This window comes from Heteronotia binoei, chromosome 10, assembly GCF_032191835.1.
Source record: "Heteronotia binoei isolate CCM8104 ecotype False Entrance Well chromosome 10, APGP_CSIRO_Hbin_v1, whole genome shotgun sequence".
Taxonomy (NCBI): domain Eukaryota; kingdom Metazoa; phylum Chordata; class Lepidosauria; order Squamata; family Gekkonidae; genus Heteronotia; species Heteronotia binoei.
The window spans coordinates 79,722,234-79,794,322 of record NC_083232.1 but is presented as its reverse complement, the minus strand read 5'-3'; the positions used below and the strand labels follow the sequence as shown (position 1 = coordinate 79,794,322).

The 72,089-nt window shown below is 43.3% G+C and overlaps 1 protein-coding gene across 1 annotated transcript; it reads left to right on the top strand.

The window, feature by feature from the left end:
• The first annotated feature begins 22,910 nt into the window (after positions 1 to 22,910).
• Positions 22,911 to 41,941, top strand: HERPUD2 (HERPUD family member 2). The gene is made up of 8 exons (XM_060247643.1): positions 22,911 to 23,205; positions 27,293 to 27,370; positions 30,447 to 30,560; positions 32,235 to 32,389; positions 34,843 to 34,965; positions 37,643 to 37,966; positions 40,044 to 40,161; positions 41,124 to 41,941. The coding sequence occupies exons 1-8, from the start codon at positions 23,074 to 23,076 to the stop codon at positions 41,280 to 41,282; spliced, it is 1,203 nt and encodes a 400-aa protein (XP_060103626.1). The 5' UTR covers positions 22,911 to 23,073; the 3' UTR covers positions 41,283 to 41,941.
• Positions 41,942 to 72,089: the final 30,148 nt, after the last annotated feature.

The window sequence follows — 72,089 nt, the reverse complement described above, 5'->3', positions numbered from 1 at the left end:
ACTACTACACTACAGAAGCTCACTGGATGGGGAACCTTGGGCCAGTCACACCTCTCAGGAGAAAATGAAGGAAAGGAAAAGAAGGTAAACTGCTTTGGGAAGGAAGGCAGAATAAAAACAAAGTAAATGAACAATAAATAGACCCAAAGGAAGTCAATGTACCCTTGTCCACCAGTGTTCTGAGACAATTTCACATATATATTACAGTTCTGTTCAACGGGGCAGTCTTTTGTCTGCACATGGATGTTATGCATTAGAACAGGGCCCCCCAACCTTTTAGAGTAGGCTTACCAATCCCCAGTTGGGGGCGGGGATCCGCCATTTTTGAGGGCTTCTGCCTGCCGCTGGCTATCTGAATGCCTACTCAGTTCTTGCAAAGTGATATTTTGAAATCTTGGTAACCATTTTGGGAGTTGCTAAGCAGCACTAACAATATTGCCAAGCCTTCTAAGGCTTGGTTTTTGACCAAGATGGAACTCTTGGTTTCAAAGATGGGGGCTGAGGGGGTGGGGCTGGGGTAAAAGATGGAAGGGAAGATGGGATGCCAGGAAAGGGAAGTGGAAGGAGTTGAAAGGGGGAACAGAAAAGGCAGGGAGGTGGGCAGGAGATTAGAAAAGGGGGAGTGAAGGAGGAAAAGTTTAAGGCTGTGAGGGCAGATGTGGGTTGGTGCACAGAATGGAGAGAAGGAATCAGGGAAAGGAAAACTACAGAGGCTGCCAAGGGAAGGGAAAAGTGTGGGGAGGTCAAAACAGGGTGAAATGAGTTTCTGTTATGAGTCTTTGTAAATCCCAAGTCTTGTCTCATCTCTTCGCTTCTCATATATATGCAACAATTTTTAGAGGGGAAAAAAATCACTTAATGGAGGGGCTATTGGATGATTTTATAAAATGTATGTATTGATATCTAGTGACACATACCACATTTTCTCTATACTAGAATTTTTGTACTTGTTTATTTATTCTCCTGTGAGTATGGATGTTCTTAATCTCAGATTTCTGATTATATTAAGGGCATGTTTGCTTTTCTGGTGACTGGCATTTCTGATTTGTTTATTTTGCTCTTCTCCCTGTATGTGTTACACTGAACTCCTTTGTTCTCTTCCTCCTCAGCATAATGCATTTTTCATTTTCCTTCTCCAGATTCTCTCTAGCTTTGCTCAGCTGCACTGAAAATGCTGATGGGACCATTGTTTTTCTGATAAAAACCTGAGCGGGGTTCATGCAGTTTTGTGATAAAAGGAAACCTAAAGAAGCAGAAATCTAGGAGGAAAATGAACAAGGGATGTTGATAAAAGGGAATGGCAGAGAAAATGGGTCTCATCAGGAATTCACAAGAACAGCAGGGGCTCTAGAAAAAGACCTAGAAGATCCACACTCTGATTTCAAACTATTTGAAATTAGGAGACTACTGTCTACTGACATAAAAAGAACACCCTTTAGTGACTGATCTGATGACAGTCTGTCTGTCTCCTTGGAAGGCCATGCCACAACGTGGTCAGTTGAGGGCTGAGCACGGGCTTATCTCTAGCTTCTTCTAAGCCTTCAAAACAGCTAAAGATAAGCACCCTCTACATCTGCTCCTTCTGAATGAGCTTGGCAATCTGAGATAAAGGGTCTGAAAGTCACCAATGGCCCGCAGTTTGAGGGCTTTGCTGAAAATATCAGTGAGGAATACATTACGTATCCTCTAGCAACACTGTGGGTTTCGCACATTTAGCAAACTAATTGTAACCCCTTCTTTTGTTCCCTCAGAATTGTCTTTCTGGGTATGTTCCTACAAATTAATACTAGGTCTAAAATAAACCCTCCAGGTGGTGGCTGAAGATCTTCCATGATTACAAGTGATCTCCAGGAGACAGAGATCAGTTCACTTGGAGAAAATGGCTGCTTTGGAAGCTGGACGCTATGGGATTATACCCCGTTGAACTTCCTCCCTTCCCAAACCCCACCCTCCCCAGGCTCCTCCACCCCTAAAATCTCAAAGTATTTCTGGCAACACTAGTCTAAAATGAGAATTGGGGGCCAAGACATCTGGCTGGAATGAGGAGGAACACACAGGAAGTTACAGTTGTAATAGTAGGAGATCGCCAGCCACCACCTGGAGGCTGGCAATCTTTAACTGCAGGTAGGGTTGCCAGCCTCCAGGTGGGGCCTGGAGATCTCCTGCTTTTACAACTGATCTCCAGCTGGCAGAGATCGGCTCCCCTGGAGAAAATGGCTGCTTTGAAGGGTGGACTTTATGGCATTGTATCCTGTTGCGGCCCCTCCCTTCACCTAACCCTGCCCTCTCCCAGCTCCACCCCCAAAGTCTCAAAATATTTTCCAACACAGACCTCGAAACCCTAACTACAGAAGACAGGATTGGGCCTTTTGCCTGCAGGCCCTAAATTTCTCAGTCTAGGAGTTAGGGTTCCCAAGTCCCTCACAGACTCTGGCGAGGGACTTTTTTTGTGCACACGTTGCGCGTGATGACTTCACTCGGAAGTGACATCATCGCGCTGGTGATGTTGCTTGCCAGCCACTCTAGGAGTTTCCAGGAAAACAATAGAATTTCCCCAGAAATGCCTAGAGTGGCTGTTGAGCGACATTGCCAGTGCTATGACGTCACTTCCGAGTGACATCATTGTGCTGGCAACATCAGGGGAGGTTCCCTCCGCCAGCGCAATGTGGGCTGGTGGGTTGGGAATCTCCAGGGCGGGAGAACCCCTGCCTGGCCCAGGGGCTTAGCGGCCCTGCTAGGAGTGGAATGCACAAGATTATCAAACCTATTGCTATATCATTTGATAAAAGGAGGAAGCCAAAGGACATCAATTTAAGGTTAACAGGCTGGAAATGTGCCCATAGGCTTGCTGACTGTGAGTTGGGAAATCCTCCAAGATTTGGAGGGGGAGAACAGACAGGGCCGGCCCTAGGCTGTCTGGCACTCTAGGCAAAGCTAACTTCTGGCACCCCCCCCCCCCTGCACTGATAATGTCACCGAGTCACATGGGGGGCTGGTGCCCTAGGCAATTGCCTAGTATGCCTAGTGGCAGGGCCGTCCCTGAGCACAGAGAGGGCATGGTTCAGGAAGGCGAACAATCTCAGCACCACATAGTGCCATAGAGTCCATCCTCCCAAGCAGATTTTCTCCAGGGGAATTGATCTCTGTCATCTGGAGATTAGTTGTAATTCTGGGAGATTTCCAGGCCCCACCTGGAGGCTGGCAACCCTATGTGTTCGTGGTCACTAATGTGGTTCACATGGTATAAACAAAATGTCACACCCAAACGAAATGACAGGACAGAAGCCATTTGGGCTCTTATGAAATAAATGTTGGGAAGGAGGGAGAAAAATGATTATAGGCAGCCTTAATAGGGCTCCTGGGAAGGATGAGAAAGCAGAACAGGAAATGTTTATGCCGATAAAGGAAGCCTGTGAAAACAGCCAAGGCAGCGTTGGTGAGAATTCCAGTCTGCAGGCTCTGTAACAGGATGGTGATTGGGAAACATTCAAGAAGCAAACTTGGAGACTGAAACCCTTGTTACTTTCTTGGCTGCCTTATCTGAGCAAAGTTGGAGCTTTCCATGTGGAACTGAGGAGGTTCCAACTTCCCTGTAGTCTCCCTGTAGTGTCTGCAAAATAACCCAGATCTGAAATCGCCAGCATTTTTTTGACCTGCAGGGGTCACACTGCACGGCAGATCTGTTTTCTCAGCCTTTGCAGAAATAGTTGAGGCGGGAGATGGTTTGCCCTAAGAGGATGAGATGTTTCTAAACTCACTGGGTTGTTAAAAGGGTGGGGGATAAGAGGGATACATTGTGGGGCTGGAATATTTCTTTCAGCAGGAGTCAGACGATTCACAGCGGGCACGGGGAAGTTTTATTGCACAAAAGGTACAAAAACGCAAGCACATTAATTCCCCCACTTCAGCATTATGGACCATAACCGTGGGGAACCCAACTATGAGACCAAATATGTTTTGATGTATAATTGGACTATCTTGAACCAGTCTCAAGATCATACCATGGTAAAACAGGAACAATTAGGATGAGCATCCCTGTGGGCGTCAAGGTAGGTATCATCGCAGAAGAACCATTCCTTCCTGAGCGACGGAGAAGGCAGCAAGTGTTTTTTAGGATGGAGCTTGCTCTTTGAAATTTCCATGGCCCTCTTCACATGACAGATCTTTGTCACAGCGCCATCACACAATGAAGGAAAGCAGCAGGAATGAGTCTGCTGGGTCCACATTCTCCTACATGTGTTTGTCTGAACGTAGGCACAGTCTTGATGCATGTAGAAGCTTTGGTTCCAGTTTGGTGTAGTGGTTAAGTGTGCGGACTCTTATATGGGAGAACTGGGTTTGATTCCCCACTTCTCCACTTGCAGCTGCTAGAATGGCCTTGGGTCAGCCATAGCTCTGGCAGAAGTTGTCCTTGAAAGGGCAGCTGCTGTCAGAGCTCTCTCAGCCCCAACCACCTCCCAGGGTGTCTGTTGTGGGGGATGGGGAAGGTAGAGGAGATTGTAACCACTCTGAGACTCTGAGATTCAGAGTATAGGGCGGGATATAAATCCAATATTTTCTTCATCTTCTTCCATCACTGCAATCACTCCCATTTGTTCCTAATCACTAGAACACTAGATGTATCCCTACTGCAATATATCCCTACTGCAATCACTCCCATTTGTTCCTAATCACTAGTGATTATCACTAGAACAGAGCCTCTATGGGTATAGCTTGTAACCATATGCAAAGGGGTGGGGCCAACTAAGTCATGAGTGAGCAGTGGGGCTAGTGCACTCTTTGCTGCTGCTCCTCTATGCCTGTTGGTCCTCTACTTGCATAGGCTATTACATTCTTGCATTCAAAGCAATTTAAAAAGTAAATTAACTGATTAAAGCAGTAAGCCGAAGGGCATTTTCTGGGGAGTATCTGCCATTGAATAACAGCAGGCCTGAGTAGATCTACTGAGGTATGCTCCCTTAAACATAACACTGATGACAATACTACCTAGCATTTCTACTGGAGAGCCAGCTTGGTGTCGTGATTAAGACCAGCAGGCTATAATCTGGAGAACCAGGTTGGATTCCCCACTGCTCCTCCACTTGAAGCCTGCTGGGTGACCCTGGTCCAGTCACAGTTGTCTCAGAGCTGTTCCCTCAAGAGCTCTCTCAGCCCCAGCTACCTCACAAGGTGCCTGTTGTGGGGAGAGGAAGGGAAGGTGAGACTCCTTAAAGTACAGAAAAGTGGGGTATAACAACCTCTTCTTTAGAGCATTCAAAGCATTCCATGGACATTGAAGGTCTGGCATGGATTAGTGGCAGAACATTTATTTGACCTACAGAAGGTTCCAGGTTCAATCCTCAGCCTCTCCAGTTGACAAAAGTATAGCAGGTGATGTGAGAGACGGCCGTCTGAGATGTTGGAGAGCCACTGCCAGCCTGAGCAGACTATACAGACCATGATGGACAAGTGTCCTGATTTAGTATACAGCAGCTTTGCGTGTTGACAATAATTCTATAAAATAGGTCACTATTATTATCCTCGCGCAGCGGAAGGGGGTGGAGAGTGAGGCGCAGACAAGGGCTGTGTTGCCTGAGGCCCATTAGTGACTTGATGGCCAAACTACAATTTAGGCAACCAGCTCATAAATTAGGCTCTTAACCGCCCTGGAATGCCAATATAGTAAAACAACAACAATGTGTAGGCTATAAATTAGAAAGTAGACAGCTGTCTGCCATCAGGGTTCAAGTATATTTCTGTGGTGTGAAATAGCATTCCTGAAGTAACGAGCGTAAAAGATTCCATTCCCACCTGTCTGTTCAAAGCTCATCATTTTTACATGGGGCGTGACACTGGTTCTCCACAGGAACTGTCAGAGCGTTGTCGAATGAAACAGCTCACCCTTTCCTTGAAAGTGCTCTGCCTGCGGTTTCCCAGCACTGTGTCACTTGAAATGCAGGCTGACAGGAGGATGGAGTTCCCTGCTTTCCTGCCTGACCTGATATTTGGCTTCATCAGCACCAAGCGGCTCTCCCAACCTTAAAACGCTGCTCTTTGAAGACAGCCTTTTCATCTCAGCCAAGTCCCTTTGCAGAGGCTTTAGTATGACACACAGCCCAGCAGGGAGCATTTGGCCCACAAACCTTTCCACAGGTTGGCTATCTGTTTTCCTTAGGCTATGCTGTCAGTTTTTATAGGCAGCTTTCAATCATCCGAAATATCTAAACCTGTCAGACATCACTGCTGGTTTTATGCTTCGGCTATAAGTGATTTTTCTGTAGTTTTCATTGATTTTCCAAAAGCAAGATGCCTGGATTTGTGCCCAAAGAGCAGTAGAAACCTTCGCTGTCAATCACCACACAGAACTTTCTCTCCTGCTCCTTGTGCTAAGCTCATCTGATTAAACCCTGTTCCAGATACCTCTGTGGTCTGAAGTCATATTCTTCCCTGCAGCGGCAGGGTCTTTTATAAGATTATGCATGGGATGGAGAAAATAGAGAAAGAAGTACTTTTCTCCCTTTCTCACAATACAAGAACTCGTGGGCATTCGATGAAATTGCTGAGCAGTCGTGTTAAAACGGATAAAAGGAAGTACTTCTTCACCCAAAGGGTGATTAACTTGTGGAATTCACTGCCACAGGAGGTGGTGGCGGCTACAAGCATAGCCAGCTTCAAGAGGGGGTTAGATAAAAATATGGAGCAGAGGTCCAGGTCCATCAGTGGCTATTAGCCACAGTGTGTATATATATGTGTGTTTGTCTGTGTGTGTGTGTATGTGTGTGTATATATATATATATATATATATATATATATATATATATATATATATATATATATATATATATATAATTTCTTTGGCCACTGTGTGACACAGAGTGTTGGACTGGATGGGCCATTGGCCTGATCCAACATGGCTTCTCTTATGTTCTTACGTGGTGTTGGTTTATTAAAATACCCTTGCCTGAGAGTCCTGCCAGGCACATTCTGCTGAGGACTCTGGCTGAAGTGCAAGTGCTGCAAACTTCATGGGTGAACATGTTCAAATCCCTGCTCTGCCATGGAGGACTGCTGGATATCCTTGGACCAGTCACACACTCTCAACTTCACCTACCTCGCAGGTTGTGAGGTTGTTGTGAGGATAAAACAGAGGCAAGGAGAACACCGTAAGTGGTTTTGAGGGAGAGACATGAGGTATATATATGAAGTAAATAAATAAATGTCCAGCAGGCAAATATTGTTTCCAACAACTTTGGTCGCTTGTTGTGAGCTGAGCCTAGGGTCTTGCCTTGCCACCGTCTGGCAAAACAGCTTTGAAGCTCCTCAGAAACTACAGTGGAAGAGCTTAATTTATTTCTGCACAAGTCTTTGTTGTCTTTCTGTCTTTCTAGCTAAGCACAAAGAAGACTCATCTTCACCCACAGAGCTGGGAGAAGTACTATGGTCCCCTAGAGTTGCCAACCTCCAGGTAGTGGCTGGGAATCTCCTGGGATTTCAAGTGGTCTCCAGGTGACACAGATCAGTTCCCATGGAGAATGTGGCTGTTTTGGAAAGAGGACTCTATGCCACTAAGTTAAGTTGCTTACAGTGACTTGAACTTTGGAGACTTGAATTGCTTGGCGTTCATAGCCCTGTATCTGAAATTGACTGCTTGAAGCTTGAAGAAGCAATTGTGAAACAAGGCAATAATACATCCTTGTCGCAATAATCGGACTGCTGGCTGCCTTATGAATTATATTTGAATCTACTTGGATATCACTCATCATTCTTCTTCAGTGCTACATCAGAACTTTCATCAAGGAAACAGCATTGGACTGGTTTAAAAATTGGACTTATTTTCCGATGGCCACTTTGGGATGTTCTGTTCTTTAAGTAATTGAGTTGTGCCTGTTCTTTATGTTATACAGAATATACTAAGTTTTTGATAATATTGTTATTGTTTCTTTAGTGGTTGAGGCTGGTAATCATGGAAGCTTTGTGCTTTATTTTCCTGCTACCTACTACCGTGGCTCTCTTGTTGGGTTGGTTATGCAGAAGGAAGCAAGAGAGTAGGAGAAGGAAGCAAATGACATTAAAACAATTTTATTTGGTAAATTATATTTCTTGCATCATTAATAACTTCTTTTATCTATCCCATATATTACTTTTTACCCACCCCTCCCCCCGTTACTTGACCCACACCGGTGTTATTTACTTAAAGTACTAATGTTTAAAGGTACCCTTAACTAATAAAAACAAAAATTAATATTCTTCTTTTTTCTAAGACTTAATCATTATCAAAAATTGTCCAATGTCCTTTTATTTTCCACTCTTTTTCTACATATCTTCTGAACTTTTTCCACTCCATCTTAAAAACATCTAAATCATAGTCTCTTAAAATTCTTGTTAATTTGTCCATTTCACTCCATGTCATAACTTTTACAATCCAATCCCATTTCTCTGGTATTTTTTCTTGCTTCCACAACTGCGCATATAATGTCCTAGCAGCTGAAAGCAAGTACCAAATTATAGTTCTATCTTCTTTTGGAAATTTTTCCATTTGTAATCCCAACAGAAAAGTCTCTGCAACTTTCTTAAATTCATATCCCAAGATCCTATAAATTTCTTGTTGAATCATCTGCCAATACTTTTTTGCTCTTTCACAAGTCCACCACATATGGTAGAAAGAACCTTCATGTTTTTTATATTTCCAACATCTGTCTGGCATCTTATTATTCATCTTTGCCAATTTCTTAGGGTCATATACCATCTATACATCATTTTAAAACAGTTCTCTTTAATACTATGACACGTTGAAAGCTTCATAGAGTTCTTCCACAAATATTCCCAAGTTTCCGTCTGTATTTCTTTATTTACATTAATTGCCCACTTAATCATTTGAGATTTCACTACTTCATCTTCCGTAGACCATTTTAAAAGTTATTTATATAATTTTGAAATTAATTTTTCGTTGTCTCCAAGCAGAACTTTTTCCATTTCTGTTTGCTCTTTTCTTATTCCTTCAGTTTTAATATCATTCTCCACCAAGCTCTTTATTTGTTGCATTTGAAACCAATCATATTTATTATTCAGCTCTTCAACAGTTTTCAATTCTATTTTGCCACTTTGTATTTTTAATAGTTGATTATATGTAACCACTTTTCTTCACCCGTCTCAGTTGTTATTTTTATCACTTCGGCTGGCACTATCCATAACGGTTTTCTCTCATCTCCATATTTCTTATATTTCATCAATGTATTTAGCAAGCTGTTTCTTATATAATGGTGAGAGAAAAAGCCATCTATCTTTTTTTCTCCCTAATACATATAAGCGTGCCAGCCAAATTTATTTCCATGACCTTCCAACGCTAAGAGTTTTTTGTCTAACAACAGTATCCATTCTTTTATCCATACTAAGCAAACTGCTTCATGATATAATTTTAAGTCTGGTAATTGAAATCCGCCTCTCTCTTTTGCATCTGTTAAAATTTTCATTTTAATTCTTGGTTTCTTCCCCGCCCGCACAAACTTTGAAATTTTTCTTTGCCATCTATTAAATCGTTTACTGTCTTTCACAATCGGAATAGTTTGAAACAAATACATTATTCTTGGTAGAATATTCATTTTAATTGCGGCTATTCTACCCAACAGTGACAAATTAAGTTTATTCCACTTTAACATATCTTCATCCATTTTACGCCATAGCTTCTCATAATTATTTTTGAACAAATCAATATTCTTCATTGTTATCTCCACACCCAAATATTTTACCTTAGAGGTAACTTCACAGCCTGTTAGTCTCTGCAATTCTTGTTGCTTATTTATTTGCATATTTTTGCATAGAAGTTTTGATTTTTCTCTATTAATACAAAGTCCCACCAACTCCCCATATCCTTGTATTTTGGCTAACAACAAAGGTGTGACTTGTATGGGGTTTTCATTTATAAACATTATATCATCTGCAAATGCTCTGTATTTGTAAGTGAATCCTTTTACTTTTAATCCTTCTATTTCTTTATCTTCTTGAATTTGCATCAGTAATATTTCAAGAGTCATTATAAACAACAGTGGGGAAAGTGGACAACCTTGTCTTGTACCTTTACTAATTACCATGTCTTCTGTAAGATCAGCATTTATACATAGCCTTGCACGTTGTTCAGTATATATTGCTTTTATCATTATTATAAAGCTTTCTCCCAGCTCCATTTTCTCCATTACTGCAAACATAAAATCCCAATTTAAATTGTCAAATGCTTTCTCTGCGTCCGCAAAGAATAATGCTACTTCCTTTTCTGGATGTCTTTCATAATATTCTACAATATTTACAACAGTTCTGATATTGTCTCTTATTTGCCTTTTGGGAAGAAACCCTGCTTAATCTTCCTTTATAAAATTTATCAAATATTGTTTAAACAGTTCTGCCAAGATTCTTGTATATATTTTATAGTCATTATTTAATAATGAAATTGGTCTATAATTTTTTACATTCGTGACATCTCTATCTTCTTTTGGAATCAACGAAATAACAGCTTCCTTCCACATATTTGGTATTTTCCCATTTGTTCTTATCATATTCATCAATTTCTGAAGTTTTGGGATTAACTCCTCTTTGAGGGTTTTAAAAAATTTAGCTGTATATCCATCTGGCCCAGGTGCTTTCCCATTTTTCATTGCATTAATTGCTGCTTCAATTTCTATTTTTTCAATTGGATCGTTCAAAACTTTTCGCATATTTTCTGCTAAGGGTGCTATTTTTATCTTTTGTAAGTACTCATCCACCTTTTCTTTCCTTATTTTAACACCTTTAAATAACTTGGCATAATACTTAAAGAATTCTCTTTTTATTCCTTCTTGATCTACCACCTCTCTTCCATCTACCACAATTTTATTAATAATTTTACTTTCTCTCTTTTTCTTCAGTTGCCAGGCCAAATATTTTCTGGGTTTGTTTGCTCCCTTGAAAGATTCCTGCTGCAATCTTTTCAGATTCCATTCCAGTTCTTTATTTAACAAATGTCTCATTTGCGTTTGTAATATTGTAATCTCCCTTATAATTTTCTTTTTCCCTGGCCTTTTTCTCAGTTCCCCTTCTTTTTTCTTTATTTCATTTTGAATGGTCAACATCTGTTTTTTTTTTTTGCCTTCTTATCTTTGTTATTCAATGTAATCAATATTCCTCTCATTACTGCTTTATAAGCCTCCCAGACCGTCTGAAATTCTATATCCTCTTTATCGTTTATTTGGAAGAAAGCTTTAGTTTCATTTTCTAGAGATGTCACTATTTCTTCATTCTGTAATAAATCTTCATTCAATCTCCATCTTCTCGACTTCTTAGACAATTTTGTAATCCACATTATTGGGTTACGGTCAGCCCCAATTTTAGGTAAAATCTCTATTTTCTTTGTTATAAGGCCTAAGTCTTTATTGCCCCACAATATGTCAATTCTGGAAAAAGTTTTATGTCTTGCTGAAAAAAAGGTATAGTCCCGCACTTCAGGATTAAATTTCCTCCATATATCCTCCAAATTTTCTTGTTTGACCAATTCAAAGAAAGACTTTGACAATTTTCCTTCCTTATTATTTTTTTTTACCCCCAGACCTATCCAGTGTGTTCTTAATTGTTCCATTAAAGTTCCCCATTATCAAAACTTGGTCATAAGTCAGTTCATCAAATTGTTGTATAATGTCTTTTAAAAAAAACATCCTTTGCATCATTTGGTGCATACAGTCCCAATAACAACAGTTTTTTTGCATTTAATATTATTTCTACTGCTACAAATCTTCCATCTTTATCTTTAAACACTAATTTCGGCTTCAATTCTTGTTTAATATAAAAAATCACTCCCCTTTTCTTCTGTTCAGCCAATGAATAATTTTTTCCTTCAAAAGGCTTCTAAAATAATTATCAGCGATAATATCCAATAGTATTTACTTTATAATTGTCACCTCTGTCAGCTTCACCAATTTTTAATGTCCTGAACACTTTAAAAACTTTGTTTAAATTTTGACCTCCTAGCAATGGCTGCCGATGTTTTTCTATGATATTCTAGTCCTAGAGTAGGCTAGCTGCTTCAATGATTTCCCTTTTCCATCCGACACTTCCTGCTTTTCTTGCCATCAAATCCTGTTTTCACTGGTAAAAAGATCTCGCAATGTTTGACGTATTTCCTGTGTTGACTGCGAGAGCTGCAAATCTGTGACGATGCGGCTTTTTCACCAAAACTGCAAGTAGACAAAACAATAAATTCCTTTCCACTTTTTAGCACTGTCCTTTAAATTTACAAAGTTCAAATTTCGCCCCTTCTCCCCTTCTTCTTCCAAGCTTTCTGAATCTCTATTTCCCACCTTCTGATTTTATTTTGTTGAACTTCAAATAGTCCCGGAATGAAGATAGTCATCAGTACCTTTTTCTGCAGTTATCCAGATCCAACACCAGTCTTATATAGCTTTAGATGTTTCGCAGTCTCAAAGAAGGTTAGGATTCTGTCGAGCTTATGTCAAATAAATGACTCTGGAAACTTCTGCAGATGATGAATATGCAACTTGTCTCCAGAGACCCCTCAAAGGAGCCCCCCCCCGGGACTCCCTTTTAGCCAAGGTAAATCTCCTCAGAGTTTCCTGTGCATATCTTGGACTGATCTCTGGCTGAGAAAAGTAGGCAGTAGGCATTAAATTGCCCTCCACTACCCCGAACAGAAGCCCCAGCCTGCTCCCCTTCTGAGAAGCAATTCAGCTCGGCATTTTCCAACCCCGGAAGTCAAGAAGGAAGCAAATGATAATCAGTTGATAGGAGCCTGCTGGGGGCCAGATTTGGCCCCCGGGCCACATGTTTGACACCCCTTCTCTAAAGGAAGGCTGTAGATAGATCCAGACTCGACCAACCGAGAAGACCTTGCCTGCTGCCTCCCCTCTGAGAGCCTCTGCAGTGACCCTTGGAATGGAGTAACCCATAATCCCCTCTCAAGTCACCTGTCACTTCTTCTGGATATAAATCCACTATCCACATGTAAGACTCTGGTCTTCTTCAGTGACCATTCAAAGCCTGAAACTACCAGGATATATTCTTGCATAGGAATAATTGCAGCAAATGCTAGAATTGCAGAGTCATCTCATTTTTTGGTTTGTTTGCAATGTCTAGCGCATGACTAGAAGCGCCAACAATTCCAGTACTATCTTCTGATCAGGGAGTCAACCTATGTTCTGTCCAAAGACATTTTATTATTATATCATTTCCCCCCCTAAAAAAATGCAAAGGGAGACATGTCTGTGTGAATTCAACACATGAGAATGCTGCCTTCAGGGTCTGCCCTCATAATCATTTATCTACAGGCTAGACAGAGAGAGCAGGCAAAGCAATGCACATTTTTCTTTCTGGCAACCTCAACAATACGCCTCATTCCCAGTCTCCAGGGGGACCTTGTGTGGGAATGAGAGCATAATTTTGGCATCAGTGGCATGTCCCTATGTGCAATTCCTTCTTCTCCTAAGTAGTTTTTTTTTTTGTATATTGCTCAGAGAGGGGATTTTTTTGAAGTGACAGCAGATAATAACAATCATAGCAAGAATGTAACCAAAAGACTTGTGGTACCATGTAGACTATTAAATCTATTGTGCATTGATGTTCATGGACAAGAGCCCGCTTTGTCAGGTGCCTGCTAACCTTTATGGCACCCCAAAATTATTTGGTGTTTCTCAGGGCTTTTTTTGTAGTAGGAACTCCTTTGCATATCAAGCCACATACCCCTGTTGTAGCCAGTTCTCCTGGAGCTGATAGTAGACCCTGAACTAAGAGCCCTGTAAGCTCTTGGAGGATTGGCTACATCAGGGGTGTATGGCCTAATGTGCAAAGGAGTTCCTGCTATAAAAAAGCCCTGGTATTTCTGCTGCCACAAACTAACACCATAAGGGTCGGGCCACCTGGAAACAGCAGGATCTCTAGCCATCCCAAGCAGGCCTCACTTGCACTGGGCTCTCCTATCTTGCACTGGATTGCTTTTAGCTTGGGGGGATATGCTAATGAGTTATGCTAATGAGCTCTGTCACCTATTTTTCTACAAAAAAACAGATTTGATGGGGGGGGGGGAGGAAGGCATGAAGTTCCAGGGTGGCAGACAGTCTTATAAATCTTCTCTTCTCACAGCTGAAATTGTTCTGTAGAACCCTTCATTTTTTGGAGACATTCACTTCTCTAGGGAAAGAAGCACATGCAGCAGCAAGCTGTTGACATATTGATGTGTAAGGAATTCCATGCACACACTGGGGAAACAGAAGGTAGTGTAGTGTATGTGAGCTGGAACAAGGGTTGCCAGTAGGGTTGCCAAGTCCAATTCAAGAAATATCTGGGGACCTTGGGGGTGAAGCCAGGAGACTTTGGGGGTGGAGCCAGGAGACATTAGGGGTGGAGCCAAGATCAAGGCTGTGACAAGCATAATTGAACTCCAAAGGGAGTTCTGGCCATCAAATTTAAAGGGATGGCACACCTTTTTAATTCCTTCCTTCCATAGGAAATAATGGATAGGGGCACCTTCTTTTGGGGCTCATAGAATTGGATCCCCTGGTCCAATCTTTTTGAAACTTGGGAGTTATTTTGGGGAGAGGCACTAGATGCTATACGAAAAATTTGGTGCCTCTACCTCAAATAACAGCCCCCCCAGAGCCCCAGATACCCGCGGATCAATTCTCCATGATTTTCTATGGGAATAAATCTCCATAGGGAATAACAGAGTTCCCAGCAGACATTTCCCTCCCCTCCCCCCCGCTTTCTGACGACCCTGAAGTGGGGGGAGGACCTCCAAACCGGGGGATCCCCTGCCCCCACCTGGGGATTAGCAACCCTAGTTGCCAGCCTCCAGGTGGGGCCTGGAGATCTCCCGTTTTTAAAACTGATCTCCAGCTGGCAGAGATCAGCTCCCCTGGAGAAAATGGCTGCTTTGAAGGGTGGACTCTATGGTATTGTACCCTGCTGAGGCCCCACCCCTCCCCAAATCCTGCTGTCTCCCGGATCCACCCCCAACACAGACCTGGCAACCCTAACTGGAACAATAGGGGCACTTGCCTCTGAAATAATCTACACAGGGACAAAAATTAGTATGTAAAATAACACAATGCATTGACTGCTGTTAAAATAACATGAAATAAGAAAACTTTTTTGTTTATGGAAGAATTAGACATTTTTCAGGTGGTAGATGGAATACCAGATCTCAGCTTGCTGGGAGGTTTAGAGAGGGCAGCAGGCCAGGCTCGGTCACACCCTGACAGCTTCTCATTGGCTTTGTGCCTGCAGCCTAACACAATAAAGAAAAGCAAAGCTGAACCACTGAATATGGTTTGCCAGGAAGGAGAAAATCAGAAACATGCAAGTCTGGCAGGCTGCTGGGTAGCAGCAGCCAATGTTTTGGAGGGCTTTTGGGGGGGGGGGGGGTTGGATTGCATTACAGCTCCTGAGCTAATTAACTGCAGAATCCCCTGAATGGCCTACCCCAGAAACCAGAACCCGGAATTTTAGCAGCAGTGTCTTTAAACGTCAAGAGCACTAGCTGTTACGAGGAGCGGGTTATGTAGGTCTTGTTTTGGTCCCCAGCCAAAAGAAAGGCCAGATTTTTTTAGGGGGTACCTTTAAAAAGATATTGTATAGTAGAGTTCAAAAGACAGCTTGGTACTGAGATCTGCTCCCAGCCCTTTTAGAAACTGCCTCAGACCTGCCACCTGCCTGGGCTTTGCCTTTGCCCCGTCTTGGCTCCACCTCTGAGCAGAGGGCTCTGCCTCAAGATCCCAGGTCAAGCTTAGAACCAGGGCTTTTCTTGTGGGAAAAATCCAGCAGGGACTCATTTGCATATTAGGCCACACCCCTGACACCACCATTGTTTCACACAGGGTTTTTTTGCAGGAAGAGCCCAGCAGGAACTTATTTGCATATTAGGCCACACCCCCTGATACCACCATTGTTTCACACAGGGTTTTTTTTTGTAGGAAGAGCCCAGCAAAAAATCATGTGCATATTAGGCCACACCCCTGATGCAAAGCCAGCTGGAATTGTGTTCCTGTGCATTCCTGTTTTTTAAAAGCCCTTCTTAGAACTCTCGCTGTCCAAAGATAAGCCAAACCCCCACAATTGTTCGTAATTCATCCCAGATGTTACCATTCTTCCAAGAACTCAGTACTCTGTGATGCTACCTACTTTTAATTTTCTTAAATTTCTTAGATGATTTGTTAAGGCACATGCACACACACATGTGCCCTGGCCTGGACAGCTCAGGCTACCCCAGTCTCATCAGATCTCAGAAGCTAAGCAAGGTTGTTCCTGGCTAGTCTTTGGATGGGAGAACTCTAAGGAAGACCAGGGTCATGAAGTGGAGGCAAGCAGTGGCAAACCACCTCTGAACATCTCTTGCCTTGAATACCGTACAGGGTAAAGTACGTCAGCTGCCATAAGTCAGCTGTGACTTGGGCAGGGGTGGACAAACTTGCTTAATGTAAGAGCCACATAGAATAAACATCAGATGTCTGAGAGCCACAAGACATCAACGTGAGATGTTTGAGAGCCAAAAGACGGGAGGGAGGAAGGAAAACAAAGAGATTGAGGAGGGAGAGAAAGGTGGAAAGAAAGCAACTTTAACTTTAAATGCCTGGCTGGCTTGGCATGAAGAAGTGATTTAAAGAGATAAATGCCTTCTTTAAGCTTGCCAACAGGGTGGTGGCAACCTTGAGAGCCACACAATATGTGTGAAAGAGCCACATGTGGCTCCCGATCCACAGTTTGGCCACACCTGGACTTGAGCGTATTTACAACCACATGCATATATGTGGTGGTTGGTCCTGGGATAGAAAGAAGGTTTTGAATCTGGAGTCTGATTGGAGTGTATGAATGACAAGATATTACAAGCCTGGAATCCAAAGAGTAGATCAGAAATCAAAAGAGGGAGAGAGAGAGAGAGAGAGAGAGAGAGAGAGAGAGAAGGAACATTTGAGAAACATAAGGCCATGGAATATCCAATCTAGTGTGAAAATGTCTGTCTTTCCTACTTTTAAGTCCTTGCCAAATGAATGTTGTGCATGCAAATAATGCACAGGGTTACAGCAACTGTCATCGGGGAGGAATACACAGCAGAAGCAAATAAACTGCCCAAAGGAAGTCCTGCATTTCCTGCGAATATTCCCTTCAGTAAAAGAGCAGAGGGTGGGACAGGGATCAGTCTTCTGCAACTGGCAACCCTCTGGCTTGGGTGGCTACCCAGGGATGTATGTGTAAAACATTGGCTGCTATTTTTAAGTCATTGAAAATTCTTTCTTCCCCACATCCTGGAAGCTTGCAAGGGTGTTCACTCTTTCAACAAGATACAGCAATAGCGCCATCTAGAGACTCTTCGCCATGGTGCGAGCCTCCTCTTTGAATGGTTTGAGCAAATCGGCCTCTTGCTGTTTGCCTGGTTGCTCGAATATTGCTTCCCATTCACCATCAGGAAGGCATCAGTAACTAGACACACCTTGGGGGCAAGGCAGACTGGCTCATTCATTCACCAGCCCTTCATGTTTATTTAAGACTGGATGGGTCACAATGTACTTTTATTGCCTTGCCTGTTTACAGCAACCCTGTGAAACAGGTCCGGCGAGAGGAAGCGGGATGTGTCCAGTGTCATCTGGTGGGGATGTTGGCTGAGGGACTGGGGAACTGGAAATAGGGGTCCCCAGCGCTTTTTTTTACCAGGAACACACAGGAAAAGTTCCGGCTGGCTTGGTTCCAGGGGGTGTGGCCTGATATGCAAATGAGTTTCTGCTGGGCTTTTTCTACAAAAAAGCCCTGAGGGTCCCACATGCCAAGCCAGCCTTTGGCCCCCAGGTGTGCACTGACTCACTAGCTAGGGGAAGGCAATGGTTATAAATTGAGGTAAGTATATAAAGAGACGACAGTTATGAAAAGGAAACAGAGAGAACAAATTATCAAACAGAATTATCAGTTGTCTTCCATATGTTGCTTTTATAAAGAGTCAGTGTAATGCAAACATTCCTTGACGCCTCTGCTCAAACTCATGAGGGGCAACATGTACTTGGGAAATAAAGGTGTGACTCTCGGGATTTTAACAGTGGCCATGAGATAGCAATACAGGAGAGAGAGAAAGCACTCACTCTGTCCACTAATGCTCAAATGCACATATGCCCAGGGCTTTTTTTGAGCAGGAACAGTTCCAGCTGGCTTGGTGTTAGGGGGTGTGGCCTGATATGTGAAAGAGTTCCTGCTGGGCCTTTTCTACAAAAAAAAAAGCCCGGTGTGAAACAATGGTGATGTCAGGGGGTGTGGTCTAATATGCGAATGAGTTCCTGCTGGGCTTTTTCTGTGTTGACTACAACAACAACAACAAAAAGCCCAATTTCTGCTATTTTAGGAAGTATCAGAAAAATGCCTAGGACTGGACAATCCAGAGTTGTCATAATTTTGGGTTAGATCAAATCAGCTTTTCTGCAGATGAAAAGAAAGGCAAGACATGATGACAGTACTGTTTATTAATACAACCTGGAACAGTCACTTCTGAGGTTGCTATGATCACATACACAACGTGCAGACAGTTGACGCAAGATGAATCACCTTAAAAAACACCCCAGAACCCAATTCAAGTGCCCTGAGCTTTGTGTGGTGCACTACTGTCACACACTCCCCCCCCCCCCCCGCCCGGCAAGGTTTCTGACAGGGCTTTTTTTTAGCAGGAATGCACAGGAATGCAATTTTGGCTGGCTTGGTGTCAGGCGGTGGGACTTACTATGTAAATGAGTTCCTGCTGGGCCAGTTTGGTGTAGTGGTTAAGTGCATGGACTCTTATCTGGGAGAACCGGCTTTGATTCCCCACTCCTCCACTTGCAGCTGCTGGAATGGCCTTGGGTCAGCCATAGCTATTGCAGGAGTTGTCCTTGAAAGGGCAGCTCTTGTGAGAGCCCTCTCAGCCCCACCCACTTCACAGGGTGTCTGTTGTGGGGGAAGAAGATAAAGGAGATGTAAGCTCCTCTGAGTCTCTGATAATAATAATTTTATTCTTATATCCCGCCCTCCCCCGCCAAAGCGGGCTCAGAGCGGCTGTAATTCTGTAATTCTTCTGTAATCTGTAATTCTTCTTCTATAAAAAAGCCTTGTGAGAAACAATGGTGATACGAGGGGGTGTGACCTAATATGCAACCAAGTTCCGTCTGGGCTTTTTCCACAAAAAAAAAAAAATCCCTTCTTCTGAGCCTTTAGCAACCACTTGCTTCCAGGTCAGGAACAATTTCCTCTACATTCCTGCTGCTGCTCACAGCGCAGACAAGGCTGTGGCTCAGTGGTAGAGGTTTGTACAGAGAAGATGCCAGGTTCAGTCTCTGGCAGCTCGAGCTCAAAAGGATCAGAAAGATCTCAGCCTGAAGCCTTGGAAAGCTGAACTCAATAGGCCAAAAGTCTGACTCAGCATAAGGCAGCTTTGTGTGTTCACGAGCAGGCTCCGTTTAAAACTAGAGACTAGCTGGGTCCTTCTGAGGAAGCAAATCATGACGACTGTCTCGTTCAGGTCTGTTCATGCCGTTGGAAGAATCACAGAAGCCTAGAGTTGGAAGGGACCTCCAGGGTCATCTAGTCCAACCCCCTGCACAATACAGGAAACTCACAAACACCTCCCCCTAAATTCACAGGATCTTCATTGCTGTCAGATGGCCATCTAGCCTCTCTTTAAAAACCACCAAGGAAGGAGAGCCCACCACCGCCCGAGGAAGCATGTTCCACTGAGGAATCGCTCTAACGGTCAGGAAGTACTTCCTAAAGTTGAGCTGGAAACTCTTTAGATTTAATTTCATCCCATTGGTTCTGGTCCTATCTTCTGGGGTCACAGAAAACAATTCCACACCATCCTCTACATGACAGCCCTTCAAGTACTTGAAGATGGTGATCATATCACCTCTCAGCCACCTCCTCTCCAGGATAAACATGCCCAGTTCCTTCAACCTTTCTTCATAGGACTTGGTCTCCAGACCCCTCACCATCTTTGTCGCCCTCCTCTGAAGAGAGGTGGCCTTTGATTGATATCCTGCACCTCAGCAACAAATTCACTGAGAGGCCAAGACTGATAATACCTCAGATATTAGACCTCCTGCCGCCTTCCATTGCCAGTCTGGATCAGGGCCATGGTCCTGCTGTCTGCCAAACAGAAGTCCTTTTTTGAAAATTTGTACAAGGCCATTAAAATGAATGGAAGGGAGACAAAAGGTTTCTCACCTTCCCCTTATTTCACTTGACGCAGCATAATCATCAATGAAAGGAAATGTTTGGGGCTTCCAATAGTGGCTGAAAACGAAACCTTTTAAATGTACCAGTGCAGCACACTTATGCACAAAGTGTAAAAGGGAATTGCTTTATCCAGTATGATTACACCGTCTCTGATTCCCTTTGGTGTGGCTATAAAGACCAGGAGTCAGATGTAATACTCCCACAAGTATTTTTGTGCCACAGTACACATTTTGGAACAATATCTTACATGGCTAACTGCGATACAGGTTCCTTCATGCAGTGTAAACATAGTATTAAATTGGGAGCACAGAAGAAGACCTTTGTGGCCGAAACACATCTGGTCTGATTTTACTGGTTTATCGTTTCCAAACAGTGTTATGAAGAGTATTCTGCATTGTATGTATGTAATGTGTACTGCACAGCGTGTGAGTTGTATGCCTTAAAAGACTTTCATTTTTAATGAACTGTTTAAATGCACTGTAATATTAAAGATATTTAAAAAAAATCTTTTTAAAATATACACTTGTAACCTCAACCTTTTAGGTATCCAATTCCATTTGAGGGGTGGGGATGTGCACCTTTTTTGGGTGGGTATTTTTTTGTATTTTTATACTTGCATGTATTTGTGTGTATGTGTACACACCTGGAAGTCATGGCAACCTCTGATGACTGACCTCTACTTGGGGCCTGGAGGATTTTTTTGGGAGGTGGCTGAATAAAGCCTGCCTCTACCCCCCAACTGCTGGTATTCCAAGGAGGTCTCACATCCAAGTACTTGCCAGGGTCAACCCTGCTTTAGCTTCTGAGATGTGAAGAGATTGGGCTTGCCTGGGCTATCCAGGTCAAGGCTGAAGGGTTTTGGCCCTTCTTTTGTATGGTTCTAGTGGGAACCATATTCCTTCACAGGCTAGGCTTCATAGGTTCTACTGGACATATGGACATATGAAGCTGCCTTATACTGAATCAGACCTTTGGTTCATCAAAGTCAGTATTGTCTTCTCAGACTGGCAGCGGCTCTCCAGGGTCTCAAGCTGAGTTTTTTTCACACCTATTTGCCTGGACCCTTTTTTGGAGATGCCAGGGATTGAACCTGGGACCTTCTGCTTCCCAAGCAGATGCTCTACCACTGAGCCACCGTCCCTCCTACTGGAAACCATATCCTTCATATCAGCTCTAGCTTGGAAATTCCTGGATATTTGCAAGCAGTACTTGAGAGCTGTGCAGGGATGGGACACCATTCAGTCCCATCACTATCCCCCCCCCACACATTTCTTGAGGGGAATTAATCTTTGGCACCATAAGATCTGCTGAAATTCCAAGAGAACTCCAGGTCTCACCTGGGAGCCAGCACTCTACTCCATACACACATTGCAAAGTGCAACGAAGTTGAAATGCGACTGCCTTGTACAAACTTTCAAGTAAGGATTTCTGTTTGGCAGACAGGACCATGAGGTCATATAAAGATATGAAGCTGTCTTCTACTGAATCAGACCACAGTCAGCATCTTCTCAGACTGGAAACAGCTCTCTGGAGTCTCAGGCATTTCATCACATCACCTCCTGCCTGCTCCTTTCAACTGGAGATGCTCAGGACTGAACCTGGGATTTTCTGCATGCCAAGCAAATGCTCTACCACAGAGCCACAACCCACAATTATGAATGGAAGGGGGCGGGAATCCTGTGGTTTCAGTTTCTTGGAAAAGGAGTCTGTTTTCAACAGGTTATGGGTGGAGTCTTCCTTTGCAGAGAGAAGCGAAGGCTCCACATGGGAATGTGGAATACCGTTGCTTTGTTTGTGAAATTCCAAGCTGATGCATACCTTCAATGTTTAATCTTTATCATCATCATCATCATCATATTTATTGTATGCGGCCATTGGCCGTCACAATACAAGGTGAAACACAGTATCATAAAAAGTGCTCAAACCTAAAGAATGGTTGGATAAAAATACAAAACAAAACAACGGGTTAAGCAGGTTATAAGTTTAATTTTTATACTGCTCTGGACTTTTAAAAAACGTAAAACAAAAATGTGCATCTGCTCCTTCACACCTATAGACATACATTTACATAGAATTACTACAAACAGAAATGCAGCGCTGCCTGTCACTCAAATGTTTACCAGAAAGCTTCTTTAGAAAAAAAACAAAACAAACAAACAAAAAAAACCTTCAGCCCATTTTTTTTTTTGGCCAGAAAACGAACCACAGCACTTGGGAGACTGGACAAAAAAGAAAAAAAGAGAGAGAACTATCCTCTGAAAAAGCCTTAACATTTAAATAAAAACAGATTTATTGAAGGGGGAAAAAAAAAGCCCGGCCACCAGGGAGGGAGCTCTGGGCGACAACCTCGTGTTTCTGCCTCAGCGTTTCGACCAAAAGTTCTTTCCCAGAAAAAGAAGCTGCCCTCCCTCCACGCGCCCCCTCCCCCCGCTCGCCCTTCCGGGCCGCCCATCGCCGCCTCACAGCGCCCCCTGGTGCCCCGCGCTCAGAAAGAGCCGCCGCCAGCTCGGGCGGGCGGTTGGTTGCTCTTCCGGCCTCCATTTTAGACCGGCTCCGGGGCTGCGGTTTGCCGTTTGCTCCTGAGGCGGCGGCGGGGCTCCAGGGAGGCCCGGCGGGGGGGGGGGGGGCCTTGTTGCGCGGCCCTGGTGTGTGACGCTGCCGGGCCGGCCCCCTCCGTGCGCCGCTGAGGCAAGGCCCAAGCCGGAAGCCTCCGCCGCCGTCGCCGCCACAGCAGCAGCAGCAGCTCCCAGCGGACGGAGATGGGCGGCCGGGGCCTTTCCGCCCCTCGACGCCGCCGCTTGTCTCCTGCCTGCCGCTGCTGAGCCGCCGCCGCTCCTCTTAGCTCGCCCGCCACTTCTTGCCGCCCGCCCGCCCGCCCCGATGGAGCCGCCCGTCACGCTCATCATCAAGGCGCCCAACCAGAAATACACCGACCAGACCGTCAGCTGCTGCCTGGACTGGACCGTGGGCAGGCTCAAGGGCCACCTCGCCCAGGTGTACCCCAGCAAGCCGGTGAGCCCCCCGCCCATACCCCCTCCTCTCCCCGAGCTCCCTTTTCTCCCCCCCCCGCCCTGACACCCCGAAAGACAATGGGGGGAGCTTTGCCCCCGCTTGGGAGAAAGCGGCCCCTGCGAAGCAAAGCGGAAGTCCTGAAAACGACTTGAACGGGATTTATTCCAGCGTGAGCTTTCTTTTCGTGGCAAACCAGTGCCAGGGCTGGCCCTAAACTGTCTGGCGCCCTAGGCAAGGCTAACTTCTGCCCCCCCCCCCCGCACTGATAATGTCACAGAGTCAGATGTGAAGCGCCCAGTTTGGTGCCCCGAAAGGCCAGCGCCCTAGGCGATTGCTTAGTTTGCCAAGTGGCAGGGCGGGCCCTGACTAGTGCCCACTTCGTTAGATGTGCTGGAGGGTACTTCCCTAACAGACATGCTTAAAGCAACAAGCTCATATAATATTCTGTGGTGGGTGTGCACTTTGCATGTATAAGATGATGCGCAGAAATGGGTGCTGGGACAATATGTTAGCAATTCAAGTTCCCTGCTTAATTTTGTGACTGTACACTAACACAGGAACCCCTCTGGAATTTTTACCGTGGAAGTCCCCCTCCCCCCCTCCATTAAATGTCATTGGTATTCCCTTCGCATGGATTTTGATCCAGGAGCTGTTTATGCCAGGCAGTTGGCACAGGTGTAGTGGAAACGGTGCCAGTTAAAAAAGGGAAGCCCTTCTGGGCAACTTGATCTGCACTTTCCATTTGTCCTAATGCTGCAGTGTCTCAGTGGAAGATTAGGGTAGGGGACCCCAGCTGCGCCTTGTCTTAGTACAACACACAGTCCATCACTCTCTGCCCTGCGTTGCTGAAATCTCTCCAAGAAAGTAGTGAGTTTGTTTCTGAGTTTCACACTGGTCAGCTCATCCACTAGCTGTTCATTTTCTCTTGTTCTGAAATTGGTCCTGGCCGTGAGGGTGCCAATATGTCAGAGACTAGGATCTGGCTCAGCGATAGAAGCAGAAGCAGACAAGATGTGCCTTAAACACAAGATGTCCTGACATATTGTGGCATAGTGCAGCTTCTGGCTGGGAAGCATAGGCACCAGCTCTTACGTTCTGTGATGATTTTTGTTGTTGTTGAGATGGTGATTTTCTTAACTCAGCTTCATCCTTTCTTGTCCTGACATTTCTTTGGCTGTCATGTCCAGCCATTTCTCTCACCTGAAGCATGTTTCTTTGAATGTGCGACTCCAAAAGGCAGACAGTTACAGCCTCACATCTGGTTGGCACTGATAGAGGGAAATGCAACCACCTGTTCCAGTGTTAAAGTATCTTCCTTCTGGTGTTAAAGTACCTTCTGTCTCTCCCAGCCTATGAGCACCTCCCTCTTCTTGGCACATTTTGGGTATCACAATTGTCTGACTCTCTGCTTTAACATTATCTTTTTAAGAGATAACCCAGGTGAGAACTCAGCCAATTCTTGGCTTTCCACATCCTTGCCCTGGTATTAACTGAGCAAGAGTTGCCTGCTGTTCTGCTGAAACGTTTTCTATCATGTTCCTGAGCAAGTCAGTAAACCCATCCTCCTCCCCCAGTTCACAGAGCCACCTGTTTTCTCATATGTACAACAGCTGGTCATCTTTCCTAAATACATTTAAATGATGTATATACTAGCAAGCGGTTGAACTTGGTTACATTTATATCCACCCCCACCTTGACACAGCTTCACCCTCTGCTGAAAATCGTGGACATGTAGGTAAACATTGGTGAAATTAATACTCCTCCTCCACTTGCAGCTGCTGGAATGGCCTTGGGTCAGCCATCTATCTGGCAGAGCTGTTCTTGAAACGGCAGCTGCTGTGAGAGTCCTCTCAGCCCCACCCACCTCACAGGGAGTCTGTTGTGGGGGAAGATGATGCAGGAGATTGTAAGCCGCTCTGAGTCTCTGATTCAGAGAGAAGGGCGGGGTATAAATCTGCAGTTCTTCTTTTGGCTTTCATCTGGCTTCAAATTCTCCTTCCTCAGATGTGCTTTGCTTTTCAGAGAAGACCTTTATTCACGCTTGGAGCACCCTAGTGGAAGGGGTGGGGTGGGCTAGCCACAAGAGTGGTTGAAACACAAAATGGGGGTTGGGGCCAGCCCTTATTTGGGAACAGTTCTGAGGGCATAGTGCTCGAGGCACAATAGTTCAGAAGGTTAATTTTCAGAAGAGGAGCTGGTCAAATCCCATTTCTTTATTTGGGTTGTTGAATTTGTATTTATTGTCACACACAGGTTGGGTGATATGATTTTTTTTGTATTCTTATTGGAGGGTGTTTTCTTTATACTTGTTTTTCTGAACAGTGTACCTGGAAATGTAAACTGGAGGAGGGGGCTAAGAACCATGTGCCAAACAGCCTCAGTGATAAGGAATCTGTCTGCCTTGAAATAAGTTAACTGTTCCTCTCTGCTAATAAAACAATTGTGTCTATTTGACCATGATTTTTAAAAAAAAATATCCGAGTAAAAGGATTATGTTAGAAAATGAGAACAGTTAGCATTTACATGTTATACCATCTACTTTTCCCTGTTAATTTTCTCATTCTTTCCCCTTCTCTACCTTGTTTCTAGAAGTGTTATTATATAGGTTTCCAGAAGCATTACTAGTATACCTGGTGCATGCCTGTTTGGCTTTTTGTTTTAGTGTTTTCTTAAAAAGCCGATTTCATCATCTAGTACCCATGTGCCTGAAAGTTCCATAGTCAATAGAAATGCAATCCTGTGTTTACTTACTTGGGAGTCAACAATTGAATAGATGAAACTTCCAAGTAAATATACACAGGATTGCATTGCAAATGTTAGTGTAGTTTGAATTACCTAACACATACATACACTGCTTCGCGTTTGAGGTCGACTTTCCGTCCTACTGCCCCATAAGCGGTGAGAAGAGCACTCCTGTGCTAGAAGGGAAGGGGGATATTTCCTTCTGGGGACAAAAGTCTGGAGGTGTCCCCTTGCTTTTGAGGAGCTTTTTGAGGATTGCACAGGGCTGTGGTAATGGAAAATGACCAGCCCCCTGCAGTAATGGAACAGCATAAGTGACACTTTGGATCCCAGTCTTGGTGTATGTTACCACGGGGGAAATCCATGTAGTTTGGGTGTTTCTCTGATGTGTATTTTAACACCAGAATCAGTTCTGAAGAGATCTTAGCTGCTACCAGCCGGAGTTGACACTACTGAGTTAGATGAACCAATGGTAAGACTAGGTATAAAGTGGAAGCTTGTGTTTCATTAGTCTGTTCTGCTACCACAGAAAAAAAGCATTAATAACAAATGGTTATAAATGTTGAAGCAGCTAGAAATATGTGTGGATTTGCTTTGCTCTGAAAACTTGTGTAATCATCAGTGTATTTCAGCTGTATAAAACAACTGCTTTCCATTTATTTTGGCAAGAAAGACTGTGTGCTTTTACAGCTTTACTGCACTGAAATGGACTTTGTCTTCAATAACAAACTCCACTATAAGGGAAGTATTACTTCAGTTTTTTCCTCCCAAAAAGCATTGCTCCACAACACACACTTAACTTGGAATTCAACCGCAACCAGCAGTTTTACAAGGGCAAGGAATACTTCTTCCTCTTCTCTTGGTCTCACAGTTATAGTTTCCTGTTGGATACAGAGATAATATGGAAGCTTTTCAGAGAAGTGGGAGGGCTTAATAGTGCTTATACTTCCAGCTATGTGGACTAGCTTGATGGACTCTGTGCCATGACTAAACTCCTTGGTTACATTGGCATGTGAAAGATGACATTCTTTTAAAAAAATCACTCGTGTCTGGGGCAGGTGCTGGGGGGGGGGTGCACAGTGGGAGGGCTTCTAGTGATCTGGCCTCACTGATGGACCTCCTGGTGGTGCCTGGTTTTATTGGCCACTGTGTGACACAGAGTGTCGGACTGAATGGGCCATTGTCCTGATCCAACATGGCTTTTCTTATGTTCTTATGTAGTGTGTACATCAAATGGTTAACCATTAAGGCAGGAATGTAAAGTGTTTCCAAACTTACAGAATTTTCCAGCTTTAGAAGAATAGAGCTGGAAAACGTTAAATTCTTTTTTTGTCCCCTCTCTTAGTCAACAAAGGATCAGAGGCTGGTATATTCTGGCAGACTGCTTCCTGATCACCTGCAGCTGAAAGATGTACTTAGAAAAGTAAGCTTTATTTTCGAATGCTATGCTTTAAGAAAACATCTCACAAATTCTAAAGCAAGTTCTGCTGTGTGATGGCCATTGCTATGAGCCTGCCTAGGCGGGGAGGGCGGGATATAAATAAAATTAATAATAATAATAATAATAATAATGCTGGAGTGAAGTCGTTCTGTGGAGTTGCATACAGAAAATGAATATAAAGTGGGGGAGGTGTTCTTGTTTGCATTAATGCAGTTAATTTATGTGTCTAAGGAATGTTGTTATGGTGTAGACCGCAATCCTAATCATGCACAATTATTTAAAAGTAGGCATCTGACTGGTAGAACAGGTAAGTGTTTAATTTATTTATTTACGTTATATTTATATCCCGCCCATTCTATGCAGACTCAAGGCGGCTAACAACATAAAATACACATTAAACAATAAGCAGTATTAAAACAATAAAACAATCAAATAACAGTAGACAAAATAAACCAAAACAGTAGACAAGGTAAAACAAAATAACAGTAGAATCCTATGCAGGATTACTCCCACCTATGCCAGTTGAAATCATTGGGTTTATATTGGAAAAATACTGTGATTGCACAGTAAAGCATTTAAAGTTTGTTATGCTGGTTAGCCACTGGGTTGGCTCTCTAAGTCCAGTCAGATCTTGGCAAGGCCCTCTCCTATTACCTGCTGTGGAAAGGAGGAACAGGGGCTGCTGTTTCCACTGTTTTAAGGTGAGGAAGTGGGGGAGGGTAACATTCTGGTATCATGCTAACTGGGATGTTCAGGGTAAGTTTGGATTGAAAGGGAAAGAAGAAGAAGATATTGGATTTATATCCCGCCCTCCACTCCGAAGAGTCTCAGAGCGGCTCACAATCTCCTTTACCTTCCTCCCCCACAACAGACACCCTGTGAGGTGGGTGGGGCTGGAGAGGGCTCTCACAGCAGCTGCCCTTTCAAGGACAACCTCTGCCAGAGCTGTGGCTGACCCAAGGCCATTCCGGCAGGTGCAAATGGAGGAGTGGGGAATCAAACCCGGTTCTCCCAGATAAGAGTCCGCACACTTAACCACTACACCAAACTGATACAGGAACAGTTGTATACATAGTTGCATGCACTTCACTTGATTTGTTGAATTTTTAAAAAAGTCATTGTTGGTTGCATTTAAATCTTCATACTGCAGGCCAAAATGTTAATTCATTTACATGCTTAACAAGAATGTAAAGCATTTAGAATTCCAGTCTGGAAGAGAGTATAGTAATCCTATACAGTGGGTTACTTGCTTGCTGGCCAAATAACAAGGAATTAAAACAAGATTATATTCTCCTGCCATCCCCTTAGGGGAATTCTGTCTCTGAAATATTGCTGGAGATGTTTTGAATTGAACATACACACATTGCTTTTCTATGGCCGTTAAAGAAGTAAATTGCTGCTATTTTCCAAGGCATTCTATAATCATAAGATACACCTCTGAAAATTTTTATCTCAAGGTATTATGTCTGGGAAAAATGTTAAATATGCAGATAGGGTGAAAAGAGCACAGCCCTTCCTTTTAGAGCCCATTAGAAGAAAAGTCAAAATATTGGGGACAAATGATATGTTGTGGCATGAAGCAGGCTGTAACACATTTTCTTTGACTCTAGGAGCAATTTTTTTAAACTCAGCATTTAGTCATATAATGGCTGGATTTTCTAAGGACTGCTGTCACAAAACCTAATCCTAACTTCTTCACAATTTCTTATGATTTTGTTAAAGCTGTGACAAACCTGTTATAATGTGTAAATAAATATCAAAGGAATCCTGGTTGTCATCACCACAAAGTGCTAACCTCCAGCCATTTTCTTATAATTCTATTACTGCTTTAGTTTAATTGAATCCTGAAGCCACCTCGGAATGGTATAAAGTTAATTTTGCACATAAACCTGTACATATAAATAGTCAGTTACAGGAACTTCATGCACACTTAGTTTTATGAAATACAACAGAACATTTTCATCCAAAAGGATAAATGAGCTTATTGCTTCCATTGAAATGTTGAAAGAGACTACAGCAAAATAATTACTGAAAATAGTAGGTTCTGCAGGGGTGTCAAACGTGTGGCCCGGGGGGCTGAATCAGGCCTCCAGAGGGCTCCTAGCAGGCCCACGAGCAACTCACTGTTGTGTGCTTCCTTTTCCCTCTCTTGCTTCCTTCTGCATCACAATGTGCTTTGCCAGGGTTGTTCAATCACACAGAAGCTGCAGAGCAAAGCTCCTACCTTGAGGAGGAAGTGGGGGAAGGAGACCTAGCTTTGTGCTTTGCAGGTGTTTGCTCTTTGAAGTGTTTTTAACTGAAATTATTTTGAGTTAAGGAAGATTTCTTTAGAAAAAAACAGGTCTTGATTTTCCTGTTGTACAAGCTTCCAAAGAATAATTGCAGCTCTAGACATTTTATTTTGAATGCATATTTAGCTAAGCACAGACAGTACGCATTAGGTTTTTCACGGGTGATTCTCTAGTACTAGGCTTAAAATTGAGAGTATGTTCACGTGTTTTAATGAAGATGAAAATGCAGTTGTAATGAGATATTTGACAGTATCATTTCCTTCTTTAGTTCCTTTTCATGGGTTTTTTAAAAACATTAGAATATATCTTCTTAAGAATTGAGCATACGAAGCTGCCTTATACTGAATCAGACCTTTGGTCCATCAAAGTCAGTATTGTCTTCTCAGACTGGCAGCAACTCTCCAGGGTCTCAGGTGGAGGTTTTTCACACCTATTTGCCTGGACCCTTTTTTGGAGATGCCAGGGATTGAACCTGGTACCTTCTGCTTCCCAAGCAGATGCTTTACCACTGAGCCACTGTCCCTCCCCAATTGTTCATATCCAGATAGATTTTTTTTCTTCTCTCTGGGTACAAAAACATCTGGGAATCTTTCTGGACTCCAATAATAACTTGGTATAAAAGAGCAGTTTAAATGTCATGGAACTTAAACAGCATCTAACATCTGTGCTATTCAGTAGTAATTAGGTGTGTATGTGTGAGGGTGTGTGCTGTGTGTGTCTTTAACTCTGCCAAGTTCTGTTGCTAAAATCATGCATTTTTATTGTAGCAAGATGAGTATCATATGGTTCATCTAGTATGTTCTTCACGGACACCCCCAAGTTCTCCAAAGCCTGACACCAATAGGGAAGACTCTGGATCATCAGCATCTCGTAACATCTCGGTGAGCTGGTCTTGTACATGATGCAATCGTTAACCATTTTTACTGTTTACATGCCCATAATAATGTGAGCACAATGTACATCTAGGCAGCATATAAGCTGTCAACCATTTTATCCATTTCAAATTCAAAATACGTTGTGTTTGGTTTACATGCCAAAACAAATGCAAGCAGTTTAAGCACCCATATAAGATTTCCTGGGTAGTTGTTTTAAAACTTTTCCAGTTTTTCCCCCTTTCCCATTATTAATGATCCTTAATCTTTAGTATGCCTGATTTCCCTTTATGTTTTGTGTACAGTAGTGCTCTAATTCTGCCTCTGGGAGCATTAGTGAGAATGATGCTCTTCTTGTGGAAATATTTATTTTTGTTTTGTTATTCCTGAAAGGTTTTTGTGATCTCCCCACTTAGATGCCAGAGCAATTTCACACATGCTGGTTTTCCTGTGTGAAAATAATATCAGTTTTAATTAAGAGCATGCAGTCCTTTGCGGCAAATACTTAATTTGGCTTAACTTGGTCAAGTTATTAGGCTGGGAAGCTGGGCTCTAGCATTAGTTTTTAAGCAGCTAAATTGTTTTATACCTGTGGCCTGGAGCATATAAAGTGCATTTGAGACTTAACATGCTGATGACAAAATCATGTATTAAGTACTCACAAATGTCACAGATCAAACAAGAACTGCTGCTTGCAGGGAGACTATTTTTGATAACATCACTATGGCAATTGTAATGTTTTCTGGCTCCATGCTCATTTCGTTTTTCTTTCTGTGCTTGCTTGATTTGTGAATTTATGTCCTTACTTCATGTATTCCCCAGTTTTCTCTCCTCGGGGACCCATAGCAGCTTCTATTGTTGCTGCTGCTGCTATTATAATTGTTATTAATATTATTTGATGTGTTAATCGCCCTATCCCTGTTTATGCAGGCTTCTGGGCGATGTACAACAAAAAGCTCTCCTCCATTTTATCCTTGTAACCCTGTGCCTGAGAGCGTGACTGTTCCAAGGCCACCCTCTGTGGTGTAGTGGGTATCTGAACCCGGGTCTCCCAGTTCCTAGTCCTGCACTCTAGCCTTCTACACCACACGGACTGTTGTGACCTGTAGTGGGTCACATTGATAGAGAATCTGCTTCACATGTGGGGGATCCCTGGTTCAGTGACAGTCCCCAGCATTTCCAGTTTTAAAAAAGGATCAAGTAGTTAATGATGGGAAAGACCTCTGCCTGAGACCCTGGAGCAGTGATGCCAAGGCTGAGTAGACAGCACTGACCTTGATAGACCAGTGGTTTGAGTCAGCGTCAGGATGTTTCAAGTGGTGCTGTAGCTGGTAGAAATCAGCTCAGCATGCTTGTGTGCTAAGGGTATGTGTGAGAAGGCTGGTGGTAATACTTTAAGGGCAATGTTCCCTCTAAGCTGCAGAGCCTTGTGAGCAAAAATTCTGCTTTGTGAGCTACTGGCATTAAATTTGTGAGGTACTGCATAAATTAGTGTGCTCTGGGATCATCATTTCTGAGCTAAGACGAAAATGTGTGAGCTAGAGCCTAAAAATCTGTGAGCTAGCTCACGTTAACTCAGCTTAAATGGAACACTGTTTGGGGGACCAGATTACTTAGTATAAAGTGCAGGATCCTCTGTGCTACTGCTAGAAATCACTAAGGTCTGTTGTCTTCTATTTTAAGAGTTCTGAACGTTCAGGATCAACAACTCCTTCACCAACTCAAGAAAGTTTGCCGTCAGCTAACAGCAGTAGCTCTGATGGTGTGAGACATCGTAGCCTTCCTCAAGGCCAAAGCAATCCAACGCAGAGCCATCCATTCCCGTATATCATGCAAGGGTAAGTATAGCATCTCACTGACAGATTTATTTTTGTTTAAAATGTATTGTAATAGCAGCCATGCCACAGCTTGTGTTCTCCTTCAGGGCGAGAAAGTAACAGACACATGCAGTGCCTCTTTAAAAGTTTCTAGTAGTAAATAACTTGTGTTCTCAGTAGGAAGATTGTTTTTCCGAGTGAACTTGCTTCTTATTTATGGTTGCTGTGATGTCCTTGGAGAGTGCTGTGGGTTAAGCAATATTCTAAGCACCCAGTGGCTTTCATCAGAGTCTGATACACCTTTCTTTCAGGACTCCTCTGTTCCATGGTAGTTTATGAAACAAATTTGCACTCACCATATGTCGCAAGATGCTTGTTTTTCTGCTTGGTCTTGCAAGCAACAGTGAAGGACAAAGAAATGTTTATAGCTTGCAAGAAAGAGAAGGAGTGATAAAACTGATCAGGGTCAGAATTGAGATCATTCTTTCTTTCTAGTTTTCTTATCTTTTCTGCCTCATATAAGAGGTATAATGCGTGTATGCTTATTTGGAACTGGATACCTAGTTTACAGAACTGAAGACTGAGCGTAAAAATACACCCAGGTGAACCAGTCCTACAGTGGATTAGAATGCTGAATTCACTCACTGATGTACATTGAAAACTTCAATGCCTCCTCTTTTAGTATGTAGTTGCTCCTTTGTATAAGTAATTTGCTTAAATTCCTAGTGTGTTTTATAACAGGTTTTTAAACACTGTTCCTTGCAAGGAAAAAAAAATCTTTTGCAGAAGTGCATGTAGCATAAACGAAACAAGATGTAGGGATATCTTTCCCCAGATCCCTTTTCTCTCTCGTTTCCTTGCCTTTTCCCCAGTCTGACTTTTTTTTTCCTGGATTGAGTACATAGTGAACTAGCGAGGTCTCCTGTGACATCTTGCAGCCAATTTTCTTTCTAAGATAGAACTGTGGTCTGATGCAATATGGTTGCATCAACTCACGATGCTTGGCCTGTGAGCAGCACACTTGCTGCTGTTGCCCTGAGAGTTAACAAGGAGGCATCTCTATTCCAAAGAAGCTTTTTAGGAAATGTGAGTTACCATAGATTTTCTGCTGCGCTAGCTGCTTCTTTAACCACTTGGGTACTTGACCCTGCTAACCCAGCCCTCACCCTTGTGGCTGTCTTTACCACACTCTGTTAGTATAATGTCACATGCACAGTGGGTGCTCATTCCTAAACACTGTATGAGTAGCTTGGTTCTCTATTGAAGCAGAATGCTGACCATATCCTTGGTATGCTTGGCCTGTATGAGTAGCACTTCAGGCAGGTTGAACAGCTAATTGTGGTATACTGCAGTTAAAAATGAGGTAAGAATTCTGCATTTTGCATTTTTTTTTAAAAAAATCTCATAAATGTTATAGTGCAGAACATTCTGCCATGCAGTAGTGGGTAATGACAGGAAGCATGTCAGCTTTTTTTTTTTTTGCCTCCATATGCCTAGATGATCATACTTTTGGAAGGCACAGATCTAGTCCTTTTTAGTATTGCTTGAACCTCTAGCAGTTCTACTGTGGTTGTGCCGAAATGGTGTACGTTATTATTTATTGACTTCATTTATATTGTACATTTTTAGAATGGAGACCCATGGAAACTTGCATCAGTCTCCCTATCTCCGTTTTATCATCGCTGCAATCCCATGTGGTAGGTTAGGCAGTATGTATGTGACTGGCCCAAGGTCACCCAGGAAGCTTCCCTGGCAGAGTGGGGATTCAAACACAGGTCCTAGCCCACCACTCTTAACCCACTATACCACACAACATCTTCAGATGTGTGAGCTTAGTGGGACTCAGTGGTGTGTAGTATTTAGAATGTCTGATTAGCGTTTGGGAGTACCAGGTTCAAATCCTCGCTCTGCCAGGGAAGCTCGCTAAGTGGTCCCAGTTGACCAGTCATTCACTTTCAGCCCAGTCTATTTTACAGGGATTGGAGAGAGAATGCAATAATAATAGATTGGATTTATACCCCACCCTTCACTTGGAGTCTCAGAGCGGCTTACAGTCTCCTTTCTCTTCCCCTCTTGTGAAGTAAGTGGGGCTGAGAGAACTCTGAGAGAACTGCTGTTGAGAGAACAGCTCTGAGAACTTGTGGCTGGCCCAAGGTCACTCCAGCAGCTGTATGTGAAGGAGTGGGGAATCAAATCTGGTTCTGCCAGGTAAGAGTTTGCATACTTAACCACTACACCAAATTGGCTCTTTGAGTTATCACTGAGGAGGAAAGTGAAGTAGAAATATCTAAATAAACCTGATACTTCTTGTTTGCTGAATTCTTGGAAGTACTCCCTAAGTATATTCAGGAAACTGGCGTATGAAATGATCATGGTAGTATTTAATGGTCTGGTTAAGTTGCAGTGATATTCTGTTCATTTTGCCCCTCCATCAAGTGAAAGCCTGTCACCTAATTGGTTTTAATTCTCTTTAGCAATGTTGGCAACCAGTTCCCTGGGCAAGGAGTGCCAGCTGGCTTCCCTGTATATCCTGCTTTCAGCCCTCTCCAGATGATATGGTGGCAGCAGATGTATGCACGGCAGTACTATATGCAATAGTAAGTACATGCAGTCTGTTCTTGTACCCGATATTGCAGTGCCGGGGTAGAGACTCACGCCTAGTCTTGGCTGCATCATCTTTATAGTGTGACTTCAGTAGACTGAATACAGGTTAGAAATGTTGCTTCTTCAGAATGCTCACCACAAGAATTGCTCCACCTTTTAAAAAAATTGTTTATTTGTGGATGACCTTATTTTTGGCAGCTGGCTCAAATACATGATAGTGAACAAGTCATTAACCAGGTGACTCTTGCCCAGCATTCTTTCATGGTGAAAAGTGTTTGTCTAGAACTTGTCTTCCCAATCCTTCATGATAAGCCCCTGTAGAAAACGTGGCAATGTAATCTGGTGACTTCCCCATTGTGAGCAGTTTTGTAAACTTACCCTTGTACAGCCAAGGAATCATAGACATTTCTGCCATATATCTTTGCCTCCTATCTTGATGATTATGTGCTCTCTTTGAAATGTGTGATCCACTCCAGCATCACTGGGAACATGGCTTGACTTGCTAGGGTAATTTTAAGCCAAAACAGAAGCAAGAGACCAGCGTTTCTCTGCTCTTATGTCCTGCTTTTGCCTTGCTCTTGCTTTGATTAAATGTATTGTGTATGTAACGGTTGAGAGTTTGGAATGATGTAAGAGTTTGTCATCTCAGAGTAATTGCCCAAGCAAACAAGTGTTTAGTTTCATAATTATTATCCAGAGTAGCTCCTCTGCTCAGTGGAAAAAAAGATCTTGCCATAGTAGCAAGTAAAAGGCAGAAGGTGTCTCGTTTCAGTGCAGTGCTTTTCCATCTGATTCTTGCACTGTGCATTATTATTAACACATCAAGCTAATCATCCCTGCTGATGTGCTGAAAGAGTTGTTTCTCAAAGTAGCTGCTTTTATTTAGCAAGAAGTTAAAGCGAAGGCTGGGAAGTCCATTCTAAAAGAATGAGCTTCTTCTAATTTCCCTAAGCAGGTGGTCTTCAACCTTTCCAGACCTGGACCTCCATTAGTTTCCAGGGTCACACTGAACTGCAGGCCTGTGACAGGATGTCCCATGACATCACAGTCATGTGTCAGGAATGGCAGAAATAGTTATGACCTCACTGGTGTTGATGCCAGGTCTGTGGGCTGGAAACCTAAGATGCCCCAGAAACAGGATGTTTATTGTAGTGAGGAACTTATTAGAGCCATGGAGGAATCTCCTATACTCGAGCATCCCAATGCTCCCCTTGTAAAAGTGTGTAAAGAGAAGTGGGACGGTTGGTGGAGATCTTGCTCGCTTTGCAGGCACACTAACAGATCTTTCCCCAAAGTAGCACAAAGTAGACACCCAGCAGGTGCGGTTGCACAACCCACGTGTTGAAGAATGCTGTTCTGAATGAGAGGTGTGTGCTGCCATTTACAAATAGCTGAAGCATGCATTTGCATTTAATTACCCAGCCATCTGAGCTGTGAACCTGGGAAGTGCCCTGCCCACATTAATTTAAATTAATTGCAGCTGGCTCCTGGGATAAAGACGCACTTCCCAAATATTGTGTGTTCAGATTCCAGTTGTTTGGACTAGGATCTGGGAGGCTTAAGTTCAGATTCCCACTCCACCGTGGGAGTTTTCTGGGTGACCTTGGGCTGGTTACTCTATGTCTCACTGACCTCAGGGGTGGTTGTTGTGAAGATAAAATAGATGAGGGGTGAATGACGTAAGGGGATTTGTGTGTCTGCTGAGGAGGAAAGCAAGGTATAAATATATAAATAAATAAAGCACTTGCTGATGCTTCTCTGTGGCAAGAAGGAAGTGGAGAAAATTAATGGGGGAGTACTGGTGTGTTTCGCAATCCCCTTTTAAAGTGATAAGAGATGTCTGATCCTGACTATCTTCATTTGTGGATGTGCCCCAGAGTGGATTCTGTCAAGAGATTCGTGGTCATGAATTAGATGTTGAAACCATGATTAGAGGCTGGAGAGATCGCATATTGACCAGTTACTTGAGTGATCTGTCTGTGTGAGACATGGGTTCAGATCAGGGCTCACTTTGTCTTGACTTATTATGCCCTTATTATGATGCAGTGAACTGTAATCCCGCCATGTCATTCAGAAGCATTTCCATAAAGTCTTTACAATGTCAGTGGTTTTCTTGACTCCCCCCCCCCACCTCCCCTTAAATCAAACCTCCATTTCTCAGTCAATAGTATCGATGGGGAATTGTAATTCACATCCCTTCCTGTGTGAAGTGCTCAGTGTTGTTGGTCTGGAGTGCCTTCTCTTTAGTTGTACGCTCTCATGGGAAGAGGTGGCTGTTCTGGATCAGGCCAAAATGAGGAAAACTGACATTTGGAAGTGGTATCTTCCCTTCTCCAAGGGCATTGGAGGCCTGGTAAGCAGAGCTTTTTTTGTAGTAGGAACTCCTTTGCATATTAAGCCACACACTCCTGATGTAGCCAATCCTCCAAGAGCTTACAGGCTCTTAATACAGGGCCTACTGTAAGCTCAGGAGGATTGGCTACATCAGGGGTGTACGGCCTAATATGCAAAGGAGCTCCTGCTGCAAAAAAAAGCCCTGCTGGTAAGTATTTGTGTTTTATGGTGATTGTGACAAAGCATAAATAATTTCATGTGTTGACAATTGAGAAGTACAAGAATGGGTACGTGAACTAAGGGTTCGCTCCTAACTCTTGTGTATTTATATTACAGCCAAGCTGCAGTTTCAGCCCAGGCAGTGCCCAGCTCCGAGTCCGTCAGTCCTCCAGCCTCACAGCCTGCAAATTCTGACCATGCTCCTACCAATGAGCCCCCCGCAGCCCCCAACGTAGCTGCCCAGGAGAACAGGCCGGTAAATCAAAATGTCCAGATGAATGCGCAAGGAGGCCCCGTAATGAACGAGGAGGACTTCAATCGAGACTGGCTGGACTGGGTGTACATGTTTTCTAGAGCAGCTATTCTCCTTAGCATTGTATATTTTTATTCCTCCTTCAGTCGATTTGTGATGGTTATGGGAGCCATGTTACTTGTGTACCTGTAAGTAAATACTTGCATAATATTTATCCCCCCTCCCCAACATCCAAAGCATTTTGTGTGCATTATCTCAGGGTTACTTACTAGGAAGTTGTGAGGTTAACCAGTATAATTATGCTCATAAAGGACCGAAGGGGGGGGGGGGGGGGAAAGCAGCTTGCCTAAGAGAAGTGAGTTCAGGGCTGAGGTGAGATTTGAACCAGAGGCTTCTTGGTCCCCTCCGGTCAAGCTCTTAGTCTCTTGCACCAGCTTTTTAAAATACCACATGAAACAAAGAACATCCCTCTTCTCTCCCTCCACCTTGCCTGACAGTACAAATGCTTTTCACAGCTTCATGTTGATCACAGTTGGATTAAAACATGAATTCTAACGTTTAATGGATAGAACACCAGTTCTTTAAAGCTGAACTCCCATTTGTATTTAAAGTAATTTAATTGTATGGCTTAAAAAATGTGCTATTTCTCTGCTGTTTTACATTTACTTTCTGCTTTTTCAGAATTAATGTCCACCACTTGAAATGTCATAATATTCATCAGTTTAATTGCACAGTGGTTTAGATAAGTAAAAGGAACTCTTTTTTTTTTTAAGTGTTTCAGGAATACCTAAATATTTCAAATAGGGTTTTTGGGTTTTTTTAAGCCACTTGGAAGAACGACCCAAGCAGTCAGTATGATATAGTGGTATCAATCTAGGACTGGGAGAATCTGGTTTCAAGCCCACTCTTGAAGCCCGTTTATGGCCTGCTTTTCTTCCACCATGAAACTCAGACCTGCTTCATGTGCCTTTCAGCATTTCCCTAGGGCTTGGTTTAATGCTCTGTGCATCCCTGTCTGAACATGTAGAGAAGGTGTACACAGCGGGGGAGCAAGATTCACCTTGATTTTGAAACCCAGGATCTGAACATGCTGCAGTGAATTCAAACAATGTTGATCTCATCCCAAGATGATATGAGACAAGATAGACATATTGGGGTGGGCAGGCAGACTGGTAGCAGGAGAGAATGATCTCGCCCATGTACCAGGTATGCACATTCCACAGAATGGCCTTCCCCAGTCTATGCAGGTTGAATGGTGGTGACCCTGCTAATGTTTAGGCTTTGTCCCACCAAGGGGGTCTTGCACAACTTACATCCCTATACACTGAACTAAAGGATAGTTTTTTTAAAAAGCAAAGTGACATCTGCTGCTGTACATTCGTATTCGTTAGCTTAAAGTGTGTAGAGGAAAGATGGAAGAGTAGCTCCCTCTCACTAAAGATGACATGAACCTTGATTGCTTTTCCATCTGCTGTCAAGATCAACATTTAAAATGGAGCTTTTCTTCAAGGGGGGGTGGGAATTAACATGGAATTCTGTGAAGTGTTTGTCTGACATAATCAAAGTTTTTCAAAATTCTCCTAAATGCCATTTCCTTACGTGGTTGTTGTTGGAAAGTGAGAGCCAGTTTGGTGTAGTGGTTAAGTGTGCGGACTCTTATCTGGGAGAACCGGGTTTGATTCCCCACTCCTCCACTTAACAGCTGTTGGAATGGCCTTGGGTCAGCCATAGCTCTGGCAGAGGTTGTCCTTGAAAGGGCAGCTGCTGTGAGAGCCCTCTCAGCCTCACCCACCTCACAGGGTGTCTGTTGTGGGGAGAGAAGATAGATGAGTTTGTAAGCCGCTCTGAGTCTCTGATTCAGAGAGAAGGGTGGGGTATAAATCTGCAGTTGTCTTCTTCTTCAAGTCACAGCTGACTTACGGTGACCCCCACAGGGTTTTCAAGGCAAGAGACGTTCAGAGGTGGTTTGCCATTCTTTGCCTCGATGACACAACCCTGGTATTCCTTGGAGGTCTCCCTACCAAATACTAGATGGGGCTGACCCTGCTTAGCTTCTGAGATCTGATGAGATTGGGCTATCCTGGGCTATCCAACGAGGACATTTCAAATTTCAAATACCCTTGTTTGGGTATTCCATTGTAAGACTTCAAGCGGTTGACTTCTTTGTTGTCGTCGTCCCTTTGTGTATTAATTTCTTCAGCAGCATCCTAGACTTAGACAGATACCATGAATTCAAATAGTGTTTTGTTTTTTAATTTAAAACAGACACCAAGCTGGGTGGTTTCCATTCAGGCAAGAAGGAATTCAGCAGCCTGCTGCAAACAACAACGCAGATATGAATCATGATGGGCAAAACATAAATAATGCTGGTCTTGAAGAGATGGTAAGTGGAGACAGGTTTAGGCTTTTTTTTTAATGTTCAAGAGTAGAAGAGTGGTATAGATTTGGGGAGGGGATACGACTCAGTGGTACAGCATAAGAAGAGCCCTGCCGGATCAGACCAGTGGTCCATCTGATTCAGCATTTTGTTTGGAACAATGGGCAACCAGTTGCCTTGGGCAGAAAGCAAACGGGGCATAGAGGAGAAAGCCCTTCCCCTGATGTCGCCTCCTAGTGCTGGGTTTCAGAAGTTTCCTGTGTTCTTATTGCATGCAGAAAGTCCCAGGTTTCATTTTAGGCATTTCTGGTAACAAACGCAGGAACTGCCAGAGATCCTGGAGAGCTGCAGTTGCACCAAGGAGACCGTGCTGGGCTAGATGGGGCAGATAAATGAAGACTGTAGATTTATACCCCACCCTTCTCTTAATCAGACTCTCAGAGTGGCTTACAATCTCCTTTACCTTCCTCCCCCACAACAGACACCCTGTGAGGTGGGTGGGGCTGAGAGAGCTCTCACAGCAGCTGCCCTTTCAAGGACAACTCCTACGAGAGGTATGGCTAACCCAAGGCCATTCCAGCAGCTGCAAGTGGAGGAGTGGGGAATCAAATCTGGATTTCCCTGATAAGAGTCTGTGCACTTAACCACTGCACCAAACTGGCTCATATCTTTATGCCTTCACCTGTATTGAGCTGTTGCAATTTTCAGTTGAACGTTAGTTTTTCCCCAAGGTTAGGAAATGAGAGTAAAATTAATTTCATGATTCAGAGAGGCAGTGTTAGTCTCTGTTGCTCCTTTATCAGTAGTGTACCTGCTTACCAACCCCCTTTCCTGAAGTCTCTGTCCCTGTGCTTGAGAAGACGGACTAGGGTACTTCAGGGGTGGGGTGTGGGGAAGTGTCCATTAATATGGTCTGTATCCCTTTGGTATGAAACAGCTGAACCACTGAGAACCTTTCTTTTGTTAAGGAGCGCCTTATGGATGATGGAATTGACGAAGACAGTGGCGAGGACGCGGTCGATGCAAATGCAGAGCAGCATCCAGGGTTTATGGCTTCTGCTTGGTCCTTCATCACCACCTTCTTTACATCCCTGATTCCTGAAGGGCCGCCTCCGGTTGGCAACTAGGCAAAGGACAAAGCGGGACAGCAAATAGAACAGTTTGTGCTTAAAAGTGGATGTTGACTCTAGTGGTATTTTAAAATACAGCGCAATTTCAAAAGATTTCTAATGTAAACTTTCTGATCATGGTGTAAAGGAAAAAAAAATGTGTATTTTCCGCCTCCTTTCAGCTTTCTCACGCGTATAAATATTTTAAGCAACAGCGGACTACTTAACGAACAGCTTTTTAAAATATTCTTCTTTATCGAAAGAAGAATAAAATGTAAAAAAATGGTCTTCCATGTTTTGTTTAAATTGTGTGAACTCCGCGGCGAGGAGTTTGTAGTTTGATGTGCAGAGCTGTTTAAATTACAAAATGGAATCCTTTACAGTAAGGGGGGGGGGGGGGAATTTGTGCAGAAATTTCATTTTATGTGGAAAAAACCATTTCCCCCTTCCTTAAAATCCACAGGCGAGTTTTGAGTTTGTGGCAACCCTTGTCTTGCCGAAAGCCTGTGTGGTTCCTCATGCTGTGTACAGCCAAGCAGCTCTTCAAAGGGGTTGGACAGTGGTGGAGCGCACTACAAATGTCGAATACATGCTGTACTACTTTTTTTTAAAGAGACATGTACTGGGAAGCACAGACATATGTAATTAATTTTTTTAATAAAAAAAAGAAGAAGCTACAGTGGAAAAGAACATGAATTCATTTAGACCCCTTGATAAAGCATCTTCACCAAGCTCAGGGGGAACAAGAGATTCCAAAGTCTCAAGGTGCGTATTAATGCAGAAGTTCTCATTTTCACGATTGGAGAGAATATGGAAACGTGTCTTTGCTGAAGGCTTGTAGAATTTTTGCTTTTCTTCTGAAATGAGTGGGCATTTTCAGTTAAAACAAAGATAATACTGGTTTGACGCCTGCCTGTATTATTTAGAGCAGGAGACCCTAACAATACTCCCTCTAAGCTGTGGAGCCTTGTGAGCAAATATTCTGCTTTGTGAGCTACTGGCATTAAAGTTCTGGGCTACTGCATAAATTAGTTTGCCCTATGGCCGTTTTTCCTGAGTGAAGACAAAAATGTGTGAGCTGGGGGGCTAAAAAGCTGTGAGCTAGCTCACAATAACTTGAGGTTCGAGAGAACGTTGGTCCCCAACCTTTCTGAGCCTGTGGGGGCATCTTTGGAATTCCCACACAGGGTGGTGGGTACAGTTGCAAAAAAGCTGCTGCAGGAGGTGGAGATCTGCATACAGGAGAAGCTCAAGTGCAGGGGAGAAGAGGTGATTAAAAACCGCACTAGGGAAGAGAAGTGAGAGAATAAAACCAGCACTATGGCTGCAAGGTGCCTTTGAAGGAACATTATTTTGATCTGCCCAATCAATCTGATGCTCTGTTGAGCAAGAGCCCCACTTTCTAGAAACGCCTGATGAGCAACAGGAAAGGTGTTGGCATGTGCCATAGTGGCCATGGGCACCTCGGTGGGACCCCCTGTTTAATGAGTCACCATTTTATGAATCTGACTTTATTAGCCGTACTTCCACTGTAGCTTGAGTACCACAATATATGTAATGGTGGGTCTGGAGCATGATGGATGTCTGTGTTTTGGGATGCCCTTGAAGTTCTGGAAAAGTGACTGGACTTGCTACTGAAATAGTGATTCTTAGACCCAGCATAAACCGGGAATTGACCTGAAAAAATGCATCAAAAAGCCCAAAGCCTGTTCAAGACCATGCTTGTTAAGTAAAGAGCAGCTGAACTGTAGAGAAATTTCTATATTGGTTGCAAATGCTGCATATGGAAATGAAAAGAAAACCATTTTTGGAATGTTTGATGTCGACAGTTCTTTGCAAAGTGTTAACTTTAGAAGACCTTTTGGTAATCTAGACTCTCCAACTATGAATATTAAGCTTATGTAAGCTAATTATAATATTGTCTTGGTACTTCAATAGCTGTTATTTTTAGGGTCTTGAAAGAATTTTGTATCTTAGTACCTCCAGAAGTCTTCTTTGAGGGCTTCTTAGTAAATTACAGGCAGAAGCTAAACAGTTCCTTTCCAGCTTAACTGTCTAAACGATTACCACTGTGGGATGTAGGTTAGTATTATCTATTTATTGTATGGCAGAGTTACACATAGGAAGTATATAATAATATAAAAAATATGATCAAGTTGATGCAATGGGTATGCAGACCAATTGGTCAGTCTTTCTAAATACCAATAATTAGATTTTTAGTCCATTCAGTCACAGCTGGGGAGAGTTCAAAAAGCTCTCATCACATCTCCCTGGAAAGCATGCTGTTCACATTTCTGTGACAAGATGGAAGATAGTTTGGCGGGCTGCAACACAATCACATTTGGATCCTGGTATTTTGCCCCATTTAGACAACAGGTCTGCACAACTGCCAAAGCCTGTTCATATTCTATTACCCATCTTCCGTACTTCACATGCCAAGTCAATTCCTGAGGTACTCTTGTTGCTGTTTATCAGGTTATGATGAATATTGGGTGGAATTGATTGCATCCATGGTTGCAACATTCATTTCCTAGAATGAAATGTTGGGATTGCAGAATTTGTGCACATTTTATTGCTAGGTATTGGGATCTTAGTCTGCATAGGCCTATATCAGCCATGTCTTTGTGAATGGGTAACTCTCTGTTTTTGAGGATCTTTCTATATTCACGAAGAACATCTTGTCTTAAGAGATGTGGGAGAGCAATGTGGCACGACGTGGGTAGCCAGTAGGTCAGAGTGGTTTTAATGCATCTGCTAATGGTTTTCATTGTTGTGTTGAGCTGGACATCAAGCTTGTGGACATGAGGGGTGTTGAGCCACACTAAAACATATTCCACAGTACTGTACATCAAACCCAACACTGAGCATCCGAGTATTGTAGGAGATGCACTCAAGTTGTACCCCATAATTTTTGGAGGATGTTGTTTCGTGTGCATATTAAGAACATAAGAGAAGCCCTGTTGGATCAGGCCAATGGCCCATCCAGTCCAACACTCTGTGTCACGTAAGAACATAAGAGAAGCCATGTTGGATCAGGCCAATGGCCCATCCAGTCCAACACTCCGTGTCACATAAGAACATAAGAGAAGCCATGTTGGATCAGGCCAATGGCCCATCCAGTCCAACACTCTGTCACAGAAGAACATAAGAGAAGCCATGTTGGATCAGGCCAATGGCCCATCCAGTCCAACACTCTGTGTCACAGAAGAACATAAGAGAAGCCATGTTGGATCAGGCCAGTGGCCCATCCAGTCCAACACTCTGTGTCATAGAAGAACATAAGAGAAGCCATGTTGGATCAGGCCAATGGCCCATCCAGTCCAACACTCTGTCACACAGTGGCCAAAAACAAACAACCCCCCCCCCCAAGTGCATATTTTTGCTACTACATTGATAAGGTGGTGTTTATAGCTCAGGGTCCTGTTCAGGATGATGTCAAGATATTTAGGTATATGGTTGTGTGTAAGTCAGGTGCCATTAAGGTAAACATTCAGGTTATGGTTGGCAAGATTGTTACTGAGATGGAAACAGTATTCTGTTTTTTCGTGGACTTGGTACATAGTCATATGCTGGGGAAACTGAGTTTGTACTTTCAATCTGGTAGCCCTTGAAAGTATAGGACTGATGTACACTACCTAATTCAGTGAAAGGATTAATTATTAGAATGGTCACTTCAGCAACCACTCACTGAGTCTCTTATTGCTAGCAGCCAGAGATGGCTTCCTTGCCTGGAAACAGGTTCATTGGATAACATAAAAGGTAGTCTTTCAGCAGTATGGTTAGAAGATCAACTCTGACTTTTTGTTTCTGTATCAAAGCTATTCAAGCAGAGGATCTTATGCATACAGATGAAAGATTCTCAGTTTCTTTCCTACACTTCTGGAATATCCAATTATTCAGGAGACTCGCTTTAAACTGGGTGAATGGCCACCAAAATGGCAAATGGGGACCACTTTTAGTAAGCATAAAGAGATATGCAATGAATAAAAAACCTGTAGTCTCATAGACAGGCATCAGGTGTCAGAACTGATGGTAGTTAATCAGAAAGGAGGTTTTAGAGCCATGGTGAAATCGTTGAATGAAAATATTGGGCCAGCTAGGAAAAGGAAATTTCATGCTAGGAAACTGTTGAAAATTAAACAGCCACCTGACAGCAATTTGAAAATAAACTTGCATAACAAATGCTGAGTAATTTCAAAGTCCCAGCATTGCATTGTTCTGGGGATGCTGGTGTTGCACCATCAGACACGTGAGCTGTTGCTGATGGGATCTGAGAAGATGGCTGCTGATTGAGCTACCCCAGTCTGCTTAGTGATCTGCTGAACGAGTGACCCCAAAAGTTTACCCCTCGGGTCTACCCAAATTGTACATGGTGGTATTCCCCCCCCCCCCCCAGATTTCTCATGAGGACCATCGAGATCCATTCAGCAGAAGTTTTGGTAAATTTAAAAGGATTAGGGAGGAGTTTCCAAATCTTGATGCAAGAGGTCCAGTGAAGCGCTGGTAGTGGGTTGCGTTGCGCGTGTGTGATTCTGATAGTTTCCTAATTCTCACAAGGCTGTCAGAGAAACAATAGCAGTTGAGCTCGTTATCCAGAAGACATGACAAGAAGCAATGGAATTGAACTATTTGAGTTAAAAATATTAGGAGAAATCAGAGGGGCAGGTTATGGTCTCTGGGAGGCCCCTAAAAAGATTTGCGCACCCCTTTGGCATCAACCTTTTAGATACGGATTGTAGTAATTCCTCACATAATTTTTTAGGGATGCATTTAAGATATTTATAATAAACACTGAGTGGATTTCACCACTGTCCCAGCCCCCAATTCTGCTGCCAGTAGTCCTGGAAGGGGATTAAAAAAGTGTCACCCTCTTGTCTTTTTTCCTGTTCCAGTAGTAACTACAGCCCATCGAGGGGGATGGTGGTCTTGACTGGCAAACCTGAGAAGGGTTAAACCCATTTTCTCCCTGCACTGCAACCCTGACCCAAAACTGTGGGCTGCAACTGGCCTTTAAAAATGCTGCGGAGACCAAACCACAGTTCTCCCAGCGACACTGCCAAGAGTGTGGGAACAGCAGCAAAGCAGCCCTCTAGATGGCACTGTTGGCACTTAAAATATATTGATAGGGAACGTTAACACTTTTTCCTTAGAGTAGCTGTAGTACAGGTGATCTTTTCAAAGCTCAGCAAGGAATATATAGTGGTCTTTCAAAAAGAGGTTTGGGGAGTGGAGAGGGAAGGAAGGAAGTGTGCTATGTGGTCCAATGCCGAATATTTCCTCCTTTAAATGCCACCTTTTTATAGCCTCCACGTTTGTCCAGGTCATTTCAGCTGACAAAAACTGCACTGGGCCCGTTCTTTAATTTGCTTCTGAATTTAAAGTATCTTTAAGATCTAAAGTCCTGCCTTTGTTATTAAGATATTAATACTGTCAAAGGGAGAACTGGTTGGTGATGCAGAGTGTCTCTCTCCCCTTAAAATGCTTAGAAGGAGAATGTTGCTTTGATCTCTTGGGGGGCACAGGTTGCTGAAAAGGGCAGATTCCTCCATCCTCTCTTCCGTACTGCACAGACCTGTGGGAAGCTGCTATCCCCCCCTTCTTAGACTATAGATAAAGTAGACAGAGGGAAAGTAACTTCATTTATTCTCTTTTCTCAGCCCCTGCAATGGTAAGGTAAGCAATACAGAAGTGCTGCGTATTACCACTGGTCTACATTACTGTTGCCTGAAAAAGTGAATAAAATCCTCTCTTTGCAGATCTTGCAAATTACAGAACAAAGGAGACAAATCCTCACCCAGTCTACAGAACCATAACCGCATGGAGCTCTGTAAGAGCCAACGACCCTGTGTGATGGTTTATCTGACCCGAAGCCCATCTATGCCCAACCTAATCAAGATGAAGGTGTGTTTTAAGGACTACTTTTTCTAGTTTAAATGTTCATCTGGCATTCCCCAGTAATTTTCATTAGGAGAGGTCAAGCTTCCATTAGGAAGAATAAATGGATACATCCTTCATCTTTTATTTGATCTGATTCCTCTGCCTTTTAGTTATTTTAATTTAATAACCTCTGATGTGTTAAATTTGAAGAATCCGTTGGAGAGTTTGACATACTGCCGTGCTTACAGTTAATGTCCCTGCTAATTCCACCTATGTTTGTTAGTATCTCTTGCCACTTGCTGCACTTTGTTCTTCTGCCTGCTGTGTATTGTGTGAAAACAGGCTCTTTATAACACCATCAATTGTATTAGAAAGTGGAACTGGTCTAAGCGCATCACATCTAAGTGCATCACTAACTAGAGAAGTTGGAAAATTTAATATTCAGGCTACCAGAAAGTACCAAGTAGCATTTTTCTCATTGTGGTTCGGCTACTGTTTTTCTAAAAACCTTATTAGATTTCATTCCTGTCATTTCCAGTTGCTGCTCAGGAAGTAAAATCTTTTTTTTTTCATTTATGCTGGGCAATAATCCCAAGCAAAACAGCTGCTCGTTGGCAATATGGCCACAAGTCTCTGCTGCTTTCATTGAGCCTGAGCCTGACTCCATGGCGAGATGAGGGACTCAAAAGCAATCAAACAGTTTCCTTTGTAGAAAAGCATGTTAAGAACATAAGAGAAGCTACAGACTCACTCTCTGCTTCCTGTTAATGAACTGGTTTTTAATCCACAAGGGGACTTGCCCTCTTATCCCACGACTGCTGAGTTTACTTAGGAGCCTTTTAAAAAAATGTTCTAAACTTTTTATACAGAATAAAGAGGAAAAAAAAGAACAATAAAATTGGAAGAACACAATACAAAGAGCAATTATTGCAGATATGAAGGACAATCTGATTAAAAAGTATGAAAAAGGAAAAAAATGTATGTGACTTGGTAGTTTAGAAAGCCATGATAACCTACTCAAAATATTCAACTATTTTCTCCTATATTTTCATTTTTGTCCTATCTTATCAATTATATAATAAAAATAAAACAGATAACTTCTCATAACTTTGTTTATATTTTTAGCAAAAGTTTCTTGTAACAAAATAATGTTCTTAGTATTTTGTCATTTATAAAATAAACCATTCAAATATATAACTACAAAGATTAGTTACAAGAAGCATAAAAAGCTTGCCAATTGTTCTCAACTTTATCTTTTGGTCTCTGATTAATATAGCTTGATAGTTTTGCCATAATTGCATATTTTTGTATTTTGTCTATCCAATTCTCAACCCTTAATTGTCCACTTTTCTGCAAATACTCAGGGCTTTTTTTGCAGAAAAAGCCCAGCAGGAACTCATTTGCATATTAGGCCACACCCCCTGATGCCAAGCCAGCCAGAACTGCATTCCTACAATTCATGCACTGATCTGAGGAATTAACACATTGTTCTATCTGCATTCATTGGTAGAATTCCTAATAACATGTCTATGGTGGTATAGCAAATTTTATATTCAACTTTAAAAAAAAAATTAATTGTGTATTTCTTTCCAATATGTACTTTTTGTTTTACAAGACCACCACATACGGTTAAAAAGTACCATAGCTCTCTTTATGCTTCCAACACAATCTTTTATAATTTTTATTCATCTTTTCACTGTCTTTTGGGGTAATATACTAGTATAAATATTTTGTACCAGTTTTCTTTGATTCGCCATGAATTTTATGTCTTTCATCTGCAGATTTTTCCCATTGTTGAAATGGGATCTCCTGAGTTTACTTGGGAGCCTTTGATGAGGAACTTTATCAAAAGATTTCTGGAAGTCCCAGGTATGGGAAGGTGAATAACTGAGCCACAGACAGCAAGGACAGTTCTGTAAGAAGCCTCCATGATTGTTTAGCTGTTTACTTCCTCTAGAGGGAGTAGCAGTGCATCGATTGTTCTAGCTGGGACAGTAGTTTGGCATAGTGGTTAGGAGGTGGGACTAAGATTTATTTAAATACTTAGAGCCTCCCTTTCTTCGTGGTTCAAGGTAGCATGGTTGTTTGCTGTGTGACCTTGGGCCAGTCATTCTCTCTCAGCCCGGCCTACCTCCGTAGCTGGTTGTAATGACAAAATGGAGGGGAGAGAGCAATGTAATTTGCTTTGGTACCCATTAATGAGAAAACCATAGTATGAATATCTGAGCAAACTGTGCTGGAATAGTGTGGTGAGCACAGATTATCATTTTACCACTTACCTGCCACTTGTTGGTTGCAGAATTCTTTTCCCACTAGCCAAATGGTGCATTTGATAAACTTGCAATAGGACAAGAAATATCACCCTAGGGTAGTTTGGTACAGACTGGGGTGGGGGTTGATGTCTGTTCACCTTTTTGGTGTTGACACCTTCTAAACATTACCTAAGCTCATGAGTGAAAAAGATCAGGATCCCTCCTCCATATGACTGAAGAAATTTCCTACTTGAACTCACGTTTCCCTCCATAGAGCAAATTGATTTAGATGTGTGTATGCATGTGGGGAAAGGGTTAACTATCCCTCTCCTGGTGCCAGTCCCCTTCTTAAAAAAAGAGAGCAGATAATCCAATCATAGATCAGATCTCATCTAGTTTGGTCTGCATCTCAGCAAACAGGCCACCTTCCATCCAGGCCAATGCTTTGTGCAGGAGCATTGGGCATGTCTGTAACTGAATGACCAGGTCCTGAGAAGTGGAATTGATTCTGAGAAGTCTGCAAAAAAGACAAGAACAGTAATGGTGTCTGTTCATCCACTTATGCTGATTGACAGTTGGAGAATCCTTCCCTTAAAAATGTGCAGCCATTTTTTTTTGGCAGGGCACGAGAGCTTTTCAATTAAACAGCAATTTCTTAAAAGATGTCCCAGCCTGGTGATGCAAATAGCCTTCAAGACGACGCAGAAGTGATGGAATCCTTGATCGCAGACTTAGATAAGAATAGACAAAGAAACATAAGAGACAAGAAGGATGTAAAAATGCCATCATGAGCGCTTGTGTTTTGAGAGAACCTCTAATCTAATGAGAATGGATTTTGTTGGAGAGATTGTACAAGTAAAATTAATTATTCATGGCAGTGACATCATTAGGATTTCATTTTGTTTAAAGGCCTCTAAGTGACTCAGGAAATTGGGTTAAGTTGAAGAAGAGTTTCAAGGAAAAGGATGGGGAAAGCTTTTCATTGTATTGACTTGGTCTAATATGTTCCAAAGTAGGAAATATACACATTATTCTTCAACTCTTGCAAATCAGTTCTTTCAAGCTAGATGGAAATTAAAGTAAGAAATCCACCCGAAGGTAGATTTCAGATGACTGTTTGCTAAGCATCTTAGAAATCATTGAAATAAACGATGGCTGTATTAGCTTTGGGTGAGTTTTGAGAAGTGGCTAGAGTGGCAGTGTGTCTCAGTAGCTTGGCTTATTGTCAGAGAAATGCAGACATTTCTCATAGAATCCAAAGGATATGCCTTCACAGACAACACGGACATGTGGTGTTGATCTCATTGGGGAAATGTGTGGGTATTGGCACCTAGCTGTAGTTTAGCTTGTCACATGGGTGTTTGTAGTCAGGACCACAATCTTGAAGTTCCAGATGAGCCATTCACAGATGACCTGAACTAAATCTTGGCATATGAGAAGTTATGTATCCTGATGACTCTGATTTTGATCTTTTTAACACTTATGGCAGCTTGTTGCCAAGAAAGAGTTTTGCATAGTTATGCTCGGTCATAGTTTTGGATAGTTATGCTGTGTCAAATGAACCAAATGTGAACATGACTGTTTGCATATTACATAGAACAAAATAGGAGTCGATTGCACCTTTAAGACCAACTTAAGTTGGTCTTAAAGGTGCAATTGACTCCTTTTATTCTACTACTTCAAACAAACATGGCTGCTTACTTGCATCTGTCTGCATATTACATAGCTTCTCAACAGCACTTGATGGTGTCTGATAGCCTGGGAATTGTTAGCAAGCCATTGTTAGGAAGTCCAAGCAGCATAGAGCAGTGATGTTCAACCTGCCTAGGTTGAGGAATCCCACCTGCTCAGTCATGAGCTCCCCTAAATTCATCATTGTTTCCTTTTGGAAAGTGGCAAACTTTTGGTTCAGTTGAGCAGCTGAAGTTACAGACTGATATTCTGTAAATCTTCAGTTTTGTCGTCAATTTCTTAGGAGTTTTTGCAGACACTCCTAGACTTCATAACTGTTGCTGGGAGATACTTGAGATGTTTAAAGCTGTGATACTATGCAGACTTGTTTGGAAGTCAGTCCCATTTGAATGGCTAGGGTTTATTTCTGAGTAAATTAAGACTAGGCTTTGAGGCTGCAGTCTGTTCATAAGTTGCTGACAGTGGGTTTCACAGAAACCAGTGAAAACCTGCTGAAATCAACATGAGGACAGTGTGCCCAGAACAGCCCAATTCATACTTCAGAATGAGGTAGGATTGCCAGCCTCCAGATAGGGCCTGGAGATCTCCCAGAATCGATGTTCTCCAGGCAGCATAGATGAATACTCCTGAATGGTTGCTTTGGAAGGTGGACTGTATGGCTGTGATCACACATACTAAATATTGCACTTTCAATGCACTTTCCAACTGGATTTCATGGTATGAACTGGCAAAATCCAGTTGGAAAGTGCATTGAAGGTGGATTGAAAGTTCATTATTCAGTGTGTGTGTATGCAGCCTGTGATTTTATACCCTGCTGAGGTCCTTCCCCTCCTCAAACCCAGCCCTTCCCAGGCTCCACCCCTCCCAAATCTCTAGGTATGTCCCAACCCAGAGTTGGCAACCTGAGAACTTTACATTTCTAGCAACGACATCCAAAAAGCACAAACTAAGGGGTACACATCTGTGTCTGAGCAGATGTAATGGTGGTCACCGATGCTGTTTTAGAAGAAGATTTAGCCATTTAAAATTGCTGAGAGGGCCCAGTCCTGAACAGGCCCACTGTGCCAAAAGAGCCTCCCAAGACCAGTTCAACAAGATTCAACATTTGGGAGGGAAAAAAATAAGAAAGAACTTCCTCCACGAGAACTTCCCCTTGTACTTTATCTTGATGCAGAGCCGCCTTTTGCTAGAGCAGCAGAACCAGAGTTCCCACAGCACAGGGCCTCAACCAATCTTTCTCTCTCCTAGACAAGCTTTACTTAGAGTTGCCAGCTCCAGGATACCTGGAGTCTGGAGGAGGATGGGATTTTGGGAGGGGAGGAACTTCAGCGAGGTATAATTCCATAGACACCAACCTGCAAAACATCTATTTTCTCCAGGGGAAAATGTTACTTGGGAATCTGCTGTAATTCTGGGAGAATCTCCGGGCTCCACCTGAAGGTTCATAAACAAAAATACACAACTTTGTGGCCCCAAAATCGCTTGTATCACAATAAATTGTATTCAAACATATCTTACAAAACACAATCAAAAGTGCAGAAGGATGAATGGAGCCCAGCTCCAGCAAGAATATCTCAGTTCAATTAGTCCCGTTCTGACAGAAGATAAAATAATGTGACCATAAAGTCCAAGCCCTTACAAAGAGGGAAAAAGCTCAAAAGAGCACCGGTGAAGTGAAAGTCCGTTCAAAGGGGGAAGTGGGGCAACAGCAGCAACTCTTCTCCTCACTCCTCTTCACTTGCTGGAGAAATCCAACATCAATCTTTCAACGTGTCTGTTGACTGTACTTGCTGCGCGTTTCGAAAAACCGCCCTAAGGCAGTTCACACTTTTGTGAAGTGCAGTTGAGAGAAAGTCATGTACCATTTTGCTCTTGATATAGTGTCAACTGCACTTCACAAATTTCATTCCAGGCAAATGCTTCAACCAGCAGGGGAACACTGCCTGGATTGCACCTGGAGAACGCCGCCTTATGGCGGCGTTCCCCTGCTGGTTGAAGCATTTGCCTGGAATGAAATCTGTGAAGTGCAGTTGAGAGAAAATCATGTACCATTTTGCTCTTGATAAAGTGTAAACTGCCTAAGGGCAGTTTTTCGAAACGAGCAGCAACTACAGTCAACAGACGCGTTGAGAGATTGATGTTGGATGTCTCCGGCGAGTGAAGAGGAGTGAGGTGAAGAGTTGCTGCTGTTGCCCCACTTCCCCCTTTCACTTCACTGGTACTCTTTTGAGCCTTTTCCCTCCTTGTGAGGGCTTGGACTTTATGGTCACATTATTTTATCTTCTGTCAGAATGGAACTCATTGAACTGAGATATTCTTGCTGGAGCTGGGTTCCATTCCTCCTTCTGCACTTTTGATTGTGTTTTGTGAGATATGTTTGAATACAATTTATTGTGATACAAGCGATTTTTGGGCCACACAGTTTTGTATTTTTGTTTATGACTTATTACTACTATGTTTTGCTTTGGTGTGTTCCCACCTAAAGGTTGGCAACCTTAGCCAATCTGAATTGGGCTCTGGTGTACTTGGGAATATTGTTTCCTTGATTTGCTGTAGAAACATTAGATTGGATCAGAGCAGGGCTTTTTTTTGTAGCAGGAATTCCTTTGCATAATAGGCCACACACCCCTGATGTAGCCAGTCCTTCAAGAGCTTACAGGGCTCTTAGTACAGGGCCTACTGTAAGATCCAGGAGGATTGGCTACATCAGGGGTGTGTGGCCTAATATTCAAAGGAGTTCCTGATACAAAAAACCCCCTGGATCAGAGGAACCCCAGTCCAACTCGTGGCCAGAAGTAATATCTTGCTTGGGCCTCAGTGGGAAAAAAAAACAAGCTTGAGATGTGAAAATCATTCTCAGTTTTGAATGTAGTCCTAGGCCTCGCCGTTGTGTTGTTCTTTCCTGGACTAATTTGAGTGTTGACTTTTACTGTGTTTCCAAAGAGACGTTTTTGAAATGTATGGATGTTAGCTTGGGAACGACTCTGGAGTCTGATTGTTTAAAATGTCTGGCTTCTTTTCTCCCCTTCCCCCTTTTGCCCCCTCCTTGTTTATTTATTCATTTCCTTGCAACTCTCTCTAGTAACTCAGGGACATCATTCAGGGACAGATTTAAACTGAAGCAGACCGTCTCCAGTTCTGGCCTGTCCCTCGGACTGTTGGGTTTGTTTAAAATGGGCTGTTTGTGGAACGCTTGGAATGATGGGAATGTATCTGTCTTTATTTTTTCACTTCATATCATGTGTGAGGAGGTAAGTGCTCCTCTTAATATGTGAGGCACTCACATGACTGTGATGCTAAAGTCTCTGTTATGATTGGCTGAGCCTCTGTAAACTCTTCTCAATAGCTTACTGATGGCAGCTGGGAATAAGAGGCCAGCAGTCCGAAATGATGTGGGAAGAGAGACTCTCTAGCCAAGCATGAGGCTAGGTAAATAAATGAAGCTTCCATGTTGAGGCCCATGCCTCTCTATTAGATATTAAGCTTTCAGAGAAGTTTTAATATGTGATTTGAGAGGTTTGGGGAGGTAGGGATTGGTTGGAAAATTTGGGGTTAAAACTGGGCAGTTTAGTGTGCTGGACTAGGAACCTGGAACCTGGAACCTGGGTCTCATTCCTCTCTGCTATTTAGTTCAGTGGGTAACCTTCGGCTCCTCAAAGGAAGGATGAGGTAATAATGAAATTAACATTTTTTAAAAAATCAGTTATAGGGCACTTCCTCCTCTTACATTTAACAACTGTTCCTTGTTTTCACTATCCATAGCTCTGGATTTCCCATTCAAACTCAGAAAAGCAAATTGGGAGAAGTGACAGACAGAGAAAAGGTCAAACACCACAAACTCCTCTCAGCCACCACCCCTCTCAGACAATCTGCCCATCACGTCTCCTAGCAACATCAAGGTCAATCCATAATCTTGGGAGTATGAGTTTTACGCATACAATTTTGTGCTCTCAAGTAGCTGCTCATGTGAAGAAGGCTTGGAAATGGGAAGGGGGGGTGCTAAGTATTCTTGGTGAGCCCTTGATTTATTTCTTTCACACTTAAAAAATATTATTTCCATATGTATTTGAAAAACCAGAATGCTCTCTGGTTTCTGTGTTTCTGACACCCCTCATTAGCAGCACCCATTTCCTTTTGCTTTATTAAGGAAAGAAACCAATATGCAGATAGATAGATAGATAAATAAATAGACAGACAGACAGATACATACATACTGGAAAATGCTGTATCTTACTGTCCTTGTTTGGTGCATACCATGGCTGGAATTCTATGACACGGTTTATACATTTTACAGAGATATGTTTGGCATTCAGAAATAATCCTCACCCTTTAAGCGGAATGCTTGGCTTTCAACACCACTTCCTTCATACCACAGGCAGGGTGGGATTCCCAGCCTCAGGGCTAGTTTCACAGCTTTCTGCTGAAACCAAATACAATGTCCAGGGACTGAACCCATCCTCCATGGCACTGGTAGGAAATGTTCCCTGTGTTAGCTCAGCTTGCAGCCACACTGGGAGAATTTGTTTTCACACCAAAGAGATGAGTGATTTTTCTCTTTGGGGGTGGGGGGGTGGGTGGGAAACCTATGAGTGATTGCTGAATTGAAGACTTTTACTTTGGTGAAGGCTCCCGTCAAAAATACCAGTACTGAAAAGTACAGCGATTGTGTTCATTGTGTCACTTTTACAGGATGCAACTTCCTTTTGCGTGAATACTGTTGCATGAGTTCATTTGCAGATGTTTGCCTTGATCCGACTTGAGTTGCAATGTGATGCAGCCCCCCCCCCCCCCCACAAAGGAGAATGAAATTTTTGGCTATGTTAATAGAAGCACAGTATCTAAAACACAAGAAATCCACTGTTTGTCAGTGGCAGCGCCCTGAATTGGACATAGTAAGCCAGATGGCTAGAGTCATCTGGTTTACCACGTCCATTTCAGGGTACTGCCATTTAAGCATGATGTAGACAAGTTGCAATGGGTGTAGAGGTGAGTGAAGATGCTCAGGAAAACAAGTTATACTAAGAAAGATGGAAGGAACTCTGTCCAGAGTAGAGAAGATGTGTAATGTACTGAGGTTGGAGACATTCAGATGGCAACATGCTTTATTAGTGAGTACACCACAAAGATAACATGGCGGGTCCGGGTCCCCTGTTATAGACATTTCCCGGAACAACCTTCTTCCTAGTCAGGTCCAATCCTGATCAGTTAAACTTCCCACCACTGATCGTCATAGGCGGGCTGCGTTTGTCCCTTCCAGGCACTGCCCACGGGTGCGCTGTGCTGTACTTTCTGGGATGAATGCCAGACACAAGATGTGATCCAAAGGGGAGACATGATTGTGTTATTCAAATACCCAAAGTGCTATCATATGGAGGAAGGCCAAGATTGGATGGTTTCCACATGGGAACAGCCTTATGTGGTTTCCCCATTCCCACTGAAGTGTAGAATTGTGTCCTGTGTAAGTGGTAGAGCAAGTTCGCATAATGCTTTTATTTCGTATAATTCGGAGTGTTCTTGCTTTGCATAATTAATTTCTGCCTTGTTGCTTATGGGATAGATCAAGGAACTAAGCAGGGCACAAGTTCCACCCACAACTACTAGAAATTTTATTCAAACACCCCTCCGAAAAGGGTGTATTCTTCAAAGGTGTCTTTAGTATTACGAGGACTAGGAGACCGTTTAAAAAAATAAAATAAAGGTGAGAATAAGACTCGGTCCAAAAACCTGATCCAGTAAGCTTCTATCTGAGTGACAATTTTCTTAAACGATTTGTGTAACTATTGAGCTAGTGATCTGTCATTGGAATGTGCTACTTAATACAATTCACTTTTATGTGTTGGGCAGCCCAATCCAGACATACATGGTGGGCGGGTGCTCGGGCATGGGCGGAACTACGGCGCCGCTCATTGTCTTCCAAAGGGGAGACAGTACGCCACGCTGGGAGAGGGAAGAGGGGCTCGACGAGTGAGAAAAAACCCATCGCCATGGTGATTCCACCCAGGCGCACGCCATTGGGCCGCTGCGGGGGCGGGGGATGCTCAGGCTCGCGCGGGACCACGGGATTGGCCAGCCGTTGCATGTGACCGGGCGAGGGGGCGGAAAACTCACGCCTGAGAGGCTGTCAATCCCCCCACTCCCTCCGACTGTCAGAGACCCTGCCAGTGGCAGGCTGGCGGCCAGGGGCATGCGCCGACAAGCAGGAAGTGCCAAGTGCAGGAATTCCCTGTCCTAGACAGTAGCTAGAATGTGTGTCTGGGAGTGGCCAGACCAAGTCCAAAAGACACCACCACTACCATCTGGAGCCCCCCCCCGGTGTTGCCCTGCTGCTGCCCCCCACTATGTGCAAGGAACATCTCCCCTGGGGGCCACAGAACTCAGAGTGCGAGCTGCTGGGCATGCATCCATTTCAGCAACCTCCCCCCCCTAAATGCCCAGCGCACAGCAGCCTTGTGCAGTCGGGTAGGCCGTCAGCCCGGGCAGGCTGAGGGGCAGCACCCCCCTCCCCTGTCCAGCCACGCGGGGGGCAGCATGGCGGCTCATAGCCCATTCCCCGCCCCCAAGAACCAAGTCTGCCCACCCATCCACTCGGAGAGGCCACTGATGGGGGGGGGGTGTTGCCCTGGGAATGTGCAGCATATTCCAAGCAGGAGGGACAACAGAGGGCACAACTCAGACATTATTTTTCCAGAACAGAGTGCAACAGTTTCCCTGGTGCGCGCTGGGAAGTCTCACCGTAGGCGGGGCTCTGCTCTGAGTGGTGGGCAGAAGCAGATGAGGGAGTGGGGGGGGGGCGGTGGAGCAGCACACATGGAAGCCTCTGTGTTGGAGTCCCACCTGCAAAATGGAGACAGAGATCAAGAGCACCTGCAGGGGTGGTGGCTGGAAGAGCGGGCTGCGTTTCAGCAAGGCGCTCTCTTAAAGGGACAGTCTCTGACCCACCTCCTTGCAACGGGGAACCTGCCACACACACACACCATGCCCTGCCAGGGGTTGGGAACGTGGCAGAGGGCAGACTAAGGGAAGGGAGCAGGTGGCAGCACAGGGGAGCGGGCTCAGCAAATGCCCCCTGCCACAGCCCACTGCCTGGTTCAAGTGCCAGAGATGCTTGCACACTGAGTGGTCAAAGATAGTGTCAAAGCAACCGCGAGGTGCAAAACCTGTTACCAACGTGCCTGCCTGTCCCTCACTCTAAGTTTGTATGGCTGGGAGTTCGCCGGCAGATCTTTCTGCCACGCGCTCCTTTCCCTAACAACTGAGTTGTGTGAGGCCAGAGTGGAAGTATTTCTAGAAGGGGGGAGACTGCAATTGGGTGCTGGGGAGGGGGCTCGTCAGCCCGAGATGTGAGGGGATTGGCGAGGCAATCACGCCACTCCCTAAAGAGTTTGCGAGCTTCTGCTGCAGTGGAGGCGACCTTTGTTTTTGGTTTCAATGTGTGCCTATGGGCACGCCACCATTTTTGCATGCGTAAAGTTGTGCCTTTCAGGGGGGCGTGTCATGGGCCAAACTGCTCAGGAAGCCGCCTAAGCCTGGCCGCACCCCCAACTCCACCCCCCTCCGCCTAAACGCCATGCTCCACCTCACTTCCACGCTCAGGCGCTGCTGCCCTCAGGCGGAGTGGCGCTCAGGTGGCCCCCCACCCACGTACCTCCCCTCCGTTGTGGCCGCGCCGGTCGTACATCGGTGCAAACCCTTCCTGCACCCACGTACCGGCTCATCTGCTTCCAAAAGACTTCCCCCCCCTTAATGTAGGCTATTTCTATGCTGCCTCTTCAGGGTTCCACTCGAGGCAGATTACAATTAAAATCACTGCAATATTTTAAAAGTAATTAAAAACAAGCCATTAGACATAAGTAGCATAAAGGTTTCTATAAAACAGCAGCAGGCCATTAAAAAGCTGATAAGATACAAACCATAATTTAAAATGTGGATTAAAAGATACATTTTAGCCAGGTGTCTAGAGTAGGTGTCAGGCAAGCCTCAAGGGGAGGGCAATCCAAAGGCAAGGTGCCGCTATAAAAGATGTCCCGTCTCTTGCCACTGCACACCTAATCTCTGAAGTTGGGGGCACAGAGAACAGGGCTTGGGAGCAAATCTCAGCTGGTGGGCTGGATAGTATGGGAGGAGATAGTCCTTTATGTATCCTGGCTCTGAGACTTAAAGGGACTTAAAGCTAAGAACCAGCACTTTGAATTGTGCCTTGGAAGAGGCAGGTAACTAGCACAGATCTTTCAGTGCAGGGCTGATATGATTCTGTAGCCAACCCCTGACAGTTGCCTGGCTGCCATGTTTTGCACCAATTGAACTTTCTGAACTGAATTTTCCACACCAAATTTTCTGAATGCCCTACATAGAGAGGACATTACAGGAACAAATTTGGATATAATCAGAGCATGGCTCATGTTTTTTGAGGAAAGGCTACAGCTGGTGAACTAGCCAATGCAAAGGCAGCTTAACAAATCGATCGGAACAGTGCTAAAGGCTTGTAAATGTCCACCCACAAAGTATTTGGGTACAGATATTGTTGGTTGTATTTTCATTTGTCACCTCTTGATGGCTGAGACATCATCCTGGGAGGTTAGTCTCTATTCTCTTATTTCTTACACCTTTATTGGCATAAAGGGAGGTTAGTCAAACTGAGAGAGAGTGACTGCCTCAAAGTCACTCTGGAACAATTCTAAGCATGTTCATGTTATTCGATGGTACTTACTTTTAAGAGTGTTCTTTGGATTGCGTCCTCACTGAGCTGCAGAGATTTGAACCTGGCTCTCTCAGGTCTTATTACTTTATGCTCTAACTACACTGGCTCTCTTTTTGCTGCATGCAAAGATTAATAGCTGCATGCAGAGTTTAACCGTGAAATGATTAATCAGGATCATTCTACAATCAAATTCTAAATTTTCCTCCTTAAATAATTAATATTGATTGGATTACTCAGTAATAACCATTTTGAACTGAATTTGGAGGCAACGGACAAGATTGCCTTATTGGTCCTGATCCTGTGTCTGTCAATATTTGACATGGGGAAAAAGTAACAGATGAAGATTTTTCTGACATGGAACCAAAACAGTGCGTGTGGGGGGATCACTTGCTTAATTTCTGCACTGTAGAAATGAGCAAGACCGATTTTGCACTCACCCTTACGCTGCTCTCTCGTCTGTCTTCTCCGTGGGGGGGTCCTCCTGATTTCCCACTATTTGTGCCGGGGCTGCAGCAAACATCATGGTTTTCGCACAGCAAACAGAAACCGCTAAAAACCAGTTTCCGTTTGCTGTGCGAAAACCGCAATGTTTGCTGCAGCCCCGATGCAAATAGTAGGAAATCGGGAGGACACCGAGTGGAGAAGACGGACGTGAGGGCGGAGTATGATGAGTGCGAAATTGGTCCAAGAGTCCAGTAGCACCTTAAAGACTAACAGAATTTGTGGCAGGGTGTAAACTTTTGTGGGTTATAGTCACAAATATTGTTAGTCTTTAAGGTGCTACTGGTCTCTTGCTCTTTTCTACTGCTACAGACTAACACAGCTACCCATCTTGCTTCCTTTCTATGTGTAGAACTCTTGTTAAAACCACAGGAACAAGGACAAAAAACGCTGGCAACCCCAGCGGTAGTTTTACCGCTATTAGCCATGGCAGATGAATAGCTTGAAGAGAGACTGCCTCTGGATTGTCAGATGCCAGGGAAGAATCAAAGAGGGATGGTCATTGCTAGAGGACCCTGCTGGTGAACTTACCTGTGGCTTCTGCGTGGCCATTCGGATGATGTTTCTGTTGAAAACACTGGTGGGAGTGGTGATGTCCACTAATAGAAATGGCTTTTAAAAAGGGAAAAGAGAGATTCCTGGAGGAGAGATCTATCAGTGGCAAGGAGGAGAAGAAGAAGATGATGTTGATGATGTTGATGTTGGATTTATACCCTGCCCTTTACTCTGAATCAGAGTCTCAGAGCAGCTTACAATCTCCTTTACCTTCGTCACCCACAACAAACACCCTGTGGGGCTGAGATAGCTCTCCCAGAAGCTGCTCTTTCAAGGACAACTCTGTGAGAGCTATGGCTAACCCAAGGCCATTCCAGCAGCTGCAAGTGAAGGAGTGGGGAATCAAATCCCGTTCTCCCAGATAAGAGTCTGCACACTTAATCACTTGGCTGCCATGCGAAACAGGATGCTGGACTAGATGGACCAGTGGTATGATCTGGAATTGCTTCTCATGATATCCCAATTTATTTTTCAGAAACACGTGTCTTTAAATAAAGAACAATCTAAACGCTTTTAAAAAAACTAGTATTAAAAAAGTTTCCAATTATCTGAGAAATTCTTCAGCTAAAAGAGGGGAAAGAAGTCTGGATTATGTTTTCAGAAGGGGGGGGGGATTTGCTGGGAGGCTGTGCCACATTCTGCTCCCACAGTAACCACACTCTTTTTGTCCATGCCAGAGACAACACATTTCAACACCATGCTGATGCCCAATTTGGAAAATGTCCTGCCCACTTTGGTATTGGCCGCAGTAGAAATTAATAGGATTTGTCAGCATGTAATCAGTCTTATTCTTGAGCCCCACTTCCCTGGCAAATCTTTTGATGCTGATGCCGAAATTCTGAAACTTCTTTCCTTGTGTATACATACACAAGATAATGGCTATGTCTTGTTTATGTGGTGGATTATCCTAAAATGAGGCAGAGCTGAGAGCACCCAGTGGTTCAGGGATGGTTTCTTTTGCATTTCATTTGTTTTGTCCTTTGATGTCAATAATTCAGTGTTTCGCCCTTTCTCTCCAGCCATAGAATAGTCCTGTGTTTCTTGTACTATGTGCTGGAATGAAAATTGATTTGTTTTGTTTAATTCATTTTTAACATTGTTTTTGCTTGACCTTCATGGTACCAGAGTGGAGGCTGCCTACTGCAACTCTGCATAATTCTCTGGTCTGGCCTTATTGCCTTCAGGCTCTAGTGCTAGTGGATGTTTCTGCTGCATCTCTGTGGGATACTTGAATTGCTTCTAATGTAGAGATGTGGCAGGATTACTCATCTGCACAGGAGATTACCCATTGCCATTTGCACATACTGAAAGCAACCTTTTCACACATGAGAGTAAATTGTATGAGGGGGGGGGGAAAGGATGCCTTGATTATCCCATGTCTCAAGGTCATTGGATGAATGTCATGATGGTACTACTTGACCAAACTAGAAAGGACCTGCTATCTCACAAGAAAAGATAAGGCTGGGATCTGTAGAATCTAGTGCAGGGGTGTTGAACTCATTTGTTACGAGGGATGGATCTGACATAAATGAGACCTTTACTGGCTGGGTCATTTGTGCCACAAAATGTAATGCCAGGTAGCAGACACAAACACACAGATTTTTTAAAAAATAAATATAAAACATGCTTAAAACATTAGCACTCTTGCAATATTTTGTTTATTTAAGGGTCTCTGGTAACAGACACTTCTTGTTCTGAATTATTGTATTAAAACTGGAGACAAAGTCTGTGCTGTAGCAATCTTGAGCATGCTGTTCAGGTGTTGTTTAGGTGTGTATCTGTAAGTTGCAAAGCTACTTTTGATTTGCTCATGGGCCTGATAGGACCCCTCCGGGGGCCTGATCTGGCCCCCAGGCCGCATGTTTGACACCATTGATCTAGTGCTTGAGTGGAAAGAACTTCTGCTCATTGGAGGAAGTACTGCCAAATTTCTTTTGGTTACAGTCCTTTGTACCACATCAGATTCTATTCCACAGGGACCTTGCCATGCCAAAGCAACTTCTAGGGACACAAGGAGCTGCAGTATGTAAATCTGGGTCATTGAGGGACGGGGTGGTGGCAGACCAGTTCCATGTTTTGGAGTGCCCTAGGGACCATCTTCTCTCTGCCCACCCCTAATGGCAGGGCTTTTTTTTTTTGTAGAAAAAGCCCAGCAGGACTTATTTGCATATTAGGCCACATCCCCTCATGTCACCTTTGTTTCACAGAGGGCTTTTTTGTAGAACTCATTTGTATATTAGGCCACACCCCTGACTCCCCCAAACCAGCCGGAACTGCATTCCTGTGCATTCCTGCTAAAAAAAGGCCCTGCCTACTGGTATCTCTTTTCCTGTCAGGCCACTTGCTTAAGTGTCCTCCTCCTGCCCAAGAGCCCTTCCACATGCTCTTTCTTCAATGGCACCAGCCAGCATAGGGAGGGGCAGTCCCATGTGGCAGGGAACATGGGTAGTAGATCACCAAGCAGAACATGGGAGAAGAGTACAGAAGCAGATGGCAGGGCAGGACGGAAGCCCTGGGTCCCAGGACCTAGCCTACTCCCGGGGTATGCTGACACTGGCTTTGGGTGGTGGGATACTACAAGAAGTCCTTAGCCTAGCCTGGTTCCAACAGAACCAATATGTATCAGACATCTAAGACAGCATTATGAATACAAACTGTTCACATTTGAGCGTTGTAAACTGGAATGATACTGATCAGTTTCCCCACTACCTTGCTAGAAGGATGTTCCAGATCAGGAGCCAGTTTGGTGTAGCAGTTAAGTGTCTGGAAAGAACCGGGTTTGATTCCCCACTCCTCCACCTGAAGCTGCTGGAATGGCTTTGGGTCAGCTGTAGTTCTAGCAGAACTGTCCTTGAAAGCGCAGCTTCTGGGAGAGCCTCTCAGCCCCACCTATCTCACAGGGTGTCTGTTGTGGGGGACAAAGGCAAAGGAGATTGTAAGCCGCTCTGAGACTCTGAAATTCAGGGTGAAGGGCAGGGTATAAATCCAAAATCTTCTTTTTCTTCAGTATACATCTGGCTTTCAAACGGTCTTCCAAAGTTGAAGCCCAAACTCTTTTGAAACCATTTTGTTGCTTTCTCTCGGCAGAATATGCAAGATCATCACTTGCAGACGGTTTTGAATGAATGCATAAATCATTCCAGGTTTGCTTCGTATCTGGCTGAGATTAATTTAAGGCTATGCCAAGTGTACATTAATGATGGAAAATTTGCAGCGAACCAGGGCTCATTTAAGAGGGTTTCTTTTTAAAAAGAAGAAATGAAAATACTTGTCGTGGTTTTGCTTTTGACCCAAAAATATTATGCACAAAGGAAAGAGAAGGGAGCACATTCACGGAACAGTTCAGAAGTGGAATGAAAAACAAGAGTGGTAAAAAGCTAAAAAAAGTAGTGTCCTCTGTAAGCACTTTTAGTGTTGGATTCAGTTCAGAGTTCACATGGAGCTCAAAAGATTGTTCAACTGAGGTGGCAGCTCTCTGCATGCATTCCTTTGTGCACATACAGAGGTTTCTGCTCGCTCAAGGGAACGGGAGATGTTAGCTTCTGTGTGTCATCTATGCATCAGAATATGCAGGAACTCATTTGCGTATTTGGCCACACCCCCTGATGTCACCATAGTTTCACATGACTTTTTTGTAGAAAAAGTCCAGCAGGAACACATTTGCATATTAAGCCACATCCCATGACATCACCATTGTTTCTCACAGGGCTTTTTTGTAGAAAAAGCCCAGCAGGAAACATTTGCATATTAAGCCACACCCCCTGATGCCAAGCCAGCTGGAACTGCGTTCCTGTGCGTTCCTGCTTTTAAAAAGTCCTGAGAATATGTACAGAGCTCTGGTTGTTTAATAAAGTTAGTAGAAAATAATACATTATAAACCTAAATTTTAGTAAAACTTCTATTTTTCTCATACATTTCTGTAGGGCTTTTTTTGTTGAAAAAAACTGAGCAGGAACTCATTTGCATATTAGGCCACACCTCTGGGACCAAGCCAGCGGGAACTGCATTCCTGCTCAAAAAAAGTCCTGCATTGTTGTTTTTTTAAATGTTGCATGTGTGTAGGGCTAACAAATCCCTAATAAATATGGATCCCAAGAGCTTATGGGGCTAAGAGTGAGATCTGTGTCCCTGGTGTTCCCTGGTACAAATCCTGTCTTTTTAGCTGTGTTTATATTTTTTTGTTTTAGATATTATTATTGAAAGTAGTGGGTTATTATTGAAAATTATTATTGAAAACAGTGATTCCAGCATAGCTCTTTTAGTAGCAAAAACCCAACTGAAAACCCAACTATGTAAACAGAAACTCCACCCAAAACCCACCTCCAGCAATAAACAATCCAACAGAAAAACAGGCGCTCGGAACCCTCACTTGCATGGGCTTCAAATAGATATTACCTAATTGGCTGGCTCAGCAAGGGCAGCCGCTCTGAGTGTAGCTGCAAGGAACCTCTCAAACAATAGGCTTCATTCAAATGGTTATTGCCTGATTGGCTGGCTCAACAAGGGCGGCCAATCTGAATGCAGCTGCAAGGAGCCTTTCCAACAAATGGTCTTTGTTTGAAGCTCCCAGTACACTACAATTGTTGTTGTTAAGTTAAATTAATGTATACCCCACTTTTCTTCCTTGTGGGGACCAGGGTGGCTTCAACATTGTTCTCTCCTTTTCCATTTGATAATCTCAACAGCAACCCTATGGTGTAAGTTAGGCTAAGAAAGTATGTGACTGGCCTAAAGCCATGTAGCAAGGTTCCATGGGCAGAACAGGGATTCAACCCTGAGTCTTCCAAATCATATTCAAACACTCTAACAACTATCCCACATTAGCTGTGGTAGGTAAATTTACAAATATATGGATTCAGACCCTTGATCTATCTAATTCAGTACTGTGGCTGTCAACAGTGCTCAAGGTTGCAGGCACAGGTCCTTCTCAGCTTGTATCTGAGCCTTTTTACACTGAAGATGCCAGGAAATGAACATGGGCTGTTTGGAATGACATTATGTGCTCTATCATTGATGTATGGCCTGATCCAAACCATGGCCTCCCGATCTCAGCTTTCCACCTGCAATGTAGAATCAAAGTGCTGTTCTAAGGACAGTTGAGATAAAATATATGAAGAAGACTTGGATTTATATCCTGCCTTTCACTTGGAGTCTCAGAGCGGCTTACAATCTCCTTTCCTTCCTCTCTCCACAACAGACACCTTGTGAGGTAGGTGGGGCTGAGAGAGCTCTGAGAGAACTGCTCATGAGAGAACAGCTCTGAGAGAAATATAATTGACTCAAGATCACCCAGCTGACTGCATGTAGAGGAGTGTGGAATCAAACCCAGTTCTCCAGGTTAGAGTCTGCTGTTAACCACCATTGGCTCTCTGAAGTTGTGTTAAACAACTTCATAAGTTACGGTGAATGCACATGCAATTGTGTATACACTTGATTGTTCTTTATGCATGCATTGAGTAATTCTCACCTTACATTCAACACATGTCCAGCTGCATGGGTGATTGAAGCCCTACATTTATCCAGGTACTTGTCTCTGGCTTCATTTGTGAAGTGAGTGTGCATTGATTATTTCTTGCAATGGATGCATGCACATACATGCAGGTTGTATGCACATTCACTCTAACATGTCAACTGGCTTTCGGAGTCAGACGACTGGTCCCTCAAGGTCAGTAGTACCTCCTCTGATGGTGGTGGCTCTCCAGATGGTAGAGGTTTTTCACAATGCCTACTGCTTATCTTTGTACTGGAGATGCTGGATGCTGAACCTGGGACCTTCTGCATGCAAAACAGCAGCTCTGCTTCTGAGCAGTGGTCATTCCCATACTTTGATGAACTCTCTAGCTAGTTAGATCAGTTCTAAGGAGCCTGTTTACAGTTGGTCAATCTGTACTAATTGCCCTTTAAGTCCCACTGAAATGGACGCATTATCCAAATAAATGCATTGGTGACTGGAGTGTGAAAGAAGCTTTGCTTTTGAAATGGACTTGATTTAACCTAGTTATGATTAGGAGTGATGTGCACTCTAGGTAGCAGAAGCAGAAAGCCCCCAAATCCACATTTCTGGAGTTAACATAACTGAATCAGCTTCAGCTAAGATAGAGAATCAGTTCAGTCGCTAATGACCAAATGAAAGAAGCTGAATAACTGTGGTCTTTAGGATAATCTCACACAATCGTATTACCTTCCAATTACCTTTTTTGACCTTTTTAATGACTCCACTCCCCCTAAAGCACAATATCTGCAATTCTGAACATCCTTTCCATGCATAATGTACCCAGCGAATGGATAGATAAAAAAGAATGAATATCTGGATCCTAACCTGTTTGTCATAATGCAGTTCAATATTGCTGGCTATAATAGCCATTCCATACAAAATTGCTATCTCTGGCAGATGTCCCAAGCTCTTAAGAACCCTTGTGTCACCTGTTCTGTTTTATAATAATAAATTTTATTTATATCCCGCCCTCCCCACCTCGGCAGGCTCAAGGCGGCTAACAACATTTTATAAAAACATACAATAGTAGATAAAAAACCTTTAGATTTAACAATATAAAACATTAAAACATTAAACTTAATAACATTAAAACCAATCCAATAAGTACAGTTATTCAGCGGTATAGGTCTTCAAACCGCATTGGCGGATCTTTAGTTACCGATCTTCTTAGCAGTCCAAGTGTGCAAGTTTAAAAAGGGTGGTCTTGCAGGCCCTGCGGAACTGATCAAGGTTCCGCAGGGCCCGCACCTCCTCGGGGAGTCGGTTCCATAGGGTAGGGGCCGCGATTGAAAATGCCCGTGCGCTAGTATTCTGGTATTTAATCTCCTTCGGCCCAGGGATGGTCATTAGGTTTTTCCCGGCTGACCTCAGTGCTCTCTGGGGTTCATATGGGGAAAGACGGTCCCTCAGGTCTTAAATGTGTTTAAAGAACAGGAAAGATTTGTGTTTTCAGTAAACATTTGATTAAAAGATTTGAAATATTCAAGGAAGGGAACGTGATACCCCTTAAATTTACTACATTTCCTAGATTGCACGGAAAGACACGCAGCAGCGGTACTTAAGATTTATAGAAGGCGAAATATGGAAAGTGCTTACTGTGGATTTGTGTGGGTTCACAGGAATGTAGACTCAAAAGAGGAGCAAGACTGAAGCTAGTGCTCTGCACTTAAGAACAGTCCAGTTTTCTGGATCTTATTCTTTAGAATAGGCTTCTTATGCAATTGATCACAGGGATGAAGCCCACCTTGGGCTGCAGTTGGTTGCTCTCTTTAAAACAGATTTTTTTTTGAAGTCTCCCTATCCAGACAACCTTTCCATGTTGCTGTGTCTGCTGAGGAGCCCCCTACACATTCCAGAGGATTCTGGGGAATACGTTCAATGGTGTATTGGAAACCACAGCTGACTTACAGTAGCCCCATTGAGTTTCCAAGGCTAGAGATGAACAGAGGAGGTTTGCCATTGCCTGCCTCTGCATAGCAACCCTGAATGTCCTTGGTGGCCTCCCATCCAAGGACTAACTGGGGCTGACTCTGCTCAACTTCTGAGATCTGATGAGATCAGGCCATCCTGGTCAGGGCATACCTTGGGTAAATTCAAGGCTTTTTTTGAGCAGGAACGCAGTTCTGGCTGGCTTGGTGTCAGGGGGTGTGGCCTAATATGCAAATGAGGTCCTCCTGGGCTTTTTCTACAAAAAATCCTGTGCAAGACAATGGTGATGTCAGGGGGTGTGTTCTAATATGCAAATAAGTTCCTGCTGGGCTTTTTCTACAAAAAAAAGCCCTGGGTAAATTCATTAACACAGGGAAGACTCATAGAGCTTCATTGCTTAGTCTGCTATAATGGTTGGTGGGACAACAAAAGCCTACAACAAAAGCTTGTAACCTGGTAATAACAATTGCAGATAATCCCTTCAATGAACCTTCGTTGTTAGGGAATGGTTCTGTTCAAGGCCTTTTTTAAAAAGAAAAAACCCATCAGGAACTCATTTGCATATTAGGTCACACCCCCTGATGCCAAGCCAGCCAGGACTGCCCTCCTGTGCATTCTGTTTTTGTGCATTCCTGCTAAAAAAAAGAGGGTGGGGTTGGCTGTGTTCAGTGGAAGAGGTGTCCCAATTTTTACTGAAGAGATTTCACCCCCTTCCTCCTCTTTCCTGCCCCCCACCAACGTGCATGATTGCTGGATTCCCTCCACCCTGTGAATAATCTGCACTGGGTAGGAAATGGTTGATGCCTCCAAGGGGAAAGATATGCAATCCTTGTGCTGGATCCAGACTTGGAAATATCCATGTTGTGTACTTTTTTTCCTTTCTTTTTTTTACTATACTGTATAACTTGCTCAAATTTGTTAGGGAGTAGCAAGAGTTACTCAAGGCATCCCTCCACCATACCTCTTGAAATATTACTTAGCCAGTTCTGGGTTTTATTTTTATATTTTAGCAAGTATCATCTGTGTATTCTCAAGCCTATGTTCATAGCCATAAGGACTGGTAACTTGGTTTGGGTTAAAAAAAAAATGAAAGCTGAGCTTCTCAGGAGGAAAATGTTGGGTTATGTCCAGCACACAGCCCTAGAAGGAGTGCACAAGATATGTTCCAGCACTGAAGATGGGGAGTGCAAAACCCCCAGAGATTTTAAGGGGGTGAATGAAGCGCATTCATGCAAAGATCAAACACTAGTCATTTAATGCTGTTTTAAAAGGAAAAAAATAGATCATTGGAAAAAGCCTTAGCGAATGTATCTTATCAGCTGCTTACATGCCCGGTGCTTAAAGGCATGGTATCTGGTGGTAGAATCCTATTCATCTTGCTGATTACATGTTTCAGAACAGTTTAGATTTAAAACAATGCACACGGCAGGATTGAATTCCACTGTTATCTTCACATCTCGGTTTGAGGGAAATAGTCATGGATTGGATAAAGCCATCTTCTGAAGTTTGGAATCTTCTGGTTAGTAGATTTGTAAGATTTAATATGGCTTTTGTTGTGGCTTTCGCAGACAGTATTTTACTCTGGATTTGGCATTCCCTGTATTCTTGGTGTGTGTGTGTGTGTGCATGTGTGTGTGTACATGTGTAAGCAAGATTCCAGTCCAAATCCAACATACTAATCACTACATCACGCAAGTTCTCCTGCATTAGCATTATTTTACTAATTTAATTTTTTAAAAATATACTCCTTAACTAATTCATAACTGATACAGGATTGTTGGTATTTATAATAACTAAAAAATAACATCCCACAACAAATGCAGTAAAATCTAAACTAAACGACTAACTATGCCATCCCAAGCAGACTTAACACCCTTCTAAACTCACTGAAATCCGTGTGCTGAGAAGGGTGTAACTACTTAGGGTGGGACAATATAAAATGTTGCTACTAAATTGTTTTATTATTTTTCACAGTCACCATGTCTGGTGATTAGACATTTATAGGGAGTAACCATGTTCTTTGTTGGTTGGTGGGATGCAAACTTTTCAGTGAGTACATATAAATTAAGTACCTAGCCCCAGGTCTTTTTTTTGCAGAAAAAGCCCAGCAGGAACTCATTTGCATATCAGACCACACCCCCTGCCATCACCATTGCTTCACACAGGGCTTTTCTGTAGAAAAAGCCCAGCAGGAACTCATTTGCATATTAAGCCACACCCCCTGCTGCCAAGCCAACTGGAACTGCGTTCCTGTGTGTTCCTGCTCAACCCCCCTCCCTGCCTAGCCCTTTTCAGATGTGTTCATGGCGCTATGAACCCTACATATGATCACAATTTCTTCTGAAATGGGCAATGTATTGAGACTTGGAACATGTGCACCAGACTCCAATTAATCTGGCATTTAATTCATGTGCCCTGAGGTAGAAAAGGTGTGCTCTTTTCTGAAGAAAAGATGATTCCTCAAATTCGGAGGATTGCATGTAGTATCCATCCTAACAGTGAATTCAAAGCACGACAATGTAATGTCTGAAAAGGACTATTGGCTATTGTTACAGTCTAAGTACACCAAGGTGCCATCTTTCTCTCAATGGTGAAACCCTTTGCGCTGAAAACAGAATGAAATCCAGAACAATTTTTTTTAACCTGAAATATAAACAATGACTGTATTAGGCCTCTACCTTCTTGGGGCCACTTAGTCAGGAAGATTTTAGAGATGAGCTATTGGATCCCAGTAACTGATTGGTACATTTTCTAGCTACTGGTTTGAAGTGATTTGGAGCTAGGTGACTGAGGGTCCAAGACATCTCTTCGAGCTCCCACCTCTTGAAAGAGGGGGAAGTCGTTCGGTGAAAGATTTTCTAATAGACAAAGTTTATTACCTTATAACAAATTAGATTAAATAATAATACGGGGACATTTGATAAGGGGGCATGCACTGCTGGAGGTCACAAAAGGGGTGTGTGTGGAGAAAACGTTATATATGTGTACTAACATTTAATGACAAATGAAGACAGGTTATTACAATATCTTACAATATATTGGTTTAATCACGAAAGAGGGGGAAGTCAATTCTGTCCCTTTCCCTTGAGGTGAAGAGTTCTTGCCCCCTTCTCTAGGAAGCTGAGAGGACTTCATTTTCATGTTATGCAGATGGACGTAAGAAGCATTTGTCCTCTGTCCTTACACTGTTCTTGTGGATTTTCTGAAGAGTACTCATGTGGACTTCCAGGGGTCTCTGGATGCCAATTCTGAGAATTGCTGCTGTATTCCTTTTAAAGATTGTGTGGCTTTCATAATGCCCTACAATTCTTTTTTTCCCCCTCATTACAGGTATATCAATATATGACTGCGAAATGAAGAAATGCCTTCCATTTATTCAAGTGAATCAATGTTTACTTAGCTTGATATAGGCAGGCAAATGTTTAGCCCAGGGACTGGGGAATTAAGCACATTGCCTTCTCTTCCGCTAACAGAAGAATTCTCTTTTGGCCTCCACAACCACTGTGGAAAACCAAAGGAAAATAGGCCCCTCAAACCCAATGGCATGAAACCGTCTGTTGAAAGACTTCTCATTTCCCTGAAAAGAAAATAGTCCTTGGTAGACAGTTTAGTGTTCCAAAGTGCCACAAAAGGGATCATTTCTGTATATCAAACTGTAGAAGTCCTTCTCCCCTCACCCCCAAAAGTTATTAACATTTTAACAACTCCAGCCTTGTTTGGACTTGGGATCTGCCTCATCCTTTGATAAGGTCAACCAAACCAGTCTCCTGTACCTCAGCATGTACCCCTCATCTCTAGCTCTTACTCTTAGCCTATTTCATAACCTA

Coding starts and splice junctions, on each gene's coding strand:
- HERPUD2 (XM_060247643.1), top strand. CDS start 23,074: ATGGAGCCGCCCGTCACGCTCATCATCAAGGCGCCCAACCAGAAATAC. Junction 27,371..30,446: donor TGAAAGATGTACTTAGAAAA/GTAAGCTTTATT, acceptor TTTTTATTGTAG/CAAGATGAGTATCATATGGT. Junction 32,390..34,842: donor TTCCCGTATATCATGCAAGG/GTAAGTATAGCA, acceptor AATTCTCTTTAG/CAATGTTGGCAACCAGTTCC.